Source organism: Amblyraja radiata, chromosome 22 (genome assembly GCF_010909765.2).
Source record: "Amblyraja radiata isolate CabotCenter1 chromosome 22, sAmbRad1.1.pri, whole genome shotgun sequence".
In the NCBI taxonomy this organism is placed as follows: domain Eukaryota; kingdom Metazoa; phylum Chordata; class Chondrichthyes; order Rajiformes; family Rajidae; genus Amblyraja; species Amblyraja radiata.
Genome location: NC_045977.1, coordinates 20,216,944 through 20,289,032, shown reverse-complemented (window position 1 = coordinate 20,289,032; position 72,089 = coordinate 20,216,944). Strand labels below are relative to the sequence as shown.

The following is a 72,089-nucleotide window of genomic DNA, read 5'->3' as shown; positions in this document are numbered from 1 at the left end:
GAGTAAGGTTTTGGACTCGATTCCCAGCACCAGTCCTGCTCTCTATGCTCCCTGCATTTATTGTCCACTCCTCTCTTGAATCCTTGCACTTACCAGGATAGTTTGAAGTGGCGATTCAGAATACAGCTTTCCAGGCCCAGAAACACCTATCAGCCTCTAAAGAGTGTAGTTCCCTGGTATAGTGCAGGCCTGCACGGTGGCACAACGTTAGAGTTACTGCCTTTTGGTGCCAGAGACCCGGGTTCAGTCCTGACTATGGAGTTTGCACGACCGCGTGGGTTTTCTGCGGGTGCTCCGGTTTCCTCCCACACTCCAAAGACGTACAGGCTTAGAGGTTCATTGGCTTCAGTAAAAATTCTAAATTGTCCCTGGAGCGTGGCCGACATTGCAGCCGGTACTTCGGCCCCTCAAGGCCGTGACCTCTGCTGGACCGGCAAAACGGATAGTCCAGAAAGGCTCTGGGACCACGGGTGCCGGAAAATCAGTGGTGGACCTGTACCTGTTTTGGGGATCGCAGTGGGGACGGCAATCGGGATGGGATCCAGGGTTAGGACAATGTTGGAACGGCAGGAACATCAAAGCCGGATGGGCAGAAACAATGTTGACAGCCTCCACAATGTTAATTCTGTCAACAATGTGACGTCAGACTCCTGAGACCATCAGTTAAGCAACCCCTCCCCATTCTCCTGCTCATTTCACACGGAGAGTACACGCTGGCAGCGTCCCTCTGCTGCAGTCTGACCCCGGCCTCAGTAAGCAAAGACACAGATGTCCCGCGCGGTCAGTTTTTTCCCCCCAACGATCAGAAAGTTCAAGGTCTAGCTTTGCAGCTGCCTGTTCCTGACTCACACTTCACATTGTGGCCAAACATATGCAAGATCTTTCGTGGGTGACTCAGTGCTGGGAAACTCTCTCCATTCACTTGTGCAATGTGTCTGGTATTTGATCCCAAGCAACACTGGTGAAGCTACCAGACACATTGGTCATCAAGGAAGTGGCAGCATAGGGAAGGGTTTACATTTGAGTCGATGCCTTTCATGTCACTATCAGCGTGCGCCAAAGGACACCTCAGCCAATTAAGTTTTAGTTTTAGTTTTCCAGATACAGGCCCTTCGGCCCATTGAATCAGCGCCGGCCAGCGATCTCCGCACGCTCACATTATCCTACACATACTGGGGACAACTTACAATTTTACCAACCCAATTAGCCTACAAACCTGTATGTCTTTGGAGTGTGGGAGGAAACCGGGGCACCCGGAGAAAACCCCCCATGCACGACACAGGAAGAACGTACAAACTCCACACAGACAACAACTGTAGTCGGGATCGAACCTGGTCCTCGGGCGCTGTGAGGCAGCAACTCTACCCCTGCGCCGCCATGCCGTTGGGGTGCAGGAGGATGTGGGGTGAGCTTGTAGAGCTGTACAAGATCACGAGAGGAATAGAGCGTGCAAACTCTGCACAGACAGCACCCGTCGTCTGCATCAAACTCGTGTCTCTGGAGCTGTGAGGCAGCAGCTCTACCAGCTGCACAACTGTGACACTTCTACTGTTGTGCATTCCGGTTCTCATGGCAGCCTTCCTAGATGTTGTCAAGCTGGAAAGGGTGCAGGGAAGATTGACGAGGATATTCCCAGGACTCGAGGGCCTGAGCTTTAGGGAGGGCTTGGGCAGGCTAGGACTTTATTTCTTGGTGGTGTATAAGATCATGAGAGGAATAGATGGGGAAATTGCACACTTACCCAGAGTAGGGGAATCGAGAACCAGAGGACATTGGTTTAAGGTGAAGGGGGAATGATTTTATAGGAACCTGAGGGGCAACTTTTTTTACACAGATCTGGTCTGGAGCTGTGAGCATGCTGTCCAGTCGCAATAGGTGTAGTGACTGGACCCTCTGTGCAGATACAAGTGCCATCAACATGAGTGTTTTAGAGCATAGATTGTTCCAGGTTGAGGGATCTGGCTGGTGGCCATCCCCTGAGGTATGTCAGGACCACACTGCCATCCCATGTATGGGTGTACCTTGGTCTAGGGGTTAGAGTTGTAAATACCCTTCATTAGTTTGACCACCAGTGGTTGCGACCCCATGGCCTGTTGTCCTGGAGCTGGTTTTAAACAGACAGGCAGGGCACTTCTAGCTGTGTTGATGGCTCTGTAGCTGCGTCCTTCATCGTGGTGAAGGTTCGCCAGGAATTCCAGTACGTTGGTAACTGTAGCGGTTGAGTAAGTGATCCCTGTATCCAAGCAGTACTTCTCCCATCTTTTGATGCTGGACAAGTGCTGTTTTTTAGTGGATGTTCGGAGGGATGCTGACATGGTGTCGACGGTTTGTTATGTCGCGCATGCGTGCTGAGCGGGTTCTTCACGGAATCACTCACGTGACTCCGAAGTAAAATCACTCTCCATGAAGTCAACACTCATAATTGTGTAGATTAGATTATATTCTGGCTGTAGCAATCTTTGGTGAGATTGCATGTGGAGTAGAAAGGAACTGCGGATGCTGGTTTATACCGAAGATAGACGCAAAATGCTGGAGTAACTCAGCGGGTCAGGCAGCATCTCTGGAGAACATGGATGATGTTCGGTTAGGGACCCTTCATCAGAGATCACATCTTAAGCGTATAAAATCATGAGAGGAATAGATTAGGTAGATGCACCGAGTCTCCTGCCCAGAGTAGGTGAATCAAGGACCAGAGGGCATAGGTTTATGGTGAAGGGGAAAAGATATAATGGGATTCTGAGGGGTAATTTGTTCACACAAAGGGTGGTGGGTGTATGGAACAAGCTGCCAGAGGAGATAGTTGAGACTGGGACTATCCCATGCTTTAAGAAACAGCTGGACAGGTACATGGATAGGACAGGTTTAGAGGGATATGGACCAAACACCAGGTGGGACTAATGTAGCTGGGACTTGTTGGTCGGTGTGGGCAAGTTAGGCCGAAGAGCCTGTTTCCACACTGTATCACTCTATGACTCCACTGAGTGCAGTCTCAGTTTGTATACATTAGAAAGGACTTTACTGGAATAGTATCAGTCTGCTTGACATCCACCAGGCTAACTATTGGGGAAAAAAAGAGAATTATTCTCTCATGTGGAAATGAGTAAGATTGGGGGAGTTGGGAGAGTGGAAAGTGATGTCATTGAGGTAAATGAGGTTGAGAGTGTGAGTGGTGAGAGGCTGTCTCCTTGGGCAGGAAGTCTAGAAACCAAGGGTGACATTTATAGATGAGAGGATTTGTTCATTTATATTTGAGATGAAGCACAATTATTCACCAGTGCATTGTAAGTAGTTGGACTTTTTTGCCCTGGAGTTTGGGATGATCAGCCATTCAGAGCATCAAGAGTTCATGGACAATCTGGAAATCAGGTGGAGATACCATAAGACATAGGAACAGAATAAGGCCATTCAGCCCACCGAGTCTACCACCATTCGATCATGGCTGATTCCTTCTCAACCCCATTCTCCTATCTTCTCCCTGTAACCTTAGACACCCTTACTAATCAAGAACCTATCAATCTCTGCCTTAAAAATACCCAATGTCTTGGCCTCCACTGTCATCCGAAGAAATGAATTCCACAGATTAAGAATTAGATTAAGGCTAAAGAAATTTCTCCTCATCTCCTTTCTAAAGGTACGTCCTTGTATTCTGAGGCTGTGCCCTCTGGTCCTAGACTCTCCCTCTAGTGGAAACATCCTTTCCGTGTCCATTCTATCTAGCCTAGTAGAATAAGTGGACTTAAGGTCAAAGATCTGCTGCAACTGATGGGAGGGCAGAGTAGGCTCAATGGGCCGAATGGTCTGTTCATGATTCCCTTTATTATCTTCTTTGGGGTGTTTCAAAAACAATCGAGAATGCAGAATACGTAAAGGCAACATAGTGTTCAGACCTCACCGAACACAGGGTGGCAGTGTAAGCAAACAAAGTAGTGAAGGGAAAAAGACACAAAGCGCTGGAGTATCTCAGCGGGTCGGGCAGCTACTCTGCAAAACATGGACGGGTGATGTTTTGGGTCGGGACATTTCATCAGACTCTTGAAGTGGTGAAGAACTCTTTTCCAGCTTTCAGTCTGAAGAAGGGTCCTGACTGAAAACGTCACCTATCCATTTTCTCCAGAGATGCTGCCTGACCCGCTGAGTTACTCCAGTTTTGCTCAAGAGTCCAGCATCTGCAATTCCTTGTTTCATCTTATTTTCATTCGGGATTTCAAATGTTTCAATCGAGTCCTTTCTCACTCTTGTACACTCCAGCGGCTTTGAGCTTAGCCTTTCTTCATTAAGACAAACTGCCCATTTTAGATACTAATTAGCGAATCTTCTTAGTACTACATCCTTAAAGGACAGTCATATTGCCAGCACAGGTTCTTTGAAACCCCTTATTCTAACATTTCTCCCCTTCTAAGTATTATTCATTTCTTGGTTGTTGAAGGTTGGTATTGGTCTAGCGAGGCAAGATGGCGCCCTAGCCAGGTGGCTCTGTGGAATGTGGGAGGAAACCGGAGCACCCGGAGGAAACCCACGCAGAGACCGGTGGATTCTGGTTCTTGATAACCACGGGACTCTGCTGATCAAAGGAAAGACACAAAGTGCTGGAGTAACTCGCAGGGGGAATGTGCAAACACCGCAAACAGGCAGCACCCGAGGTCAGGATCCATCCTGGGTCTCTGGCGCTGTGAGGCAGTGGCTCTAACACTGTGCCCCTCATTGAAAGACACACCGTGCCTTTGTGCAATGTGACAGCACGTTTTAGGTGTGGACTAGGTTGTCACGCCTTGGATTAAGCAATCAAGCATCTGGCATGAGATTTGAACCCACAACCTCCTGACTCAGAAGTAAAACTGCTTCTCCCTTTCCTCCCTGACAGTGACTTACTTTCCCTTGTACTCTGTGGGATCTCAGCCTTTGACTTCCAGACGGAACAAATGTAACTCCAGAAACAACAACTCAGTGGGTGACTCTTAGCGTCCCTCTGACCTAGCCAGTGAGTTCAGCGATGGCTCATGACAGAGTCGACATGGAGAGGATGTTTCCAGTAATGGGAGAGTCTAGAACCAGAGGGCACGGCCTCAGAATAATAGGATGTACCTTTAGAATGGAGATGAAGAGGAATTTCTTCAGCCAGAGGGTGGTGAATCTGTAGAATTCACTGCCACAGACGGTAGTGGAGGCTAAGACATTGGGTATTTTTAAAGCAGAGATTGACAGATTCTTGATTACTAAGGGTGTCAAAAGTTAAGGGGAGAAGGCAGGAGAATGGGGAAAAATAGATCAGCCATGATCAAATGTTGGAGCCGACTCGATGGGCCAAATGGTCTAATTCTGTTCCTATGTATTATAGTCTTACGGACTTATGAGTAGGGCCCATAGATTTTACCAGAGGGACACAGGGACTGCAAACACTGGAATCTTGATCAAAACACAAAGTGCAGGAAGATCTCAGTGAGTCAGGCAGCATCTGCGGAGGAAATGGACAGACGACATTTTGGACTTCACCATGGGCCTTGTTGGAGTGGGTGGGTGTGAAGTTCGGGATGTTTACATTCCTTCCCATGCATACAGTTTCCATATAAATCCCCCCCGCATCTCCTTTAATCCTTGTCCCTCTCACCGTAAAGCTGTGCCCTCTAGTATTGGATTTTGCCATCCTGGGGAAAAAGATTCTGACTATCTACCCTCTCTATGCCTCTCGTAATTTTATGTACCAAAATGGAACAAGGAAATTCTTGCTTGCAGCAGCATAACAGGTCTGTAAACACAGTACTCAATAGATATGAGAATAAAACAAAACAAAAAGAAATAAATAAATAAATAAACATATCAATATTAGAGCAAAACAAAGGACAAAGTCCTGAATGTAACCAGGATGTTTTGTGGTTTGGCGTTAAGTTGGTATTTGTAGTGTTCAATAGCCTGATGTTTGTTTAGACAGGCACATGGATTGGAAAGGTACTAGATTTTCGACTTTAGACTTCAGAGATGCAGAGTGGAAACAGGCCCTTCAGCCCAATGAATCCATGCCAACCAGCAATCGCCGGGTATCTCTAAACCAGACAGACAAGAGCAACCAAGACAGTTTACATTTATTTTTGCTAAGTTAGTACGACAGCGGGTCGGAGTGCTCATTCTTCGAACGCCCTCTTGCTCAGAAATCCCAGGGGGAAGAACAATGGAGGACCCGGCGTGGAGGACCGTCGGAGGAGGGGGAGAGGAGAACATAGGAGGAGCTGGCGGGGGTACTTTGTAACTTTGTCAGTGCCCTTTATGTAGGGACTATTTGCATACCATGGGCATGCAAGCAAAGGATTTCACTGTGCCTTGTCACATGTGACAATAAAGTATTCCATTCCAAGCTCCGTGCTGGGTCATCATAGCTATGGTGAGCTTCATCATCAACGCCTGCCTTCATTTGTAGCCGCTGACCCAGAGGAGAGAATGCTACCCACAGAATCGCCGAACCAGATGATGTATTTACCAATAATAAGATAATCCTGACCTTATCCACATTTAGTTTAGTTTAGTTTAGAGAAATAACGTGGAAATAGGCCTTACCACTGACAGTCCCCGCGACCATCGATCCCCGCACACATACACGATCCTACACACAGAGGACAATTTACAATTATACCAAGCCAATTAACCTACAAACCTGTACGTCTTTAGAGTGTGGGAGGAACCCAGGGCACCCCGAGAAAACCCACGCGGGTCACAGCGAGAACATAAAACTCCGTGCAGACAGCAGTTGCGGTCAGGATCAAACCCTCTCTCAGTCCCGGGTCACCAACTCTGCTGCTGCGCCACTGTGCCGACGTATTTACCAATAATAGGAAAATCCTGACTTCATATGCATGTTTAATTTAGTTCAAAGATACAGCACAGAACACGCCCTTTGGCCAACTGAGTCAGTGCCGCCCAGATCTCCCCATACACTATCCTACATACTAGGGACAATTTACAATCTTCACCAAAGTCAAAATATCTTTTGAATGTGGGAGGAAACCAGAGCACCCGGACGGAGTAAGCCCGTGCGGTTTGAAGTCTAAACTCACTACAGACAGCACCCGTAGTCAGGATTGAACCCAGGTCTCTGGTGTTGTAAAGCAGCAACTCTACCACTGCACCACTGTGCCGCCTAATAAAAGCCTGAACACTCCTGTTTGCAAAGTAGAGGGAAGGGAACTGGAGGTGAGAGAAGGCCCTCTCTCATTACTCCCCCTCTGTTATTCCTACTGCTCTCTGGGCTCTATTACAATGTTTTAACCCAGGCTCACTACCACAGTCAACCACCTCTTCCCCAGACAACAATGGCCATTATGGGCTCCACCTTTCCTTGGTCATCTGTTGCCGCCCTGCTTTGTTCTGGCCTTTTCCTACCTCCAGTTGCCTCCCCTCTACTCTCAGTCTGAAGAAAGGTCCCGACCTGAAACATCACCCATCCTTTTTCTCCAGAGATGCTGCCTGCCCACTGAGTTACTCCAGCACTTTGTGTCTGTCTTACAAACAAGTTTGAGTTTAATTTATTGTTACATGTACCGAGGTACAATGAAAAGCTTTTGTTACATGCTAACCAGATGGCGGAAAGACAATACATGATTACCAATTGAACCGTCCACAGGCCATAAAGGGAATAAAATGAATAATGTTTAGTGCAAGATAAAGTCCAGTAAAGTCCAATCAAAGATAGTCCAAAGGCCTCCAATGAGGTAGGTAGTAGCTCAGGACCGCTCTCTAGTTGTTGGTAGGATGGCTCAGTTGCCTGGTAACAGCTGGGAAGAAACTGTCCCTGTATCTGGAGGTGTGCGTTTTCACACCTCTATATCTTTTGGCCGATTCCGATCAGGAGAAGAGGGAAGAAGAGGGAGTGACCAGGGTGAGGCTGGTCCTTGATTATGCTGGTGGCCTTGCTGAGGCAGCGTGAAGTGTAGATGGAGTCAGTGGAAGAGAGGTTGGTTTATGTGATGGTCCAGGCTGTATCCACAATCCTGTGCGAATTCTTGCAGTCTTGGATGGAGCTTGGATGGAGGTAGGGGTTGGGGGTTGGGGGATGGGGGTTGGGGGATGGGGGTTGGGGGTTGGGGGTTGGGGGATGGGGGTTGGGGGTTGGGGGTTGGGGGTTGGGGGTTGGAGGTTGGAGGTTGGGGGTTGGGGGTTGGGGGTTGGAGGTTGGAGGTTGACGGTTGGGGGTTGGGGGTTGGGGGTTGGAGGCTGGGGGTTGGGGGTTGGGGGTTGGAGGTTGAGGGCTGGGGGCTGGGGGTTGGGGGCTGGGGGCTGGGGGTTGGAGGTTGGGGGTTGGGGGCTGGGGGCTGGGGGTTGGAGGTTGAGGGCTGGGGGCTGGGGGTTGGGGTTGGAGGCTGGGGGATGGGGGCTGGGGGTTGGAGGCTTGGGGGCTGGGGGTTGGGGGTTGGGGCTGGGGGGTGGGGGTTGGGGGTGGGGGGTTGGGGGTTGGGGGTTGGAGGTTGGGGGTGGGGTTGGAGGTTGGGGGTGGGGGTTGGAGGTTGGGGGCTGGGGGGTGGAGGTTGGGGGTTGGGGGTTGGGGGCTGGGGGCTGGGGGTTGGGGGTTGGAGGGTGGGGGCTGGGGGTTGGGGGGTTGGAGGATGGGGGCTGGGGGCTGGGGGTTGGAGGTTTGAGGGCTGGGGGCTGGGGGTGGGGGTTGGAGGTTGGGAGTTGGGGGTGGAGGTTGGGGGCTGGGGGTGGGGGTTGGAGGTTGGGGGTTGGGGGTTGGAGGTTGGGGGTTGGGGGTTGGGGGTTGGGGGTTGGGGGTTGGGGGTTGGAGGTTGGAGGTTGGGGGTTGGAGGTTGGGGGTTGGAGGTTGGAGGTTGGAGGTTGGAGGTTGGAGGTTGGGGGTTGGAGGTTGGAGGTTGGAGGTTGGAGGTTGGGGGTTGGAGGTTGGGGGTTGACGGTTGGAGGTTGGGGGTTGGGGGTTGGGGGTTGGAGGGTGGGGGCTGGGGGTTGGGGGTTGGAGGCTGGGGGCTGGGGGTTGGGGGTTGGAGGCTGGGGGCTGGGGGTTGGGGGTTGGAGGCTGGGGGCTGGGGGTTGGAGGTTGGGGGTTGGCGGTTGGGGGTTGGAGGTTGGGGGTTGGGGGTTGGCGGTTGGAGGTTGACGGTTGGGGGTTGGGGGTTGGAGGTTGACGGTTGGAGGTTGGAGGTTGACGGTTGGAGGTTGGAGGTTGGAGGTTGGAGGTTGGAGGTTGGGGGTTGGAGGTTGGGGGTTGGGGGTTGGAGGTTGGAGGTTGGGGGTTGGGGGTTGGGGGTTGGAGGTTGGAGGTTGGGGGTTGGAGGTTGGAGGTTGGAGGTTGGGGGTTGGAGGCTGGGGGCTGGGGGCTGGGGGTTGGAGGTTGAGGGCTGGGGGCTGGGGGTTGGGGGTTGGAGGCTGGGGGCTGGGGGTTGGGGGTTGGGGGTTGGAGGCTGGGGGTTGGGGGTTGGAGGTTGGGGGTTGGGGGTTGGAGGTTGGGGGCTGGGGGTTGGGGGTTGGAGGTTGGAGGTTGGGGGTTGGGGGCTGGGGGTTGGGGGGGGGAGAGAACACTTCTCCCTTATTGAATGATAGACCTGGTTCAATGGGCAAAATGGCCTCCCCCAGCTTCTGTTTCTTGCATTCCTTTCAGTGGCGACGTGGAGAGTTAAAGTTTCAAGCTGTTGACCTTTCTTCGAAGGCTCAGAAATGACATTATTTGATTAAATAATGGGACAGTTGTTGTGTTTAACGCCTGTTTAGTTTCTGGTGGGCACTGGCATTCACTTGATGGCTGATAAATGCATCAGACACTCAGTTGGGTGTCGGACACACCATACTGTTCTAGCCCTCTGTGTGTGTGTGGGTGTGGGTGTGTGGGGGTGTGTGTGTGTGTGTGTGTGTGTGTGGGGGTGGGTGTGTGTGGGGGGGTGTGTGTGTGGGCGCGCGCGTGTGTGCGTGTGCGCGTGTGTGTGCACGTGCGTGTGTGCGTTTGTGCGTGTGCGTGTCACCCATTCCTTCTCTCCAGTCCTGCTGCCTGTCCCGCTGAATTACTCCAGCATTTTGTTTCTATCTTTGGTTTAAACCAGCATCTGCAGATCCTTTTTATGTAGCTCATAATAAAGAGTTGTGTTTATAATGCTCAACGCCTGAAGGTCACGGTGAAATGAGTGGAGAATGACTCATTCCCTGTGTAGGTGTGATTGTTGTGGAGGAGTCCTCAATGGAATGGGAGTAAAGTCTGTTTGCTGAGTGAAGCACAAATTACCAACAAAAGCACCATGCCCCAGACAGACAGACAGACGGTGCAGGCTGAGACATTATTCAGATAATGACCACTGCCGTGCCAAGTGGATGGGCAAGGAAATATTTCTCTACTCCCACAAATTGACTTGAATCTCGGCCAATACAGTTCTTGACAGGAACTGCTGAGACAGGCTTGAAGTAATTCTCAAGGACATTCCCCAAACAAAGGGATGGATTATCACACTTGGGGGCCACATGAGTGGCAAGGGTTTCCGTTTAAAGATCGGTGCAAGCACTACTTGGGTGGCAAAGTGTCGCAGCGGTAGATTTGCTGCCTTACAGCGCCGGTGGCCCGGGTTCGATCCTGACTAGGGGTGCAGTCTGCACAGAGTTTGTACATTCTCCCTGTGACCGCGTGGGTTTACTTCGGTTTCCTCCCACACTCCAAAGGCGGGGGGCGTTTGGAGATGCAGGTAGCATCTGTGGAAAACATGGATAGGTGACGTTGCAGCTCGGGACCCATCTGAAGAAGGGTCTCGGCCCTAAAACCTCACCCATTCCTTCTCTCCAGATATTCTGACTGTCCCGCTGAGTTACTCCAGCGTTTTGTTTCTATCTTTGGTTTAAACCGGCATCTGCAGTTCCCTCATACAAGTCACCTTATCCATGTTCTCCACAGATGCTGCCTGACCTGCTGAGTTGCTCCAGCACTTTGTGCCTTTTTGATGAAAGACCTCGTGGGTCAGTCAGCATCTGTAGAGGGAAACGGACAGAGGATGTTTCGACCTGAGGGCCGGAGTTAAGGGGAGAGGTTGGGCAGACTTGGACTTAGAAGTAGAATAAGGGTCTTGGGCAGAATAGAACATAGAAAAGCATAGCACATGGACAGGCCTTTCTGCCTGCGATATCTATGCCGAACCTCTCTATTCCTTGCTGCATAACAAACTGAACAGTGAATAGAGATGTATAAAAATCATCTGGGTCTTTATCTCAAGGAATGGGTTTCAAAAACTAGAGAGCTTAGGCTTGAGATGAAAGGGACAACTCCACCTCACGGAGGGCGTGGGTACACGGAACGAGCTGCTGGAGAAACACATTGAGGCAGGAGCAATACCGACAATTCAAAGAAGAAGGCACGAGGAACTGCAGATGCCGGTATACCAAAAAAGACACAAAGTGCTGGAGCAACTCAGCGGGTCAGGCAACATCTCGGGAGAATATGGATTGGTGACGTTTTGTGTTGGGTCCCTTCTTCAGACCGATTGTGGGCGGGGAAACAGGAAACGAGAAAAGACCAGGACATATCAGGCCCACCGACAGATGATCTCAGGTAAGGTGGTTTTCTTTTAGGCCAATCAGTCTGAAGATGGTCCTGACCCGACACATCACCTATCCATTTTCTCCAGGGATGCTGCCTGACCTGCTGAGTTATTCCAGCAATTTTGTATCTATTGAAAGACACAAAGTGCTGGAGTAACTCAGCAGGTTAAGCACCAACTCTGGAGAACATGGATGGGTGGACGTTTCGAGTCTGAAGAAGGGTCTCAATCCCAAATGTCACCTATCCGTGTTCTCCAGAGATGCTGCCTGTCCCGCTGAGGTACTCCAGCACTTTGTGTACTTTTGGGCCTGTTTTATAAGGGGACATGGGAATGTCTGACTGAAGGGTTTGTTTCGATGCTGTATAACTCTTTGACTCTCCCAGCCAAGTTGCAAGCTGATAGAACAGAGATAGCAGAGGAACAGGTGACAGAAACAGGAAGTGGAGTTTAAACATTATATGCTCTGCCTTTGTATCACGGATGCAAGCCACTAAAAGGCTCATTGTGCCAACAAGGTAAATAAAGAACTCTTATTTTCAACAAAGGGCTCTTTATTGAGGTTTTTTTTAAAAACGGCTATGAATGAAATCGAGACAGCACAACGTGTAACCTGTTCTCTCTTGGAAACTGGTCCCTAAGGACAGGATTTACCTGGGTCACCGTGTACAGATAGTGCCACAGTGCCAGGGTTGTGACTTTCAGACCAGCCGGTTCAATCAAAACCTCACCCATTCTTCAGGCTTTAGAGACAGACGTCTGTGGAGGCCAAGACATTGGGTACTTTTAAATCTGAGTTCGACAGGTTCTCGATTGGAGCTTAGACTTTAGAGATACAACATGGAAACAGGCCCTTCGGCCCACCAAGCCTGCGCCGAGCAGTAATCACCTCGTACACTGGCACTATCCCACACACTAGGGACAATTTACAATTTACTGATGCCAATTAACCTACAAACCTGTACGTCTTTGGTGTGTGGGAGAAAACCGGAGTACCCGGAGAAAACCCACGAGGTCGCAGGGAGAACATACAAACTCCGTACAGACAGCACCTGAGGTCAGGATCGAACCTGGGTCTCTGGTGCTGTTAGGCAGCAACTCCCCCACTGCGCCACTGTACCCCCCGAGGTTTTTGATCAGTAAACATAGAAAATAGATGCAGGAGTAGGCCATTCGGCCCTTCGAGCCTGCATCGCCATTCAATATGATCATGGCTGATCATCCAACTCAGTATCCTGTACCTGCCTTCTCTCCATACCCCCTGATCCCTTTAGCCACAAGGGCCACATCTAACTCCCTCTTAAATATAGCCAATGAACTGGCCTCAACTACCTTCTGTGGCAGAGAATTCCAGAGATTCACCACTCTCTGTGTGAAAAATGTTTACCTCATCTCGGTCCTAAAAGATTTCCCCCTTATCCTTAAACTGTGACCCCTTGTTCTGGACTTCCCCAACATCGGGAACAATCTTCCTGCATCTAGCCTGTCCAACCCCTTAAGAATTTTGTAAGTTTTGTAAAGACCTCAAAGGATACGATGAGAAGGCAGGAGTATAGCATTGAGTGGGAATGGTAGATCAGCCATGATCGAATGGTAGTGTAGAATCGATGGGCTGAATGGCCTAATTCTGCTCCGATGTCTTCTGGTTTTATCGTCTAACATTAAAAACCCTCAATCAATGTGACTAAACCTGGTGATCTGTTCAATATTTTGTACCTCACCAGAGTCAAGGGTGTTTAATTGTCAAATGTACCAAAAAAGGAACAAGGAAATCCTTCTGTGCAGCAGCATAACAGGTCCGGAAACACAGTACTTATACCACCGGAATCAAAACAAAGCTCAATAAATTAAAAACTATATTAGTGCAAATCAAAAGCTCAAAGTCCCTCGTACAACCAAAACAGTGTGTAGTTTGTAGCCTAGTTGGTGTCTGTAGTTCAAAAACCTGATTGTTGTTGGCATGGTGTTTTGGGTTGGGACCCTTCTTCAGACTGATTGGGACTCGATCGGACTCAATCGGCCACATGCAAATTGGAGAAACAGCGCCTCATATTTCTTCGGGGCAGCTTGCAACCCAGCGGTAGGAACGTTGATTTTTCTAATTTCAAGTAACCCTTGCATTCCCTCTCCCCCACCCACCCCGCCCCCACCCTAGTCATCCCACTAGTTCCACTGTTCGCAACCTTGTATCCCTCCGTTGTCACCGCCAGCCAACAATGGGCCATTGTGGGCTCCACCCTTCCTTGGTCATCTGTTGCCAGGCCTGTTTTGTTCTGGCCTTCAGTTCCACCCCCTCTACTTTCAGTCTGAAAGAAGGGTTGTGACGTCACCCGTCCAGAGATTCTCCAGAGATGACCCTGCCCTGCCTGACCCGTTGAGTTATTCCAGTATCTTCAACGGTCTGAATATAGGCCTCGACCTGAAACATCTCCTATCCATGTTCTCCAGAGATGCTGGCTGACCTGCTCAGTTAATCCAGCACCTTGTGTCCTTTTGAGTAAGAAATGTAAAGGGCCTGTCCCACGAGCATGCGACCGCATGCGGCAAGCGCGACCAAACCAGAAGCGGGGACCGCGCAGAGGGCGAGTGAGTGACATGAAGTTCGAGCGAAGTTCGCGGGAAGTTCGCGCGTGACGTATGGCATCGAGGCGGCTGCGGGCCGGTAGGCCGTTGCCGCGCGGCATTTTTGAACACGGTCAGTTTTTTGGAGCCCCGCGCGATGTCGGGACCAGCTCCGCACAACTCCATACGGCTCCAGTGATCGAAGTGGGACCAGCCCCGCAAGGCCTGTACGGCTCAAGCGACCACGTTAGGTCGCGTTTGCCGCATGGAGTCGCGTGCTCGTGGGACAGGCCCTTAAGTTCCTTTCGCCACTGGTTGTGGAGCTTGCTTGCCTGATGAACCTCTGGTCAACCTCTCTCCATTTGCTACTCGGGGCCACGTGAAAGGGCCGAGGTTATGAATGGAACTCTTCAGCTACAACATGAGGGAAGAGATTCTTCTTCTGACGATAGACGCAAGATGCTGGAGTAACTCAGCAGGTTAGGCAGCATACCTGGAGAGAAGGAACAGGTGAAGATTTAGACCAAAACCATTCGTCAGACCCTTCATCTTCCAACGGTTCGTTATTGGAACGATGGGCGAAGGGAAGGAAGGGTGACACGGTGGGACAGCAGGTAGTGTTGCTGCCTCACATCACCAGAGACCCGGGTTCCATCCTGACTACGGGCGCTGGCTGGCTGTATGGACATATGGACGTTTGCACGTTCTCCCTGTGACCTGCGTGGCTTTTCCTTGGGTGCTCCGGTTTCTTCCAAAGCTGTACAGGTTTGTAGGTCAATTGGCTTCGGTAAAAATTGTTCCTAGTGTGTAGGATAGTGCTAGTGTACGGGGGGATCACTGGTCGGCGCGGGTGGTATCTCTAGTCTAAACTAAACTAGAGTAAACAAAACTAAAGAACAACTTGCACTTGTCAAAAGGGGTCAGCGTTGAGCCGTTGTTGGATCCTACAAATGGAGAGGACGGAGCTGGGTTACAGGAAAGAGGCTGGTGGGTTGAGCACGGGGAAGAGAACGTTGCCTCATTTAATTCCCCTGCCTGACTTGCTGAGAACAGTAGCTAGACACAGAAAGCTGCAGTAACTCAGCGGGACAGGCAGCATCTCTGGAGAGAAGGAATGGGTGACGTTTCGGGTCGAGACCCTTCTTCAGACAGTGTGAACAATACCCTCCATGTGTGTTGCAGGGAGCACATGGTATCGGCATCTACTGTCACCCCCAGCTATCACAGCCAACGATCTCACACATCACCGCAGGGTGTTTCAGATCAGGCCAATGATATTTTAGATTATGATGAGAACATTATTAAAACAGGAACAATAATTTCTCGGGGGTCCAGGGTTTCTATGGGCCGTGCTGTATGAATCTATACAGCATGGAAGCAGGCACTCCGACCCAACTTGCCCATGCCCATCAAGATACCCATCTGCCCATGCTTGGCACATATCCCTCTCAACCTATCCATGTACCTGTCCAAATGCTTTTTAAACTTTGTTATAGGACATGCCCCAACCACCCCCCCAGGTTCCTATTCAATATTTCCCCTCTCACCTTAAAACTATGTCCTGTGGTTCTTGATTCCCCTACTCTGGGTAAAAGACTTTGTGCAGTCACCTTATCTATTCTCTAAATATTATAGTATCTCTAAACATTACATTAAACTAAACTGTGAGTGTGTGTAAGTGTGTTGGCGTGTGTGTGTGTGTGTGTGTGTGTGTGTGTGTGTGTGTGTGTGTGTGTGTGTGTGTGTGTGTGTGTGTGTGTGTGTTTCCATGTGTCTGTATATATATATATATATGTGCATGTATGTGTGTGTAATTGTGTGTGCATGTGTATGTGTGTGTAATTGTGTATGTGTTTGCATATGTATGTGTGTGTGCGTGTATGTGTATGTATATGTGTATGAGTGCGCAAGTGTGTGTGCATGTGTCTTTACTAGTGTGCTCATGTGCGCAGGTGTATGTGCAAGCGTATGTGCAATTCCATGTGCGCGTGCGTGTGTGTGTGTGTACGTACATGCGTGTGCATGCATGCGTGTGTGCTTGTGTGTTTGTGTGTGTGTGTGTGTGAGTGTGTGTGTGTGTGTGTGTGTGTACGCGTGTGTGTGTGTGTGTGTGTCTGTGTGTGTGCGTGTGTGTGCGTGTGTGTGTGCGTGCGTGCATTCCTCTACTGTAGCAGTGCCCTTGACACAGGCCTCGGTGTGGCCCCAGCAACACAAACCCCATTGTAAAGCCGGAGAGATAAGTGGCGGGGAGACATTAAAGGGTGCATTGTTTGCTGGCATTCCGTGGAGTTCACTGTTTGCGTATGATAGTGCATTTGTATGTGTTCCTGCAGCCAGCTCGCTGTTTGAGCAGGCTCAGTCTCTCAACGCTCACAGAAGAACAGGGACATTGAGCTGCTGGATAGGCTACCAGCCTAAAGCTGCATGAGCTTGGCGAAGGGGTGAGGGTGTTTTGGCTGGTAGTGGTGAGGAGAATGGAGGATTGGGGATACAGTTTCCTTCCACGACCCTCACTTTCTATGTGAAATGTTCCACAGCTCAAAGACCCCTTAGTTAATCCTGCTTTTTGTGTCGAACTTCGGCGTAAACCACTATCTGCACATTCAAATAACTGTTACTTGGTAGAAAACCCCCTAAAATGTTTAAAATAGCCAAAAATTCAGGCCAAAAGTCAGAAGGGTCCCGATCTGAAACGTTGTCTATCCATGTTCTCCAGAGATGTCGCCTGGCCCGCTGAGTTACTCCAGAGCTCTGTGTCACTAAGTCAAGATTGTCAGAACCTTTTTCCCAGGGTGGGACTGTCAAAGGCTAAAGGGCATGGCTTTAATGGGAGAGGGGCAAAGTTCAAAGGAGATGTGCGGAGCAAAGTTTCCTACACAGGTGGGCGCCTGGAACGTGCTGCCAAGGGTGGTGGTGGAGGCAGATCCAATAGTGGCGTTTAAATGGCTTTTGAATAGGCACATGGATCTTGCAGGGGAACGGAGGGATGTGGATCACATGCAGGCAGAGGAGATTAGTTTATCTTTGCGTACGGTCAGCATGGACATTGTGGGCTGAAGGGCCTGTTCCTGTGCTGTACTGTACTATGTTCTAATGCAATGGGACCAGAGCCATTTGCAGAAGGAGGCTTCCCCTTCAATGTGCCAGTGATCATCGATCGGCATGGACTTGGTGAGTCGAAGGGAATGTTTCCACTCTGCATCTCTAACCCTAAACCTGCATGCAAGTTGGAGGGACGGCACCTCACATTTTGCTTGGATAGTTTACAGCCTAGTGGTATGAACATTGAATTCTCTACTTTTAAATATTTTCACCTTACACTCCCCTCACTCCGTCCACCCCCTACCACCCCCCCCCCCCCCCCCCCCCTTCCCCCTTTCCTCCACCCTATTCTTTTTACCAGTTCCACCGTTCTCCGAATGTTGCCCTTGAGATCACACCTTCCCCAGCCGACAATTGACCCACCAGGCACTACCCGGTCTGAGGTCATTTATAGCTGATCCTGGTCTTTTCAGGCCTCCAGCTCTTCACCTCCCCACCCCTACTTTCAGTCTGATGAAGGGTCCCGACCCGAAATGTCCACCCATCCTTTTTCTCGAGATGTTGCTTGATCCGCTAAGTTACTCCAGCATTTTGTGTCTCGCTCTACAATCTGTTCCACTATATACAAGTCATGGAGTCATAGTCATACAGCATGCAAACTGGCCCAGAGACCCAACTTGCCCACCCCGACCAACATGTCCCATCTACACTAGTCCTACCTGCCTGCATTTGACCCATATCCCTCTGGGTCGGGTACTTTTCGGCACCGCTGTTTCGGCGCCTCCGTTTATAATATCTGTACTCATCAGAACCCTAACCCTAACCCTAACCCTAACCCTGACCCTGACCCTAACCCTAACACCCCGAAACCCTAACCCTAACACCCCGAAAAGGCGAAACGGCGGTGCCTAAACAGCGGCGCCAAATGGTACCATTCCGTATCCCTCTAACCTTATCCTGTCTGTGTACCTGTATAAGTTGCGATAGTACCTGCCTCATCTACCTTCTCTGGCAGCTCGTTCCATATACCCACCATTCTTTGAGTAAAAAAGTTACCTCTCAGGTTCCTCTTCAATCTTTCCCCGCTCATCTTAAATTGATGTCCTCTGGTGCTCGATTCCCCTGCTCTGGGTCTATTCCTCTCATGATTTTGTACACCTCTAAGATCACCCTTCACCCTCCTGCGCTCCAAGGAATAGAGTCCTAGCTTGCTCAACCTCTCCCTATAGCTCAGGCCATAGAGCCTGTGAACAGCCTCGTATATACATAAGCTGCTTAAATCTCTGCAGAGTATGATTCTTCTAAATGTTCTCGGTGAAGTCAGCTCAACAAGCACAGACTGGCTAAATGCCTCATTGTTATTGTAAGATAGCATTGCATTGTCCTGCCAAGTAGCTATGTTACCTTGGTTGCCTGGGTAATGAATCATAGAACAGTGCAGCACAAGAACAGGCCCTTCAGCCCATAATGTCAGTGAGTCCAGAGTGTTTTATGTCCTAAACAGAACAATTCTTACTTATAACAGCACAACAGAATATGTACACATGGTACTCTGTAAATACATATATACTGAACTTATTTCGTTTGCTATATTATATATAGTCAGTTATTAAAGATGGGATAGCAGCACATTTGGAAAAGTGGTGAAATCATTGGACAAAGTCAGCATGGATTTACAAAAGGTAAATCATGTCTGACGAATCTTATAGAATTTTTCGAGGATGTAACTAGTAGCGTGGATAGGGGAGAACCAGTGGATGTGGTGTATCTGGACTTCCAGAAGGCTTTCGACAAGGTTCCACATAAGAGATTAGTATACAAACTTAAAGCACACGGCATTGGGGGTTCAGTATTGATGTGGATAGAGAACTGGCTGGCAAACAGGAAGCAAAGAGTAGGAGTAAACGGGTCCTTTTCACAATGGCAGGCAGTGACTAGTGGGGTACCGCAAGGCTCAGTGCTGGGACCCCAGCTATTTACAATATATATTAATGATCTGGATGAGGGAATTGAAGGCAATATCTCCAAGTTTGCGGATGACACTAAGCTGGGGGGCAGTGTTAGCTGTGAGGAGGATGCTAGGAGACTGCAAGGTGACTTGGATAGGCTGGGTGAGTGGGCAAATGTTTGGCAGATACAGTATAATGTGGATAAATGTGAGGTTATCCATTTTGGTGGCAAAAACAGGAAAGCAGACTATTATCTAAATGGTGGCCGACTAGGAAAAGGGGAGATGCAGCGAGACCTGGGTGTCATGGTACACCAGTCATTGAAAGTAGGCATGCAGGTTCAGCAGGCAGTGAAGAAAGCGAATGGTATGTTAGCTTTCATAGCAAAAGGATTTGAGTATAGGAGCAGGGAGGTTCTACTGCAGTTGTACAGGGTCTTGGTGAGACCACACCTGGAGTATTGCGTACAGTTTTGGTCTCCAAATCTGAGGAAGGACATTATTGCCATAGAGGGAGTGCAGAGAAGGTTCACCAGGCTGATTCCTGGGATATCAGGACTGTCTTATGAAGAAAGACTGGATAGACTTGGTTTATACTCTCTAGAATTTAGGAGATTGAGAGGGGATCTTATAGAAACGTACAAAATTCTTAAGGGGTTGGACAGGCTAGATGCAGGAAGATTGCTCCCGATGTTGGGGAAGTCCAGGACAAGGGGTCACAGCTTAAGGATAAGGGGGAAATCCTTTAGATAGATATAGATATGCCATGTATTGTCACTATACATGTACAATGAGATTAAAAGCATCTCGTACTCAGTGCATACATATAATTTAGTACAAAAAACAAGAAACAGAAAACAAAACAGGGGGGGGGGGATAGGTGCACAATTCTGCGGCGCTATATACATATCTATAAAGGCAAAATGGTGAAGGATGAATAGGTAGTATTCTTAGGCAGATGTTTAAAAGTTATATTAAAATATTAAAAATTATTTTTAAAATATTAAAAATTAGTTACAATACATATTACAGTTCCAAATTTCAGTACGTGGATGGAGTAGATGGAAATCTGGGTGTTGGGCTGTGAAGTCAGTGCATGTGTGAGTTAAGAGTAGTTATGACTTTCGGAAAACAACTGTTCCTGAGTCTATTTGTCCTAGTTCTGATGCACCTATAGCGCTTTCCAGAGGGCAGCAGGTCGAACAGGCCAAACGCAGGATGGGAGCTGTCCTTGATGATATTCTTTGCCCTGCTAAGGCAACAGGAGGTGTAAATATCCATCAGGGAGGGGAGAGGGCAACCAATGATCTTCTGTGCTGTCCTAGTTACCCTCTGAAGCCTCTCCCTGTCTGCCATGGTGCAGCTGCCGTACCATGCTGTAATGCAGTATGTCAGCAGGCTCTCGATGGACGAGCGGTAGAAGGTCAGCAGCAGGTTAGAGTCCAGGTTGTGCTTCCTGAGAACCCTCAGGTAGTGCAGCCGCTGCTGAGCCTTCTTGATGACCGCTGTCGTGTCGTTTAAAACCGAGATGAGAAGAACATTTTTCACACAGAGAGTGGTGAATCTCTGGAACTCTCTGCCACAGAGGGTAGTCGAGGCCAGTTCATTGGCTATATTTAAGAGGGAGTTAGATGTGGCCCTTGTGACTAAGGGGATCAGAGAGTATGGAGAGAAGGCAGGTACGGGATACTGAGTTGGATGATCAGCCATGATCATATTGAATGGCGGTGCAGGCTCGAAGGGCCGAATGGCCTACTCCTGCACTTAATTTCTATGTTTCTATGTTTATATATATAAATATATATATATATATGTATGTGTGTGTACACATACACACATATATTGACACACCCAGGTTTATGCATACATACACGCAAACACATGCATACATGCATACATACATGAAACAATAATAGTGCAAAAAGACAAAAAGTCTATGTAGTTCAGAGCTTATTTAGAGGTTGTAGTGTTTAATAGCCTGATGGTTGTAGGGACAAAGCTGCTCCTGAACCTGGACGTTACAGTTTTCAGGTTCCTGTACTTTCTTCCTGATGGCAGGAATGAAATGAGAGCGTGGCCAGGGTGTGTGGGTCTCTGATGATGTTGGCTGCCTTTTTAAGGCAGCAACTCCTGTGGATCCCTTTGATGGTGGGTAGGTCAGTACCCATGATGGACCGGCCAGTGTTCACCACTATTTGTAATCTCTTTTGTCCCTGGGCGTTCGAGTTGCCGAACCAGGCCGTGATGCAACCGGTCAATATGCTCTCTTCCTCACACCTATAAAAGGTCAAGGAAATATAATTCAGACTTTAGACTTTAGAGATACAGGGAGAACACAGGCCCATCGGCCCACCGAGTCTACACCAACCAGCGGTCGCCCCGTACACTCGCATTGTCCTACACACCGGGGACAATTTACAATTTTACCAAAGCCAATTAACCGACAAACCTGCGCGTCTTTGGAGTGTGGGAGGAAACCAGATCACCGGAGAAAACCAAGTCACAGGGAAACCGGACAAATTCCGTACAGACAGCACCCGTGGTCAGGATCGAGCCCAGGTCTCTGGCTCTGTAAGTCAGCAGCTCCACCGCTGCGCCACCGTGCCGTTATTCATTGACATATCGAACCAACGACCAATGTTGCAGAAAGAGAGAAAGATCCGTTCACTGGGATAGGAAATAAAAGTCCCGCACACTCGAATCGTCTTGCTGAGTTACTATTCTTCAGACATGTTCAGTGGAATTTTGCCTGAAGCATTTCATCTCCATCCAGTTATTCAGATCACTGCTAACATCAAAGTTTGACCAAATTCCTCCCATTAACTTTCATGTGATTTATGGAAGCTCAGAGTTGTGAAGCAATTATTCTCCGGGAAGCGAAAGGAAGCTATGATTTTGGAGTGGTGACCAGCCTTGGAGTAGAAGTTCCATACCACATGGATCGATTTTTTTCAACGTGTACTATAGATTAGATATTGATTTCATAGCAAAAGGATTTGAGTATAGGAGCAGGGAGGTTCTACTGCAGTGGTACTTGGTGAGACCACACCTGGAGTATTGCGTACAGTTTTGGTCTCCTAATCTGAGGAAGGACATTCTTGCCAGAGAGGGAGTACAGAGAAGGTTCACCAGACTGATTCCTGGGATGTTAGGACTTTCATATGAAGAAAGACTGGATAGACTCGGTTTGTACTCGCTAGAATTTAGAAGATTGAGGGGATTCTTATAGAAACTTACAAAATTCTTAAGGGGTTGGACAGGCTAGATGCAGGAAGATTGTTCCCGATGTTGGGGAAGTCCAGAACAAGGGGTCACAGTTTAAGGATAAGGGGCAAATGTTTTAGGACCGAGATGAGGAAAACATTTTTCACACAGAGAGTGGTGAATCTCTGGAATTCTCTGCCACATAAGGTAGTTGAGGCCAGTTCATTGGCTATATTTAAGAGGGAGTTAGATGTGACCCTTGTGGCTAAAGGGATCAAGAGGTGTGGAGAGAAGGCAGGCACGGGATACTGAGTTGGATGATCAGCCATGATCATATTGAATGGCGGTGCAGGCTCGAAGGGCCGAATGGCCTACTCCTGCACCTATTTTCAATGTTTCTATGTTTCTATTAGTTTATCTTGGCATCATGTTTCGCATAGACATTGTGGGCCGAAGGGCCTGCTCCTGTGCTGTACTGGAGATCATTTTACCTTGCTCTCCATTCCCTTTGTCCTATTTTCACACCCTACACTTCCTTATCTATGCATCTCCCTCTCCCCTGACAGCAGTCTGGAGAAGGGTCTTGACCCGAAACCTCACCCATTCCTTCTCTCCAGAGATGCTGCCTGTCCCGTCGAGTTACTCCAGCATTTTGTGTCTATCTTCTGTCCTGTTCTATGCTCTATGTTCTACATACACATGTACATACAGTCAAATATGCAGGTGTTCAGTGCAGACATTGTGGGCCGAAGGGCCTTTTCCTGTTCTATTTGCACAGGAGCAGAACAAGGCTATTCCATCTTTTCAAAATGCTCTACCACTCAACTAGATCATAGGTGAGCCTTGGCCTCAATTCTGTTTGCTTAGGTCTTAAAAACCTCACACATTGCAATCCGGAGAGCCTTTCTTGTGCTGTGCTGTTCCATGCTCTATGTCCTAACTACACACATACATACATTTGAACATGCATAGTGTCATAGAGTCATAGGTTGATACAGTGTCCTTCGACCCAACTTGCCCACTCTGTCCAATTTGTCCCAGCTACACTAGTCCCACCTGCCAGCATTTGGTCCCTATCCCTCCAAACCTGTCCTATCCATGCACCTGTCTAATTGCTTCTTAAATGTTGGGATAGTCCCTGCCTCAACTACTTCCTCTGGCAGCTCGTTCCATACATCCACCACCCTTTGTGTGAAAACGTTACCCCTTCAGATTCCAATGTCCCCTTCACTTTAAACCTTTGTCCTCTGGTCCCCATGCATGTGTACACATTCGTGTAAATATATCTCTGGATCAGCGTGTACACAGTCAAATGTACACTTGCGTACACCTTGTGTTTGTGCAGTTGGGTTAACGTATGTTGGGCCTGTTCTTGCTGGAATTAAGGTCGAGGGGGGATCTCATTGAAACTTATGGAAACAGAGAAGGGCCTGGATAGAGTGGATGTGGAGAGGATGGTCCCAGTAGTGGGAGAGTCAAGAACGATAGGGCAACGCCCCAGAATATAAGGACGTACCTTTAGAACAGAGATGGGGAAGAATTTCCTTAGGTAGAAGATGTTGAAACTGTGGAATTGATTGCCACAGACGGCTGTGGAGGCCAAGTCATTGGGTAATTTTAAGGCGCAGATTTACAGATCAATAAAGGTTATGGGGAGAAGGCAGGAGAATGGGGTTGAGAAGGAAAGTTAGTTCAGCCATGACTAAATGGTGGAGTAGACTTGATGGGTTAAATGACATAATTCTGTTCCTATAATTGATGAACTTATGAACCTGAATTTCTTTAGTCAGATGGTGATGATCCTGTGGAATTCATTATCATAGACAGCTGGGGAGGCCAAGTCATTGGGTGTTTTTAAGGTTGTGATGAATAGGTTCTTGATTAATTCGATTGTCAAGGGTTACGGGGAGAAGGCAGGAGAATGGGGTTGAAAGGGAAAGATGAATCAGACATGATTGAGTAGCGGAGTGGACTCGATGGGCCGAATGGCCTAATTCTGCTCCTGCGAATTATGAAACCCAGATAAATTCAGCAGGTTTAATGTTCGCCGAGCAGATGGAAGGAAAGTATTCACTTTGCGTGGTTGCAGATACGAGAGTGTGATCAGGATGGGTGCCAGTGTGGGACAGACAGCTCACACTGCCTCCTCAGTCATAACGAGGACCATGAGAAGCCAACATGAATTAATCAGTGCAAAGCCACGGAGGAGGGGAGAGCTGGCTGAACACCCAGTTAGCACACTGTTCTTTCACCTCAGGCGCCTGGGTTAGGTTTCCTCTCCACATCAGGCTGATGGAATGTGCTTGTGCACTCAGGCAGCTGGTCGGAACCGCCTTACTGGGGTGTGATTGCTTCAAAACGCTTAGAGTGAACGCTCTACCCATTGAGAGTGTCAGGGGTCACGGGGAGAAGGCAGGAGAATGGGGTTGAGAGGGAAAGATGGATCATCCATGAATGAATGGCTGAGTAGACTTGATGGGCCGAATGGCCTAAATCTACTGCTAGAACTTATGAACAGGTGAGGGAAGGGAGTAACGTGGACTGAGACACAAACCACACAGAAGCTGGTTTACCATAAAAGACACAAAGTGATGGAGTATCTCAGCGGGTCAGGCTGCATCTCTGGAGAACATGGATAGGTGACTTAAGACTTTAGAGTTAAGAGACACAGCGTGGGAAACAGGCCCTTTGGCCCACCGAGTCTGTGCCAACCAGTGATCACCCTGTACATAAGCACTATCCTACTACACCTTGGAGATTATTTACCATTTTTACTGAAGCCAATTAACCTACAAAACTGTATGTCTTTAAACCTCTGTATGGTGGCTGTAATTTTCAACAGGGAGCAGGTTGAATCCTTGAAATGAAGGAATGTGTGATGCAGTGGGTAATATGAGGGGAGTAGGAAAGAACTGCAGATGCTGGTTTACACCAAAGATAGACAGAAAATGCTGCAGTAACTCAGCGGGTCAGGCATCATCTCTTCTTCAGTCCCTTCTCTTCAAACTCTTCTGAAGAAGGGTGTCTCCCTCTCCCCTGGCATCAATCTGGAGAAGGGTCACGACCCGAAACGTCACCCATTCCTTCTCTCCAGAGATGCTGCCTGTCTCGCTGAGTTACTCCAGCATTTTGTGTCTATCCTCGAAAAACGAAGGGAAGCAGGACTACTTAGGTGACCCTTTCAGAGAGCTCTCCCTGGAAAGAAAGTCTGAAAGGCCACCTCTTTAGTCTGTAAATTAATCCAACAAATAAAAAGGGAAATGAAGGGTTAAAAAAACTCGGTGAGTTGGGGAAATGCTGTAAGGTTCTCCTTCAGAAACTGTTCCTTCCTCTCCCAAATGGACATGTTTGGACTCAACTTAAATGATTAAAAAAAAACCTTTCCCTTGGGCTACCTGCCGTTGCTGTTCCATCTTGCAGATATTAAAGATATATCAAAGAGGCAGAGACAAGCTGCAAGAATGCATGATCAATGGCGTAGTCGACTTCTTAGTAAATGAATTGTAAATAATCTTTATCATTATGCTGTCACTGTTAATGGCTTTGAATTAGCCTTTCATTTTTAATTAGGTTTTTACCAGCCGAGGTCTTGGAGCATAGACTGTCCTCTTGGCTTCATCGTGTAGGAATAGCAGCTGGAATCACAGAGGGTGAGCAGCGAGAGAGGAGGTTGCAGAACTCTCGTCTGAGAGTTGAACTTCTTCAAAGCAGACATACTTTGTCTGAAGAAGAGTCTCGACCCGTTGAGTCGGAAGAAGGGCCTCGACCCGAAACGTCATTCCTTTTCTCCAGAGGTGCTGCCTGTCCCGCTGAGTTACTCCAGCATTTTGTGTCGATCTCTTGGCTTCATTAACCCACTAACTCCCCCTCGTTCTCCTATCGCCATCCTGCAATTGGAGGGGGTGGGGGGCGGGGGATTTCCTAACAACCAGCTCGGATTTTGGGAGGTGGGAGGAAACCAGAGGGTCCAGAGGAAACACGTGTGGGGGTTCACGGGAAAGAACATGCAAACTCCACATAGACAACACCGAAGGTGAGCCTTGAACCCTGGTCACTGGTGCAGTGATGACTGCACCACTGTGAATTATATATATATATTTTCCACTGAAACCACAGTTAGCTCCGAAAGAAAAAGCCTTTCACGGCATGTTGGAATTAAGTAGTTTTCCATATTTAAACAGTTCATTCAATTAGCCAGTAATTGTTTCCCTAACTACTCTGTTAACTGTGGTATGGATGGTCACCGTGTGTAAAAAACAAACAGGAACAAGTCTTCCTCTCCCTGTTCCCAAGCAGTTAACAACCCAGCAGTATGAACGTTGATTTCTCTCATTTCAAGTAACTGTTGCATTCCCTCTCTCACCAACCCCCCCCGCACCCCTATCCCCACCCTGGTCGTGCTACCTGTTCCACTGTTCACATCCCTGCATCCTTCCATTATCTGAAGAAGGGTCTTGACCCAAAAAGTCACCTCTTCCTTTTCTCCAAAGATGCTGCCTGACCCGCTGAGTTACGTGTTTGTCATCTCTTCATTATCACATCTTCCCCAACCAACAATGGGCCATGATGGGCTCCATCCTTCCAGAGGTCATCAGATGCCGGCCCTGAATTGTTCTGGTCTTTTCTCACCCCCAGTTTATTCCCCCCCGCGCCCCCCCCCCCCCACTCTCATCACCATCTTGTACACAGGCAAAAGATAATGCCCGGAAGAAACGCCTCACAGCATGGCTGACAGGCTGGCGTAACGGGTAGAGCTGCTGCCTCACAACGCCATAGACCCAGGTTCAATCCTGAACTCGGAAGCCTGCTGCCTGTGTGGAGTTTGCCCATCCTCCTCGTGAACGCGTGGGGTTCCTCTGGTTCCCTTCCGCAGCCCGAAGACGTGCGGATTTGTAGGTTAAATTGTCTCTCTGGCCCCATCTCCTCTGACAGCGAGTTCTCGATTTCAACCACTCTCTGTGTAAAAAAATGTACCACTGAGATCCCCTTTAAATCTTTTACATTTCACCTTAAATTTTGTGTCTAAAATAAAACTTGTACCAAAAGCAGAATGGATCATTTTTGGAATATCGGAAGGTAACCCCGAATTAAACGTGTTTCAAAAGAACTTACTTAATTACGGGCTAATAATGGGAAAAAAGCTTATACTCAAATTTTGGAAAAATGCTCCAATACCAACAATAAAAATGTGGATTTCAAACATGTTCGAAACACTACACTTGGAAGAGATAAGACACCTCCTAGCAGGCAAAGCAGATCACTTCCAAAAGACGTGGTCTGCATTTATGGAACTATTACAAGCATAAGGTGCAATAGTAATTTAAAATATAAATGGTACCAGGATCTGGTAACGGGGGGTATAAAATAAATTAAAAAAAAAAAAAAAATACGGTTGGTATATCCTTTTTTGCGGAGTTTTGTGTTACAATAGAGCGATTGTTTTTCCTTTTTTTTCCTTTTCTTTCTAGGGTCTTATTTCCTTTCTTTACTTCCTTCTCTAACTTCTTCCCTAAGGGGCTTTCTTTTCCCAACACTTTCCTGCACCTTCACGATTCTTGCTCACTTTCCTTACTTCTTTTATTTCTATCTTTTTTAAAGCTCGAAAAACGAAGTGGTACAACAAATGTAATAAGATATATCTGATATCTGATATATCTGATTATTGTAATTTACTGTACTTCTAATTAAAAAAAAATTAAAAAAATTAAAAAATTGGGTCTAAATTAAACAAAACCTCTATCTGGTCACACATCAGTCTCTATTGCTTCAGGGGAAAAAGTTCAATCTATCCAGTCCCTCCGATAACTCGATAAGTCAGTCAGATAATACTATAGGTACAAACGCTCAAGCCAAACCCAAGTTTAATAGACCGAGCAAAGGGGAAGATACAGGTTGCAGAATATAGTTTCCCACATTGTAGCTGTAGATGGAGTGAAGAATCCGTTTAATTTAGTTTAGTTTATTATTGTCACATGTAAAAGTAAAAAGCTTTTTGTTTGCTTGCTATCCAGTCAGTGGAAAGACAATGCATGATTCCAATCAAGCCATCCACAGTGCACATATAGTGCAGGATATAGCATTGACATCCGCTAAAGTCTGATTAAAGATAGTTGAAAGGTCTCTAATAAGATAGATGGGGGGCCAGGACTGCACGCATGCTGGGGAGAGGAAGGTTCAGTTCCCCAATAACAGCTAGGAAGGAACTGTCGCTGAATCTGGAGGTGTGCGTTTTCACAATTTTGTACCTCTTGCCTGATGGGAGAGGGGAGAAGAGGGATTGATTATGCTGGTGGCCTTGCCGAAGTAGCGTGAAGTGTAGATGGAGTCAAGGGAAGGGAGGATGACTCGTGTGATGGTCTGAGCTGCGTCCACAATTCTCTGCAATTTCTTGCAGCCTTGGGCGGAGCTGTTCCCAAAACAGGCACTGACGCAACTCGATCAGATCCTTTCTACGGCGCATCTGTAGAAGTGGTGAGGGTTGTTGAGGACACGCCGAACTTGCTAAGACTTCTAAAGGCAGTCGAGGCGTTGTTGTGCTTTCTTCGCCTCGCTCTGATGTGGCTGCTCCAGGACAAATTGCTGCTGATGTTTATTCCTAAGACCTCGAAACTTTTGACCATTTCTACGTCGGCGCCTTCGATGTAGACTAGGGTGTGTGTACTGCTTTGCGTTTGATGCTGGATGCTTTTGAACTGATACTGGGCTTTCTTGAGGCCAAGATGGATATGGCTCCACTTGAAACTGAAGCTCGGTATCTGAGGTTGCAGGACACTAACGATTCAAAGCAAAGAGAACAGAATTAGAGATTGTGACTTGATGTGGTTTTGCTTCTATGAATAAAGTATATTTCTTGCATTACTTATTTAAAAAGAAAAATAAACATTCAGCAAAGCACAAAAGAAAAAGTCTGCTCTGTTCTGTAATGTTCCGTAAAATGGAGCCACGAGGAACTGCAGATATTGGTTAACAAAAAAAGCTCAAAGTGCAGGAGTAATGGCCCTGTCCCACTGTACGAGTTCATTCATGAGCTCTCCCGGGTTTAAAAAAAAATCAAACTCATGGTAAGCACGGAGAATGAACATAGCGGGAACGTCGGAGCTCGGGGACGCCTCTTAGCGGCTCGTCACACTAACGACAGGTACTCGGGAAGACTCGCTAACGGCAGGTAAGCTCGGGAAGACACGTGAAGATTTTCAACATGTTGCAACATAATGTCCAAACTCTTCCACTTTGGAAGACGAAATAAGCTCAAGAGAGCCCCTGAGTTCTTCACTTCTCAAAGACGACACTTACTTTAAATAAGACGGATACATAGAAACATAGAAATTAGGTGCAGGAGTAGGCCATTCGGCCCTTCGAGCCTGCACCGCCATTCAATATGATCATGGCTGATCATCCAACTCAGTATCCCGTACCTGCCTTCTCTCCATACCCTCTGATCCCCTTAGCCGCAAGGGCCACATCTAACTCCCCCTTAAATATAGCCAATGAACTGGCCTCGACTACCCTCTGTGGCAGAGAGTTCCAGAGATTCACCACTCTCTGTGTGAAAAAAGTTCTTCTCATCTCGGTTTTAAAGGATTTCCCCCTTATCCTTAAGCCCCAACATCGGGAGCAATCTTCCTGCATCTAGCCTGTCCAACCCCTTAAGAATTTTGTAAGTTTCTATAAGATCCCCTCTCAATCACCTAAATTCTAGAGAGTATAAACCAAGCCTATCCAGGTCTTTCTTCATAAGACAGTCCTGACATCCCAGGAATCAGTCTCTGCGCTGCCCTTCTCTGCACTCCCTCTATGGCAATAATGTCCTTCCTCAGATTTGGAGACCAAAACTGTACGCAATACTCCAGGTGTGGTCTCACCAAGACCCTGTACAACTGCAGTAGAACCTCCCGCTCCTATACTCAAATCCTTTTGCTATGAAAGCTAACATACCATTCGCTTTCTTCACTGCCTGCTGCACCTGCATGCCCACTTTCAATGACTGGTGTACCATGACACCCAGGTCTCGCTGCATCTCCCTTTTCCTAGTCGGCCACCATTTAGATAATAGTCTGCTTTCCTGTTTTTGCCACCAAAATGGATAACCTCACATTTATCCACATTATAACTGCATCTGCCAAACATTTGCCCACTCACCCAGCCTATCAAGTCACCTTGCAGTCTCCTAGCATCCTCCTCACAGCTAACACTGCCCCCCAGCTTAGTATCATCCGCAAACTGGAGATATGCCTTCAATTCCCTCATCCAGATCATTAATATAATTGTAAATAGCTGGGGGTCCCAGCACTGAGCCTTGCGGTACCCTACTAGTCACTGCCTGCCATTGTGAAAAGGACCCGTTTTACCTCCTACAAAGTGCTGGAGTAACTCAGCGGGTCAGGCAGCAAGCTCTGGAGAAAAAGGGATGGGTGATGTTTTGGGTCAGGACCCTTCTTCAGACGGTCAGGGCCATTAATGGACTCCACCTTTCCCTGGTCAGGTCATCGGTGCCGGCTCTGGTTTGCCTCCCCCCTGACTCTCAGTCTGAAGAAGGGTCTCGGCCCGAAACATAAACATTTTCTCCAGAGATGCTGCCTGACCCATTGAGCTACTCCAGCACTTTGAGTCTATCTTCGGTATAAACCAGCATCTGCAGTTCCTTTCCACACTTGGTACTTTAAATAGATGCTTGAAGTACTTCTGTCCAGAAACACCCTCTCCCCTGAGGAAAGGTACAAATTGAAAGCTGGGTTTATGCGTTCCCTTTGATGATGGAGTATTTCTAATGATACCTTTAAATCGTTTGATCTAGAGTGCTTTGGCATTATATCAATTGGATATTGTAATTAAGCACAATTCATCATTCTGACAAATCCTTACACTGTACTCTGCAAGAGAATAAGGTCATTGCAACAAATCATTTCACTAAATTAAACCAACTTCATTTAGTTAAAAAAAACAACACACTAATTGTAAAGCAGGTTATACTAAATTAACCAATCAATTTACACAACACACCCATGTATATTCATTTGAAGAATCCAAATATAGCATGTTTTACTTACACACATTTCCATAGTTGAAATCCTGTCCTTGTTTTCTCAATCCATGGGTCAGAAGTAGTGTTATTTTTAGATGGAGGGTGAAGGTTGTTAAATAATGCAAATGGGAACTTGGCAGGACATGTAAACCAATGCGCTAAAGATAGCACAAAGGGTATTTTCTAATCCTCCATGGAAAATTGGGCAATTGCGTTGGGCCAATTAGCACAGTTAATTTAAGGGTGATCTTGATAAAAAACCATGGGGGAGAAAGGATAAGCTGTTGAGGTAAAAGCCTAACGTCACAGCACGGTAACGGGCCCTTGGGTCTTTTCGAGTCTGGTTCGTCCATTAAACGCCTATTTAAAAAGCGATCCAAAGACCCAGACATCCTGGTTCAATCCGGAGCTCAGGTGATTTCTGTGTGGAGTTTGCATGTTCACCCTGGTTTCGTCCAGGTGCTCTGGATTCCGCTCACATCCCAAGGACATGTGGGTTTGTAGATTAATTAAGTTCTGTAAACTCCCACTTGTGTGTAGAGAGGGGATGAGAAAGTGGGATAACATAGAACTAGCGTGATCGATGGTTGGCATGGCCTCGGTGGGCCGAAGGACCTGTTTCCGCTCTGTAATTCGACAACTGACACTAAAACTGAAACTAAAACCAATCCCATTTGACACCGTTTGACCCCGGAGATTCACAGTGTTAAATCACGCACAAATCCTTGGAATGAGGAGATGAAGCCGGAGCACCCGGGGGAAACCCACGTGATCTACAGGGAGAACGTGCAAACTCCAAACAGACAGTACCCAAGGTCAGGATCGAACCTGGGACACCTGCGCTGTGAGGAAGCACTTTCACTGTGCCGTGTAAGAGGCCAAATACCAGGTTGCGGTTTACTATTGTCACGTGTACCGAGGTACAGTGAAAAGCTTTGTTTTGCATGCGATCCAAACAAATGAGATATACCATGCACAAATACAATGAGGTCAAACTGAAGCACAATAGGCAGAGCAAAGGGGAAGATACAGAGTGCAGAATATAGTTCTCAGCACTGTAGTGCATCAATTCCATAGACAAAGTCCAATGTCCGCAATGGGGTGGAGATGAATCAGGTGGTATCCTAGCTTATGGAAGGACTGTTCAGAAGCCTGATAACAGTGGGGAAGAAGCTGTTCCTGAGCCTGGTGGTGCGCGCTTTCAAGCTTCTGTATCTTCCGTCACTCCACATGGACAAAAATTATGGGTAGACACAAAATACAGGAGTAACTCAGCGGGACAGGCAGCATCTCTGGAGAGAAGGAATGGGTGACGTTTCGGGTCAAGACCCTTCTCAACCTGAAACGTCACCCTTTCCTTCTCTCCAGAGATGCTGCCTGCCCTGCTACTCCAGCATTTTGTGCCTATCTTTGGCTTAAAACAGCATCTGCAGTTCCTCCCTGGACAAAAATCATATTAGAGTTAAGAGATAGTCAAGTGTTTAACTGTCAAATGTACCGATAATGGAACAATGAATTTACTTCTTGCATAGCAGGCCTGCAAATACACTATTCACTGATAAAATATATGATAATCCCCAAAAAAGAATGGAATGAATTACTAGGTATTAATATCAAATCAGAAATCAATTATGCAACCAAAGACACAGTCCAGAGAACTGATTTGTGTTGGAAGGAACTTCAGATGCTGGTTTAAATCGAAGATTGGTAGCTTGTGTCTACCATAGAACTGATTGATTGAATTGATTGAAAGATACAGCATAGATACAAGCCCTTCAGCCACCAACTCCACGCCGAACATCGATCACCCGTTCACACTAGTTTTGTTATCCCACCTCTGCATCCTCGCCCTACACATTAGGGGGCAATTTACAGAAGTCCATTAATTTACAAACCTTTACATCTTTGGATTCTGGGAGGAAACCAGAGTACCGAAGGAAATCCACATGGTCACAGGGAGAACGTGCAAGCTCCACACAGGCAGCACCCGAGGTCAGGATCGAACCGGGATCTCTGGCACGGTGAGGCCGCGGCTCTACCAGCTGCTCCACCGTGTCGGCCCAGTGGATAGTTGCTGAAGTTAGTGTCGTGTAGTGTTCAATAGCTTAATGGTTTCTGGAAAAAAGCTATTCTTGAACCTGGTGGACTTGGTTCTCAGGACCGAAATGTGACATCTCCAGATTCAGAGACAGTTTCCTCCCAGCTATTATCAGGCAATTGAACCATTCTATCAGCAACGAGAGAGCAGACCTGAGCTACTATCTACCTCATTGGAAACCCTTAGACTATCTTGAATCAGACTTTACTGGACTTTATCTTGTATCTATACCTGTGGATAGCTTGATCGTAATAATGTATTGTCATTCTGCTGACTGGTTAGCACACAACAAAAGTTAAGGGCCTGTCCCACTTGGCCGTCATTTGCGCCTCATTTAGAGGCGTGGAGGAGTGTGGAGTTGCGCGCAGTATCGTGGGGCGCTCCAGGATTTCGTCCTGTACGAAATCCTCGCGTGCCACCTGCGTGACATATCACGTACCCACGCTGGCACATTGGGTACTCACGCTGACGCATTGGCGCCGCACGCTGCGTCCCGGCGTCTCACATGTATCGCGTGGTGACGCATGGTTACGTCACCGCGTCGCCGCGCACTGCAGGGTATTCTAATGACGTCACGCGCACCAGACGGCATGATGACGCGTGATTTGCGCGCAACGTCGCGCGTAATGACACGTCGACCTATTTTGCATATGACGCCTAAATGAGGTGCAAATGACGGCCAAGTGACACAGGCCCTTTATTCACTGTACCTTGATACACGTGACAATAAACTAAACTAAACTAAACTAAACTAAACTAAACTATCCATCTACCTGTCTGGATGTCATAAAAACCATGCCTTTTCAATATTGTTATTCTATCTGCCTCAACGCTTTCTCTGGCAACTCATTCCATATACGTACCACCCACCGTCTGTGTGAAGATGTTGCCCCTTAGGTTCATATTAAAGTAATCCTATTAAATCCATTCCAGTGCAGGAAGACCGTGGATTAAAGATGTGTTAGAACAGTTTAAGAGACAAGAAAATCATTGTCTTTCACATGATTTAAATGTCGAATGTAATTCAACGGTGTTGACTTCAATCAAACTCAATTCCAGAAGCAAGCATAAAGTGACTGCATTTTGCATGTACCTGTAACAAACTGCATCGAGAGCAATGCTTGAAAATAAACTAATCCCCATATTTGTCCAAATGGAATGAGATTCCAGGTTTATAGTCATAGGTATGGGGTAAAAGAGTATGGAAACAGGCCCTTCTGGCAGCCTATTCTATGAGGCACCATCCTCTGAGTGAATAAGTTGTCCCTCAGGTTCCTACATCTTTCCTTAAACTTCACCTTAAAACAATGCCCTCTGGTGTTTGATTTGCCTTCGCTTGATGAAACCAATTCGGTACATTCATCTGATCTATTACCTAAGGGCAATGATTACAAATGAACTCATCACTGTATTTCGCCAAACAGAATGAGAGTCCAGGTTTAGGGTCAAGGTCATGAGGTAAATGAGCTTGGAAACAGCCTTTCGCCAGTTCATGGCGGCACAGTGGAACAGCGGTAGAGTTGCTGCCTCACAGCGCCAGAGACCCGGGTTCAATCCCGACTACGGGTGCTGTCTGTACTGAGTTTGTACGTTCTCCCAGCAATCCCGTGGGTTTTCCCCGGGGGTTCCAGTTTCCACCCACACTCCAAAGACGTGCGGGTTTGTAGCTTGTTTGGCTTTGGTGAAAATTGTAAATTGTCCCCAGTGTGTAGGATAGTGCTGGCGTACGGGGTGGTCGCTGGTTGGCGCAGTCTCGGTGGGCCGAAGATCCTGTTTCTACCTACGGTGTAGCTCTAAACTAAACTAAACTAAACCCTCTGCAAGAACACCCCCCCAGTTACCTGCGCTCCAAGGAATAAAGCCCTCTCCCCATAGCTCGGGCCCTTTCGAGTCCTGGCCACATCCTCGTAAATCTTCTCCGCACTCTCTCCAGCTTATTAGGACGTGAGGAGAGGCACTGAATTTCCAGCTGTTATCTCTGTGGGAGCAGCTGCCTGGAACCCAGCAAATCATCTATCTTGGAGACGTCCAATTACCGAGCCTAAAAGCCTTGCAATGATTCAGGAGGGATGTGATCAGATCTATTGGAGCGATTCCGTTGAAGGACGGCGAGAAAGGGGGTGGAGACGGCGTTGCCTGGTAATTCCTACCTGCCGGCACCAACAGCATTAAAGCAAAACAAACCAGCTGCCTCAAAATAATGTTGTTCACATCGGACGGGGGAGTTGAGCGCGTCGGCCCATTAAGTGAGCAAAACTACCACTGCACAGACACAGAATGAAGTGAAATACAATGGAAAACTGGTCAAAATCACTCTTCACTCTTCCACAACAAGGAGTACAATTCAAGTCACACCGAGGGATATATCTATGACAAGCCACTTCAAGAGGAAAATATCGTTAAGATTTATTAACAGCCTCCAGGAGAACCTAGTGAAAGGCCTTTTATAAGCAGTTTAGTGTCTATTTACAGTACTCCCACTTTTAGGTTTGTTTAAGATAGACACAAAATGCTGGAGTAACTCAGCTGGTCAGGCAGCATCTTTGGAGAAAATGAATAGATGACATTTTGTGTCACAATCCTTTTAGTTTAGTTTAGAAATACAGCGTGGATTCAGGCCCTTCGGCCAACCGGGTCTACGCCAACCAGCGATCCCCACACATTAACACTATCCCACACACACTAGGGACAATTTACAATTTTACCGAGGCCAATTAACCTACAGTCTAAGGAAGGGTCTCAACCTGAAACGTCACCCTTCCTTCTCTCTAGATACAGGTATGCTCCCTGTCCCGCTGAGTTACTCCAGCATTTTGTGTCTATCTTCAGTTTAACATAGAAACATAGAAACTGGTGCAGGAGTAGGCCATTCGGCCCTTCGAGCCTGCACCGCCATTCAACATAACCAGCATCTGCAGTTCCTTCCTATACATTTAGTAACCTACAGACCTGTATGTCTTTGGAATGTGGGAAGAAGCCAGAACACCCGGAGAAAACCCACACGGTCAAAGGGAGAACATGCAAACTCTGTGCAAACAGCACCTGGTAGTGAGGATCGTTGTAAAATTATCCCTAGAGTGTGAAATAATGCTAGTGTACGGGGTGATCACTGGTTGGCGTGGACCCGGTGGGCTGACAAGCCTGTTTCCGCGCTGTATCTCAAGCCTAAAGTCTAATCTCCTAAAGACCCTGACCCGAAACGTCACCGATCCCAGTTCTCCACAGATGCTGCCTGACCTGAGTTTGAGTTTGAGTTTGAGTTTGAATTTAGTTTATTGTCACGTGTACCAAGGTACAGTGAAAAGCTTTTGTCGCCTGCTAACCAGTCAGCGGAAAGACAATACATGATTACAATCAATCCCTCCACAGTGTACAGAAACATGAGAAAGTGAATAACATTTAGATAAAGTCCAGTAACGTCCGACCAAAGATAGTCCGATGGTCTCCAATGAGGTAGATAGTAGCTCAGGACTGCTCTTTAGTTGGTGAGAGGACAGTTCAGTTGCCTGATAACAGCTGCATTTCCACACCTCTGTACCTCTTCCCTGATGGGAGAGGGGAGAAGAGGGAGTGACTGGGGTGCGACTCATCCTTGATTATGCTGCTGGCCTTGCCAAGGCAGGGTGAGGTGTAGATTGAGTCAGTGTGTGGGAGGTTGGTTTGCGTGATAGCCTGGGTTAGTGAGTTACTCCAGCACATTGTGTCCTAATTTGATCACAGCAGGAGTGTGCTGAAGGGATGGTGATGAAGATGGAGTGGGCTCGGGCGGAGTGGAGACAGTTCTGAGCCCATGCAATGAGGCCAGGTCGCGTAAAAACCCACTGGGAGGTCAACGGCGGGATGACAGGTCCAGGAACAAATAGATAGAGCACGGAATGTGCCAGGATTTCATGCTCACTACATGAGTGATCAAACGCTGTACGTTCAAAGATTTGCACATGTTCTAGCCAGAATCGAGGTGGCTTTGTGGAACATTTCTTCTCAACAGTCTGAGCAGTTTCCCACGTGGAGGTCATGGTGTCTAGGTACGCAAAGTTGTCTTCACGGTTGAGCGATGAGACTCTAAACATGAGGAGGACAGGTAAATCATTCAAGGAACAATCTGTCTGCTATCCATCATGGTCAGGCGTTTCATGTTAGAACTGTGAAGTGGTGAATAAGTTGCAGGGAGCCTTGGTGTCATGGTGCAGTGAACACTGCTTGCAAAGGACACCGCACACTATTCTGGCCAAGAGGGGCGAAGATGGTGAAGCGACGATTAAACGAGACGCGGCCTCTGGTCTGTCAGGGCCGCCCAGCTCGTTCAGCCAGTTCAAGATAATGGATGGAAACCAACACCCGGTCAATCAATGAGAAGAAGATTTAGATCAAGTTCAATGGTTCAATGGCACTTGGGGCATCACGGTGGTGCTGCTGTGGAGTTGCTGCCTTACAGTGCCGGAGACCCAGGTTCCATCCTGATTATGGGTGCTGTCTGTGCTGAGCTTGTACGTTCTCCCCATGTCCTGCGTGGGTTTTCCCCAGGTGCTCCGGTTTCCCCCAAAACTCCAAAGACCTGGAGGTTTGAAGGTTATTTGGCTTCGGTAAAATTGTAAATTGTCCCTTGTGTGTAGGATAATGCTAGTGTGCGGTGCAGACTCGGTGGGCTGAACGGCCTGTTTCCGCGCTGTATCTCTAAACTAAATGTGCCTAGCTACAGTAAGATTCCTTTTTTGAACACAATTCAGTAAATTCTCACCAATCTCACCAGTGCTAAGTCTACTTTTGTTTAATGTCGAGAGGCAGTGTGGAAACAGTTCCTTCCACCAACCAAGTCCGCACCCACCAGAATCAATAGTTCTATTCTACTCACTAGGGGACAATTTACAGGCATATAAGCCTGCACGTCTTTGTTTGAATGTTCCAGAGAAAACAATCCAAATTTGTCCAACCTCTACCTATAGCAAGTACACTCTAATCCATGCAGCATCTGAGCAATCTTTTTTGCGTCCTAAGCAAACTAAGCATGCAGGTACAGCAGGCAGTGAAGAAAGTGAATGGCATTGTTGGCCTTTATAACAAGAGGAGTTGAGTATAGGAGCAAAGAGGTCCTTCTGCAGTTGTACAGGGCCCTAGTGAGACCACACCTGGAGAATTGTGTGCAGTTTTGGTCCCCTAATTTGAGGAAGGACATTCTTGCTATTGAGGGAGTGCAACGTAGGTTTACAAGGTTAATTCCCGGGATGGCGGGACTGTCATATACTGAGAGAATGGGGCAACTGGGCTTGTATACTCTGGAGTTTGGAAGGATGAGAGGGAGTCTTATTGAAACATATAACATTATTAAGGGTTTGGACATCTAGATGCAGGAAACATGTTCCGATGTTGGGGGAGTCCAGAACCAGGGGCCGCAGTTTAAGAATAAGCAGTAAGCCATTTAGAGCGGAGACAAGGAAACACTTTTTCTCACAGAGAGATGTGAGTCTGTGGAATTCTCTGCCTCAGAGGGCGGTAGAGGCCGGTTCTCTGGATACTTTCAAGAGAGAGCTAGATAGGGCTCTTAAAGACAGTGGAGTCAGGGGATACGGGGAGAAGACAGGAATGGGGTACTGATTGGGGATGATCAGCCATGATCACATTGAATGGCGGTGCTGGCTCGAAGGGTCGAATGGCCTACTCCTGCACCTATTGTCTATTGTCTATTGTTTATAGTCTATCCTCTCCAAAGCCTCTGCATTAATCCTCTAACGGGTCGACCAGAACTGCATACAACAAAATGAAAACAAAGGTTAGTTTAACTTGGCATCATGTCCGGCACAGACATTGTGGGCTGAAGGGCCTGTTCCTGTGCTGCACCGTTCTAAGTTCCAAAGATAAGTAAATACGTTCGAATGAATGAATGGGGCGCCGTGAAGTGCACACAATACCTCAAATGCAGCCTAACCAATGTCCTGCAAAGTTGCAACACGACTTCCTGATTCTTAGGCTCTGAGCACATGCTTTTCCACATCGACAACTAATAGATTGCAGATCAAATGCAGCACAATAGCTCTTTAACATCAAGGCTTAAGATTGTCATTGATAATATCATCATGGCTTTGATAATGGTTATCTATGATCAAGCAGCCAAGTTAACTTTAAATCCCTAATTCACAAAGCAGCAAAATAAGGGCTTCAAACATTAACCAATTTCAGACTCGAAGTGCCAAAGTAACTCAGCGGGTCAGGCAGCATCTCTGGAGAACATGGATAGGTGATGCTTTGGGTTGGGACCCTTCTTCACAGCCTGGAGAAGGCTCCTGCCCATTCCATTCCACCTATCCATGTTCTCCACAGATCATTTCGCAGAACCCCTAGGCTCAGTCTGCCTTGACCTACATGATCTCCCAGTTGACAAACGTTTTAACTCCCCTTCGCACTCTCATACTCATGGGGTGGGGACTGGACATTGTGCCTTCCTCCACAGTGCTATCCACTGTGGGGGGATGATTTTTTTGTCTAATTGTAGTCCTGTAGGTCTGTGTCCAAGATGGCTGCCGTGAAGAGAGAGTGGACGCTGGCGCGCTTTGGCTGCCGCTGCTCTCTCTTCACACTGTGTTTTTGATTTTCTGTTTTTGGATTGAATTCTGTTTTTAATTTGTGTCTCTGTGATGTCTTTTTTACCTGTTCTATTCCGATTATATGTTTTTATTCCGATTACTATGTAAGGTGTCCTTGAGATGTCTGAAAGGCGCCCATTAAATAAAATTTATTATTATTATTATAACTGACATTTCTGTCCTGGGCCTCCTCCACTGTCAGAGTGAGGCCAAATGCAAATTGGAGGAACAGCACCTCATATTTCGCTTGGGCAGCCTACAACCCAGCGCTATGAATATTGATTTCTCTTATTTCATGTAACCTTTACATCTCCTCCCTCTCCGTCCCTCCCACACCACAGTCATCCTGCCATTCACTGTTCGTACCCCTTTCATTATCACCTCTTCCACAGCCAAGCATTGTGGGCTCCACCTTTTATTGATCATCGGTTCCAGCTCTGAATTTGTTCTGAACCTTTTCATACCTCTAGTTTCCCTCTCCCCTGACCCTCATCCTGAAGAAGGGTCTCGACCCAAAACATCACCTATTCTTTTTCTCTAGAGATGCCGCCTGACCCACTGACTTACTCCAGCATTTTGTGTCTGTCTTTGGTGTAAACCAGCATCTGCAGTTCCTTCCTACACATGTTACTCCAGTGCTTTGTGTCTTCTTTTAAATACCAGCATCTGCAATTCCTTGTTTCTATGGAGATTGGGGATATACAGTGTGTGCAAGATTCAGTTAAAGCAGTAAAACAGGTTGAGAAAGCATTCAAAGTGGAGGACATGGTCCAGGCTTTACAGGTAGAGGTGAACTGCTGGAAATCTAGCGTCTGGAGAGATTTTGTCTGTCATCAGAACTGGAAGTTGGTTGATTGAGTGAATGTCGGCACAGCAGAAGCCGTTTGTGGGAAGCAGGGGTGCGGAGAGTGGGTGAAGACACCTGACTGGGTGTGTAGAGCAGGTGGGAAGGTCTCCAATGGGGGTGGAGAGGGTGTAATGAAATGGCAAGAGAGGATTAGGTTTAAGTTCATTATTGTCACCTGTGCCGAGGTACAGGGAAAGGCTTTGTTTTGCCTGCGATCCAATCAGATCAAAAACACCATCTATAAATACATTCAAGTCGAACTCAAGTACAATAGATTGAGCAAAGGAAAATATACAGGGTGCAGTGTACAGTTCCCAGCATTGTAAGCGCATCAGTTCCAGAGACAAAGTCCAATGTCCGCAATGGGGTAATAATAATAATGGATGGGATTTATATAGCGCCTTTCTAATACTCAAGGCGCTTTACATCGCATTATTCATTCACTCCTCAGTCACACTCGGTGGTGGTAAGCTACTTCTGTAGCCACAGCTGCCCTGGGGCAGACTGACGGAAGCGTGGCTGCCAATCTGCGCCTACGGCCCCTCCGACCACCACCAATCACTCACACAAATTCACACACAGGCAAAGGTGGGTGAAGTGTCTTGCCCAAGGACACAACGACAGTATGCACTCCAAGCGGGATTCGAACCGGCCACCTTCCGGTCGCCAGCCGAACACTTAGCCCATTGTGCCATCTGTCGTCCCCGGTAGAGGTTCAAGGTTCAAGGTTCAGGGTTTGTTTATTGTCACATGTACCAATTAAGGTTCAGTGAGATTCAGATTGCCACAGTCACACCAATAAACAGCAACAAGACACCCAAATCAATGTTTAACATGAACATCCAACACAGCGACTCCCTCACATTCCTCACTGTGATGGAAGGTAAAAAAAGTTCAATCTTCTTCCCTTCTTTGTTCTCCCGCGCAAGGTCTGGGCACTCAAACCTTCCGTCGTGGGGGGCGATCTTGGATTCAAGATTCAACATTCAAGAGAGTTTATTGTCATGTGTCCCAGATAGGACAATGAAATTCTTGCTTTGCTTCAGCACAACAGAATATTGTAGGCATAAATAAATGCAGAACAGATCAGTGTGTCCATGTACCATTTAATATATATATATGCACACATAAATAAGCATATAAAACGCAGTAGGCTATTAAAGTTCAGATTTTTGTTTGAGTTGAGTTTAATAGTATGATAGCTGTGGGGAAGAAGCTGTTCCTGAACCTGGATGTTGCAGATTTCAGGCTCCTGTACCTTCTACCTGAAGGCAGCGGAGAGATGAGTGTGTGGCCAGGATGGTGTGGGTCCTTGATGATGCTGCCAGCCTTTTTGAGGCAGCGACTCTGATAGATCCCCTCAATGGTAGGGAGACCAGAGCCGGCGGTCGAGCCCTCTGCATCGGGGCGATCAAGCTCCCACATCTCAGCTCCCCGCGCTGGGCGATCTGGTCCCCGAGTCGGGGCTGGTCAAACCTCCTGCGGCTTGGTGTTTCCTGACATCAGTCTCTACCCGAGGCTGTGAGCTCCTCGATGTTGATCTCAGGCAAGGGATCGCAGGCTCCGATGGTAAGCCCACGGCCCTGCGGTGGGGCTCAAAGGCAGTCTCGAGCAAGGCCGCCAGCTCCATGCAGTTAGGCCGCATAGTGACCAGAGATACGATCCAAAAAAAACTCGAAGGAAGGACAGTTCTTGAATTCTGTCTTGTAAGCTCATCCTCAGATGGAACGGAGAGGAAATCAATCTTTGTGTTGTTTAAATCAAGCCAACACTCAAACAAGTTCACATTTTCTTAGTTTAGTTTAATTTAGCTTAGTTTAGACATACAGCGCAGACACAGGCCCTTCGGCCCACCAACTCTGCGCTGACCAAAGATCACACATACACTTGCACTATCCTATACACTAGGCACGATTTTACTGAAACCAATTAACCTACAAACCCTCAGTCTTTGGAAAGTAGGAAGAAACCGAAGCACCTGGAGAAAACCCACGTGGTCACAGGGAAAACGTACAAACACCATACAGACAGCACCCGCAGTCAGGATCGAACCCGGGTCTCTGGTGCTGTAAGGCACCAACTCTACCACTGCGCCACCGTGCCACCCCGATCTATGGAGGCAAGTTCCATAAAAGTTTATGATTTTGAGTCTTTGTCGAACACGAGTCTGGCCCTCCTCCCCCATCTCACGGACAAAAGGCACTAAGTTGCTTATCTTCAAAAGAGTTGTGGGATACAGTGAGACTTCTGTTAAGGATACATACTTGTTGTGCAACGTAATGTCAGAAATGCCTTAGTTCTTCACTTCAATCCTCAGATATGTTCTGCTCCGGAGCTGTCTCTTAGTTGTACTTTTGTTACAATTGTGAAGCTGTCTGTAAAACGAAACAAGAAAATGTGTCTTTCAAAAGGGAATTTATGCATATTTTTCTCATGGCTGCGTTTGGCTAACAGTTTGGCTAACAGAACTGGAAAATTGGTGGGACACTGATAGTGACCCAATCCTGTTATCGTGCATGTGAAATAGAAACAGCAGCTTCGGCAAGGCCAGCAGCATAATCAAGGACTAGTCTCACCCCAGTCACTCCCCCTTCTCCCCTCTTCCATCAGGCAAGAGGTACAGATGTTTGAAAACCCACACCTCCAGATTCAGAGACAGTTTCTTCCCAGCTGTCATCAGGCAACTAAACCATCCTCTCACCAACTAGAGAACGGTCCTGGCCTTTCTCGACCATTTATTTCAAGAGGGCCTGTATACAAAAACAGGGATGCGACGCTGAGGCTCTATAAGGTGCTGGACAGGCTGCATTTGGAATATTGTGAGCAATTTTGGGCACCATATCTGAGGAAGGATGTGCTGGCTCTGGAGAGGGTCCAGAGGAGGTTTACAAAAATGATTCCAGGAATGAGTTGGTTAACCTATGATTGAATGGCGGAATAGACTTGATGGGCCGAATGGCCTAATTCTACTCCTATCTCTTGTGACCTTATGACCTCCCATCTACCTCATTGAAGACACTCGGACTTTCTCTATCTGAACTTTACTGGACTTTATCTTGCACTAAACATTATTCCCTTTATCCTGTATCTGTACACTGTGGACAGCTTGATTGTAATCATGTATAGGCTTTTCACTCACTGGACAGCACACAACGAAAAAAGCTTTTCACTGTACCTCGGTACCCGTGACAATAATAAACTAAACTAAACTAAACCTTATATTCCATCAATTCAAAACTCATATTTGGGCGGCCTACAGTGGCGCGGTGGTAGATTTGCTGCCACCCGAAGACCCGAGTTTGATACTGACTACGGGTGTTGTCTGTATGGAGCTTGTATGTTCTCCATATAACCACATGGGCTTTCTCTGGGTGCTACGCTTTCAACCCACATGCCAAAGACATGCAGGTTTGGAAGTTAATTGACTTTGGTAAAATTGTAAATTGTCCCTAGTGTGTAGGATAGTGCTAGTGCACTATCCTGGTGATCACTGGTCGATGCAGAGATGGTGGGCCGAAGGGCCTGTCTGAAGCTGTGCCTCTACAGTCTAAAGCCAACAAAGACAATGTTATTCATGTTATCCCTTGATCAAGTATCTGTACACTGTGGGTGGCTCAATGTAATCATGTATCGCCTTTCCGCTGACAGATGTCTCGCCCAGCCTAGGCGCCATATTTTCGGGAGGTCTTCCGGGGAGCGGGGGGGCGATTTCCGCTTGCTTGATTAATACGGGTGTCAGGGATTATGGGGAGAAGGCAGGAGAATGGGGTTGAGAGGGAAAGACAGATCAGCCATGATTGAATGACGGAGTAGACTTGATGGGCCGAATGGCCTAAACCTGCTCCGAGAACTTACGGACATGAGAGGGAAGAGAGTAACGTTGGGAGAGACACAAACCAAATTCTGCTCCTGAAACATATGACTGGATAGCACGCAACAACAAAAAGCTTTTCACTGTGTACCTCGACACACGTGACAATAAACTAGACTCAACCAAACTCTGACCCAGCCTGCCTCATACACGCATACATCATCATAACAGAAGATAACTAATATTGTCATTTCACAAGCCATTTCATATACTAAAATGTTTGAGATCTCTGGCAGCAGTACAGTAGAGATGAATGTTTGGAGTTTTTACATTGTGGTTGGGAATCAGACCCCCTTTGATCTAGCATGGTGGCACTTTGCTTGATTCCCTGCTCCCGGTAATTAACAACGAGTAGGGGCCTGGCAAAAGTTGTGACTGAATCCCACAGCCGGGCCAAATTGTAAAGCAATGTCACGTATTTTCACTGAAGGCGAGGGATTCCCTTATCGAGATTCTCCTCTAAGTATTGTCCGAGGGCAGCACAGTGGAGCAGTGGTAGAGCTGTTGCCTCACAGAGCCAGAGACCCCGGTTCGATCCTGACTACGGGTACTTGTCTGTACGGGGTTTGTACGTTCTCCCCGTGTCCTGCGTGGGTTTCCTCCGGGTGCTCCGGTTTCCTCGCACACTCCAAAGACGTGCAGGTTTGTAGGCTAACTGGCTTTGGTAAAAATTGTAAATTGTCCCTAGTGTGTAGGACACAGCTAAAGTACGGGGTGATCGCTGGCCAGCGCGGATTTGGGGAGCCGATGAGTCTGTGAATCGAAATGAAACTAAATTATTTGCCAGAATTTATTCAAACTGATTCAGCCAATCTGATTTATGAGCCAGAGAGAGGGCCAGGGTTGGGATGAAGGTAATTCTAGCAGCTTTAATGAATTAGTTTTAAAGTCAGCAAGCATTTTGTCGACAGATTGCATTGATATACACAGAGTGATGAGAGTTTGGGCGATCTTTTTTTCAGGTACAGGTCCACCACCAATTTTCCGGCATCCTTGGTTCCAGAGCTTTTCCGGATTATCCGGATTGCCAGACCAACCGAGGTCACAGCCTCTGAGAGAATACAATGGTACCAGAATGCTGAGTTACTCCAGCATTTTGTGTCTATCCTCAGTGTAATCCAGCGCATGCAGTTCCTTCCAACAGGTTTGTAGGGTTCCGGGACCGCTGGGCTCCGCAGGGTGTTGAATGTATCCTCAATAAGGATTGTAACATAGTTGTATAGTAGTTTATTATGGATACATGTTTGTATTGTATTATGGTGGTGGGTTCTGGCTTGTTTTATTGTAGTGTAATTATTATTTTTAATAATTGAATAAATCTTTTGATTTATAAAAAAAAAAAAAGGTTTGTAGGTTAATTGGATTTGGTTTAAAAAATTTGTAAATTGTTCCTAGTGTGTAGGACAGTGCCAGTGTATGGGGTGATCAATGGTCGGTGCAGACCCGATGGGCCGAAGGGCTAGTTTCCGCGCTGTTTCTCTAAAGACTAAAATCTACCGATTTTGAAAGTTATTGAAGAGTTGAAGGGCATGTGAGTTGTCTCGTATAGCACAAAGGGTGGAGGGTCCATGGAACGAGCTGCCAGAGCAGGTAGTTGAGGCTGGGACTATCCCATCGTTTAAGAAACAGTTAGACAGGTACATGGATAGGACAGGTTTGGAGGGATATGGACCAAGAGCAGACAAGTGGGACTAGTGTAGCTGGGACATTGTTGGCCGGTGTGGGCAAGTTGGACCAAAGTGCCTGTTTCCACCCCATGACCCTATGACCCTGTATCACCCTATGACCCTGTATCACCCTATGACCCTATGACCCTATGACTCTTTGACTGGATGGGGGAGGGTGGAATACAATGGAGTCAAGGCATTTGGAGACAAATTCAGTTGGGCCAGACCAAGCAGAGATGATGGGTCAGCCGGGACAGTCTTGTTTGTGGATTTTCGGAAGGAGGTAGGATCGGGCAGTGCAGGGTTGGGGACCGATATGACATCACCAGTGGTCAGGGGATATGGGGAGAAGGCAGGGACGGGGTACTGAATGTGGATGATCAGCCATGATCACAGTGAATGGCGGTGTTGGCTCGAAGGGCCGAATGGCCTACTGCTGCACCTATTGTCTACTGTCTATTGTCATGAAAATAGACACACAGTGCTGGAGTAACTCATCGGGTCAGGCAGCATCTCTGAGAAAACATGCAAACTCCACACAGACAGCACTTGAGGTCAGGATCATACCTGGGTCTCTGGCACTGTGAGGCAGCAGCTCCACCAGCTGAATGAAAATCAAATCAAATTCAGGTGAACACAATATGCTAGAGTAACTCATCGGGTCAGGCAGCATCTCTGGAGAAAATGGATTGGTGACGTTTCCGGTTGGGACCCTTCTTCAGGCAGGCTAGGAGGATCTGAAGAAGGGTTCTGATCCGAAACGTCACCTATCCTTTTTCTCCAGGGATCCTGGTGACCTGCTGAGTTACTCTAGGAGCTTTGTGTCTATCTATGGTATGTAACAGCATCTGCTGTTCCTCTCTGCACCAGAGATCATGAGATTGGTAATGTCCTGGCTTGGTGTTTGTCTGTAGGGTGATGTTCACTTTTGAGGAGGTGTCCGAGAGTTGGCACCTGGCTTCAGCACAGTAGAGGCCAGCCCACCAGGCTACAACAGCACCTCCCTTGTTGGCGGGTTTAATGACAGTATTGGGATTGTTCAGTTAGTTTAGTTTAGTTTAGTTTAGTTTTTGGTCACATGTTCTGAGGTACAGCGAAAAGCTAATTTTTTGCATGCTATCCAGTCAGCGGAAAGACTGTAGATGATTACAATTGAGCCGTCCACAGATACTGCATAAAGGGAATAACGTTTAGTGCAAGTTAAAGTCAGTAAAGTCCGGTTAAAGATAGTCCTTACTCTTTCTCGCCCTCTCTTTATCTCCCTCTCCCTCTCCCTCTCTTTCTCTCTCTCTCTCCATTCCTTTCTCTCTCGCTCTTTCATCTCACTCTTACTCTCTCTCTCCCCCTCTCATTCTTTTTCCCTGAGGGTCTCCACTGAGGTAGATGGTAGCTCAGGACCGCTCTCTAGTTGGTGATACGATGGTTCAGTTGCCTGATAACAGCTGGGAAGAAACTGTCCCTGAGTCTGGAGGTGTGCGTTTTCACACTTCTGTACCTCTTGCCTGATGGGAGAGGGGAGGAGAGGGAGTGACCGGGGTGAGGCTGGTCCTCGATTCTGCTGGTGGCCTTGCTGCGGAGGGCTGCAGCGTCAGGTGGGGATGAGATTGGGGCGAGTAAGGGGGGCAGAGACGAGCGGATTCATCTCCTCCCACTGCTGAAACATGAAAGGAATGTGCAGAGCAGTGGGACTGAAAGCTACGAGGGAATTTGGCTCTGGAGAAGGAACCCTGTAACACATGGTGTCTGAGCCACAGATAGCGTGGGAAAGGGTGTGCACAGCTTCCCAAGGTCAGCTGTAGCCATAGTTATGACATAAATAGATGACTTGGGATACAGTCTAATCAGGCTGTGGACGATGGAAGCTTGCCCAAAGCTGTGCCCATGAGAAATGGCCACAGGGTCTCTCCCTCTCTCCCTCCTCTCTCTCTCTCCTTCCCTCTCTCTTTCTCCTCTCTTCCTCTCTTTCTACCTGTCCCTTTGTCTCTCTCTCTCCCTCACTACCCCTATCTCTCTCTCTCTCTCATGCCCCCTCTCTCCCTCTCCCACTCCCTTTCTCTCTCACTCTCTCTCTCTTTCTCTCACTCTTGATCTCTTTCACTCTCACATACTCTCTCCCTCTCTCCCCCTCTCTATCTCTGTCTCTCTCTCTTTCTCTCGCCCTCTCCCTTTCTCTTGCTCTCTCTTTTGCTCTCCCTCACTCTTTTTCTCTCCCTCTCTCTCTCTCTCACTCTCTCTTCCTCACTCTCTCCCTCTCTCCCTCTCTCTCTTTCTCTCTCTCTCTTTCTCTTTCTCTTTCTCTCTCGCTCTTTAAATTCAGTTTTAAAAAATGTGCCCGGCTGTTTATACAAGAGCACATGGTGGGCTGATCCGTATTTCCATTTGCATTCATTCAATCTATTCCGCTCTTGATTTTATACACTATAAAATTGCATTACAGATGATCTAACGCCTCCTGTTACAAAGAAAGTCCACCATTCATCCTTTTTACTGACATAGAACATACATCATAGAACATAGAACAGAACAGTGCAGCACAGGAACAGGCCCTTCGGCCCAGAATGTTTGTGCCAGACATGATGCCGAGCTAAACTGATCTCATCTGCTTGTACATGATCCTTATCCCTCCATTCTCTGCACTTCCACGTGCCTGTCCAAAAGCCTCTTTAATATCGTATCTGCTTCCACTACTACCCCTGCCAGTCCATTCCAGGACACACAGAATACTTTGCAGCAAATAACAAACTCTCTGCAGTGGAAACAGCGATTGGGAGGCCAACGTGCACTAATATTGGGGGTTTCAATATATTGCTTTATTATTGCTGGATAAAGGCCTGGATAGAGTGAATGTGGAGAGGATGTCTCCACCAGCGGCAGAGTCCAGTACCAGAGGGCACAGCCTCAGTATAAAAGGACGTACCTTTAGAAAGACGAGGAGGAATTTCCTTAGTCAGAGGGTGGTGAATCTGTGGAATTCATCGCCACAGACGGCTGTAGAGGCCGTCAATGGATATTTTTAAGGAGGAGATTGACAGATTAGCACGGGTGTCAGTGGTTGTGGGGAGAAGGCAGGAGAATGGGGCTGAGAGGGAAAGATGCATCCAGTCATGATTGAATGGCAGAGTAGACTTGATTGGCCTGGTTCTGCTGTGATGATTTATGAACATGAACTTTTGAGCTTATGATGTTATCTGTGAGTTTGATGTTTACAAGCCTATTATGCAGCTGCAAGTGCGAAGTTTATTGTTCTGTTGACAGTACATATACGACAATTAAACACTCTTGACCTTCTCATTGGCAGCACGGTGGTGCAGCGGTAGAGTTGCTGCCTCGCAGCGCCAGAGGCCCGAGTTCGATCCTGACTACGGGTGCTGTCTGTACGGAGTTTGTACGTTGTCCCCGTGACCCGCGTGGTTTTTCTCCGGGAGCTCTGGTTTCCTCCCACACTCAGAATACGTGCAGGTTTGTAGGTCAATTGGCTTCTGTAAACTTGCGAACTGTCTCTAGTGTGCAGGATGGTGCTAGCGTAAGGGGATCGCTGGTCGGCACAGACTCGGTGGGCCGAAGGGCCTGTGCCAGAGCCTCACTTCTTCAGTAACTGCACCGAGATCACCCTGGCTCTCGTGCTGAATCCTCTAGAGGATGAAATTGAACCAAAAACTCTCCGACCACTAAAACAACAAACAAAGGAAACTTAGACTAGCTCATTAAGCATTCACACGCTAAAAAAGGCACTGAGATAACTGAGGACCAATCACATTACCGATGCATGTTGATAATTGCTTCAATATCCCGTCAAATTCCGTACCGTCTCTCCAGGAGCGAGATTTCCCACTCAGTTCTGTGGAGATTTATTCCCACCGTGGTCAGATTCCCTGGGACCGTCCCAGACTAAATCCCTAACCATCTATTAGTCTCACGAGGATAATTTTGTTCTTTCCCCAACCGACGACTCCAGTCACTGACACGGCTTGCCAAATTTCAATCAGAAATCAAAGGGGGCAAGATGAAAGGAATGTACTGTGACTTCGGAGAGATGTGAAAAGAGTTGCAGAGAGAGAGAGAACGAGAAAGAGAGAGAGGGAGAGAGAGTGAGGGGAGAGAGGGACCGAGAGAGAAAGAGAGAAGGAGGGAGGGAGGGAGGGAGAGAAATAAGGAGAGAGAAAGAGTGATGTGTGAGAGAGTAAGAGAGAAGGAAAGAAAGAACAAGAGGAAAGACAAAGAGAGGAGGGGGAGAGAGAGGGAATGAGAGGGTGAAGGAGGGAAAGAAATAGGAGAGGGAGAGAAAGAGAGAGGGGGAGAGAGGGGAGAGATAAAGTGAGATAGAGAGAGGGGGAGATAAAGAGAGAGAAAGGAGCAGAGACAGAGAAAGAGATAGAGAGAGAGAGACAAACCTATGTCCTCTGGTTCTTGATTCCCCTGCTCTGTGCATTGACCCTATCTCTATTCCCCTTTGTGTGGAGTTTGCACGTTCTCCGTGTGACCGTGTGGGTTATCTCCGGGTGCCCCGGGTTCCTCCCACACTCCAAAGCCGTGCAGGTTTGTAGGTTAATCGGCATCGGTAAAGATTGTAAATTATCCCCAGTGTGTAGGATAGAGCTAGTGAACGTGAATCGCTGGTCGGCGCAGACTCGGCGGGCGGAAGCGCCTATTTCCGCGCTGTATCTCTAAACTGAACTAAACTAAAAAGTTGGTTTATGTCAGATACCTGATTTAATGCAAATAAACTTTATCCAGAATAAAAAATATGTACAATACAAGAACTGTGAAAAATTCTGACATTCTCCACATCTATACAAACATTCGTTAGCGTTATAGGTTGTCGTGTTCCCAAAAACCATAATTTTACTTCGGAGTCACGTGAGTGATTCCGTGAAGAACCCGCTCAGCACGCATGCGCGGCATTACGTTCAGCAGAGCAAGAGCGGCGCAGCGGGAGTCAGGCGCTCCCGCTATGGAGGTGAAAGAACGGACCGTCAGGTAAGCTGAGGTCGGGTTTTTCTTTCACAGGGAGCCTTCTGCTGTCCGGCAGAGAAGAAAGGCTCTAGAACAAACCTGTCCCCCGCTCGACTCCACGGAGGAGCGTTCCATCTGGGGGGGGGGGGGGCAGCAACAGAACAGACCTGTCCCCCGCTCGACTCCACGGAGAAGCGTTCCATCTCGCGGGGGCAGCAACAAGGCAGTAGGACCGCTTACCGGGCGCTCCGCTATTCCCCGACACCGTGTCCGAGCCCAGCCCGCTAGCGCCTGAGCAGCGGGCTGGAAGTAAAGCCACAGAAGAGGCATCCGGCCGGTGGCTCCGACTTGTCGGACGGGGACGTCTCTCCACCCAGGCGGGGGAGAGACAGCCACCTGAGTCGCATGGAGTGGCTCTTGGAGCAGGAGCTCCAGCGAGGTGCACCCCAGGAGGGGCGCTCTCGCAGAGGGAGGTCAGGCACTCCCTCCACAGTGCCTTGTGCACTGTCCATTGCTTCCTCCTTTCCAGAGGATAGCTTTGGTGACCAGGACTGGGCTGGTCAAGAACAGGGGCAATGGCTGAAGATCTCGGGAGTATGCAAGGGGTGCAGGAACAGGAAGAGCTGCTAGGTGTGGTGGACAGCTACGTGGCAACCCCACATGCAGGAGGCCGTTAAAAGCCTGACGTCAGCCATCACGTCGTTTTCCTCATTCCGTGGACAAATACGGAGATGACCACAACCTTTGTAAACAAGTCATAAGACCTGCCATAAAAATCCTACATTTGCGGGGTTGTGCATACCCCAGCCACTGAGCCAGACCCACTGCTCTTTGGCAAAAACCTCACAAAGCATATGAAGGACATGAAAGAGGTTTCACAAAACTTTCGGCTCATGAGGGCAGGGCCGGGACGAGCAAACCAAAAACATTCCTACGCAGCAGCACCCCATCGCGTCCATCAGTCAACGTCTACCATATGGGACTGATGAAAGCTCGGGGTCCGCATTCTATCACCGAAAGTCTTCTTTAGACCAGGGCCCAGAGCGGACCCCATGGAAAATGTGCCACCCCCCAACGTCACCGCCACGTCAGACGACGTGCAACACTCGTTGGACCGGCAGGAAACAGAAGAATACCCATAACCATGGAGGTAGGTGGGTCTGGTTCCTACCAGTATATAGAGTAATACTAACACATGGGAGTCTATCACGAGTGATCAGTATATACTCAATGGCATTAGTGAATACAAATACATTCATACTAGAAAAATTGCCACCAGGTCAACATTCATCCCAGAGGGTATTTTCCCCTCTCCGTTAAAGAAACGAGAGGGACAAGCTGAACTGGTGAGACTAATTACAAAGGGTATCATGGGAAAACATGAACCCTTGCAATTCGTATCAAATATATTCACTAAACCCAAAAAAGATGGTGGATGTCGCATCATCATTGACTTAACTTCACTAAATATGTTTGTTAAGTACATACATTTCAAAATGGAACCGGTTGTTACTGCCAAACAACTAAATTCCAAATGATACTTCATGGTAAGCATTCATCTTAAGATGTTTACTATTTAGTACCATTCACAAGGATCATTGCAGATACCTGAAATTTACCTGGATGGGGCAGCTATAGCAGTTTAAAGCGTTACCTAATGGGTTCACATCAGCCCAAGATTGTTCACCAAGACACTAAAACCAGCTCTGACAATATTCAGAAGACAAAAACATATTGTCATGGCATATCTTGATGATATCTTAAATGGTAGGCAAGACCATGGAATTGACTATGTTAGCTGTATCAGCTACCAAACAGTTATTCGAAACCCTGGGATTGTCTTACATCCAGATAAATCTAAGTTGAAGCCATCCACAATCATGGACTACTTGGGCTTCACAATTAATTCAGTCTACGTGACTGTAACATTGCCAAGAGACAAAATAGTTGAATTGGCACAATCATGCAACAATTTAATGGTCAACGAACTACCAACTACTCGACAAGTAACAGAGTAATTGGGAAAATGGTAGCAGCATTTCCGGCTACATAATTCGGATCTTTGCACCAAAAACGACATACAGGTCATTATGGTCGTGTCATGAAGTTACCCACTGAAGCAATATCAGAACTGCAGTGGTGGGCAAAAACAAACAGATGCCAGTGCTCAAGGCTGGGGAGCAACTAACTCTATATCCAGCACAAGTAGTAGATGGACTAACCCAGAGTCATCGTTACCACTTACACTGGGCATTAATTATCTAGAGATGTTGGGTGACTTTTATGGTTTAAAAGCATATGCACAAATATGCATCACTTGCATGTACGGTTATAAATAGATAATACTACGGTGGTGGCCTACATTAACCATATGGGCGGCATAAAATCGGTATCATGCGGCAAGTTGGTCAACGCAATTTGGCAATGGCGTGTCCAAAGACATATTTGGCTATCAGCAACTTACCTGCCAGGTAAGTTAAATACAGTGGCAGACACCAGGTCACGTAAATTTAATGACAACATCGAAGTGGGATGTTAAACCCCAAAAAATTTGCAAAAGTTATCAAGCAATATGGCACGCCAGATATCGATTTATTTGCATCAAGGCTAAATCACCAGGTACCTATGTATGTCGCTTGGGAACCAGACCCTGAGGCAGCAGCGGTAGATGCGTTCGCGCTGGATTGGGGAAATTCTTCTTCTATGCATTTCCTCCCTTCTGCCTCATCAGTCGGGGACTACGCACAATACAAATGGACTCTGCTTCAGGTATTTTGATAGTACCCGACTGGCCTACACAGCCATGGTTCCCAATACTCCATGACATGGTTGTTGAAGCTCCGATGGCATTCCCCAGTGACCCAGAGTTATTAACACCCAGTGTCGGGCACAAGCCACCCGTACCATGAAAAAATCAAACTCCTGGGTTGCAGATTCTGCACAAACCACTTCTGGGACTGGGATTATCAGAACAAACCGTCGACACCATGTCAGCATCTCTCCGAACATCCACTAAAATACAGCACTTGTCCAGCATCAAAAAATGGGAGAAGTACTGCTTGGATACAGGGACCACCTACTCAACCGCTACAGTTACCAACGTACTGGAATTCCTGGCGAACCTTCACCACGCTGAAGGACTCAGCTACAGAGCCATCAACACAGCTAGAAGTGCCCTGCCTGTCTGTTTAAAACCAGCTCCAGGACAACAGGCCATGGGGTCGCAACCGCTGGTGGTCAAACTAATGAAGGGTATTTACAACTCTAACCCCTAGACCAAGGTACACCCATACATGGGATGTCAGTGTGGTCCTGACATACCTCAGAGGATGGCCACCAGCCAGATCCCTCAACCTGGAACAATCTATGCTCAAAAACACTCATGTTGATGGCACTTGTATCTGCACAGAGGGTCCAGTCACTACACCTATTGCGACTGGACAGCATGCTCACAGCTCCAGACCAGATCTCTGTCGTTATCTAGAGACTGATCAAACAGAGCAGACCAGGAACACCTAATCCAGTCGTGGAATTCCGGGCTTACCCGCCAGAACCACGGCTATGTGCCATGACCCACCTACTATCCTACATAGACACAACCAAAATATTCGAGGGAGATGAAAAGCCTTGTGGGTCAGTCATAAAAAACCTTATGGTCGGGTGACGAGCCAAACCATTGTGAGATGGCTCAAGCAGGTGCTAAAAACTGCTGGGATAAACACTAACATGTACAAATTTTATTCCACCAGGGCAGCATCCACGTCGACGGCTAAAAGAATGGACGTGCTTATAGACCACATCCTGGCTACAGCAGGATGGTGGGGGGAAAGACTGTTCAGAAATTCTATAATAAGCCGTTGGCAAAACCTGTTTTATTTGCAGAAAAGATTTTACAGACTGCAAATATTTAATTTAAGCCCAGGGGAGCAATTTAATTTCTTTATTGTTATTGTTAAAAAATACCATTATGTTTTTCTACAAACAGATTCATTGGTTGATTACGATAACACACTTCCACCCTCAAGGACTTCGGCAGTGCGTGAAATAATACCTGTTACACGGTTTGAAATCACAGAGCTTTGAAGTCTTCACGGAATCACTCACGTGACTCCGAAGTAAAATAGTAAGATTAAACGAGAACTTACCAGTTTAAAGTTTGATCTGTATTTTATGAGGAGTTACGATGAGGGATTACGTGCCCTCCGCTCCCACCCTCAATAATATGGGTCAAACTGACAAACTGATGTCTCCTTGTCTTTACAATGTTTACTTCAACAACTGTGTCTATCTGTGATTCCACACCGCTGCTTTGAAGTATGCCGCGCCTGCGCACTGAGCGGGTTCTTCACGTAATCCCTCATCGTAACTCCTCATAAAATACAGATCAAACTTCAAACTGGTAAGTTCTCGTTTAATCTTACTATTATACCCGGCACCTTTGCCACTCATCTGACCCCCTGGGGTGATACCCCTTCCCCTGTTTGAGGGACATCTCCACCACACTCTGACCCCCAATGTCCAGCAGCGGAAGGACCCTAGACTGTGGTTCTCCCCCACAGAGCCTTGGTGTTGTCTGCACCGAGCTTCAGTGCGTCCCTCAGCACGTACTCCTGCAGTCTGGAGCGGGCCAGTCGGCAACATTCCCTGACGGACATCTCGCTCCGCTGGGAGACCAACAAGGTTCGGGCCGACCAAAGAGCGTCTTTCACCGAGTTGTTGACCTTCCAGCAACATTTGATGTTCGTCTGTCTCTGAATGTGTCCCTGGGAACAGTCTGTAAATCGGAGAGTCCTCTGTGACGGAGCTGCCCGGTACAAACGCTGACAAGGACCCTCGTATCCTTCTCCAGACTCTCTTCGCAACTCCACCTGATCATGTGTGATTTCATCCACAAATTGGTCGCTTCAGTGAGACTGGAATGCGCTGAACAGATTGTTCCGTGGATCGCAATGTCTTCAGACTGGTGGCGAGGTGTTAGATTCTTTCTAATTTAGTTCACGTTTTTGTGCAACATCAAATAGGGAGGATAATTGTGTATCACTCATCACATCGGAGTGTATCGTATGCTTAATTTAAATCCAAATTCACTTGATCCATCTGTTTATGCTTTACACCAGCAGCGGGTAATTATACACATCAATTCATTCAGTCTGTGGGGCATGTTCCTCAGCAGAAGAATGTTTGCAAGTGTTCCTCAGTTAACCCTTAGACTGGAGGCAAAATGCTTTCGTATTGCAAGAGCAACGGCCAGCAATTGACGTTTGGGGCGGCACGGTGGCGCAGCAGTAGAGTCGTTGGACCCGCGTTCAATCCTGACTACGGGTGCTGTCTGCACGGAGTTTGTACGTGCTCCCTGTGGCCGCGCGGGTTTTGTCCAAGTGTTCCGCTTTCCCCACCACATACCAAAGATGTGCAGGTTTATAGGTTAAATGGCTTCTGTAAATTGTTCCTAGAGTGTAGGATAGAACTAGTGAACAGGTGATCGTTGGTCAGCATGGATTCAGTGGGCCGAAGGGGCTCTTTCCGCACTGTATCTCTAAACTAAACTTGAACTACGATGCAGATTGGCTCAGAACATTGAACATTGCCCCACTTTCACCACCTAATTCACGACTTCTGCCGAGTTTGCCCTTGACTCACACTCACAGCATGGTTGTCACGAGGTCGTCACGAGGTCGTAGGTAGGTCATAGGTACTCGTGGCACGAGTAAAAAAGGTTGTGAATTAATAATAATAATAATAATAATGGATGGGATTTATATAGCGCCTTTCTAATACTCAAGGCGCTTTACATCGCATTATTCATTCACTCCTCAGTCACACTCGGTGGTGGTAAGCTACTTCTGTAGCCACAGCTGCCCTGGGGCAGACTGACGGAAGCGTGGCTGCCAATCTGCGCCTACGGCCCCTCCGACCACCACCAATCACTCACACACATCCTATCATATCCTAGCATATCCATGTGCCCATCCAAAAGCCTCTTGTATAGAGATACAGCATGAAAACTGGCCCTTCAGCCCATTGAGTCCATGCCAACAATCAATCAACCACTCATGCTAGTTCTATCCACTTTCTTCTCCACTGGGAATTATTCTACAAACCTGCATGTTTTTGGGATGCGGGAGGAAACCGGAGCACCCGGAGGAAACCCATGCAGTCACAGGGAGAACGTGTAAACTCCACACAGACAGCACCTGAGGTCAGGATCGAACCTTTATCACTGGTGCTGTGGGGCAGCGGCTCTACCAGCTGAGCCACTCTGCCGCACATATAGTCTTGCTGGTTTACCAATAAAGACACAAAGTGCTGGAGTAACTCAGCGGTTGGCAGTGTGTCTGGAGAAAGGGAAAAGGTGACGTTTCAGGCTTGGTCCCTTCTTCAGGCTGATTCACTGAACTGTGCTTTGAAATTGCTGATGAGATGCTGAATGAAGGATTCCCCAAAGATATGACACAAAATGCTGGAGGAACTCAGCGGGACAGGCAGCATCTCTGGTGAGAAGGAATGGGTGACGTTTCGGGTCGTGACCCTTCTTCAGACCGAGAGTCTGGAGAGAGGGAGACTGGAGATATGGAAAAGTAAGGTGTGAAAATGACAGATCAAAGCAGACGATGATCAAGTAAATGTAGAATGGTTCATTGTTAGCTGAGAGGAAGGTGACAACGAGGCCTACAATCTGCAAAATTAATCAGGACAACAGTGAAGCTAGTTGGGGAGGAACAGAGAGAGAGGGAAAACAAGGGTTACTTGGAGTTAGAGAATCAATATTCATACCACTGGGTTGTAAGCTGCCCAAGCTAAATATGAGGTGCCCTTCCTCCAATTCTCCATTCTGACTTCATATAGATGGTATTCCAATGTTCAATATGTTTGCAAAGTCAATTTCCGTTCAGGCTCCTTCTGGTACCGACTGCGATATTCCCACTCAGAAGCATCTTTCCTGCAGATGCTGCAATCTCAAGCCATGTTGGATCTCAGTTCTTCTCCCATCCAACACACATGAAAGGACTTGAGCTACCAGCATCTACCACCACCAGTAGAGCCGCTCCGCACCAAAGCACACATCTTGATCTGCAAGCCTGACTTCTCAAGCTTGTTTTCCATTCACTGCCTGCCCCTTGCTCTGCACAAATGGACCACATATCCACGGATCCAATGCCAATGCCGCCTGTAATCTCTCCCCTGAGGTTAAGTTAGCAAGAGCACTAATCCATTACACATTGGAATCCTGTTGCCGATTTTGTTTTGTTTCAAATCGATTTCGCTGGTTTTCGTTTCCCCCACCGCCAACCACCTTTCCACCAGAAAGCCGATAAGCCTGCAGCATCTTCATCTTCGGTGTGTGTGAAGTCTGATTGACTGTTCTCACTTGCTGCCAGCACAATGTTGCCCATTCTGCACTGAAGCTGTTTGCTTGCTGATTCACAACCAACCTAAGTGCAAGAACCTGCTCTTAATTGACAAGTTGGAAAGGGTGCCAGAGAAAATGTACAAGGATGATGCCAGGACTTGAGAGCCTGAGCTATAGGGAGAGGTTGAGCAGCCTGGGACTCTATTCCCTGGAGCGCAGGAAGAGGAGGGGTGATCTTATAGAGGTGGATAAAATCATGAGAGGAATAGATTGCCCAGCGAACTTGATGATGGAGGTCGCACTGTGAACGGCTACGCAGTCATAGGTATAGAGTGAGTACAGCAGGGGGCTGAGCACGCAGCCTTGAGGTGCTCCCGTGCTGATTGTTATCGAGGCTGACACATTTCCACCAATACGAACAGACTGTGGTCTGTGGATGAGGAAGTCGAGGATCCAGTTGCAGAGGGATGCACAGCAATTAACTTGTGGGAGGTGATCGCAACAATTAACAAGTTCTACGACTCTAGATTGCTGATGGAGTGTGTCTGGATTTGGCAATTGCATTGCTATTGGTTTAGGCTTATATCGAAGATAGACACAAAGTGCTGGAGTAACTCAGCGTGTCAGGCAGCATCTCTGGAGAAAAAGGGTGGGTGATGATTCGGGTTGGAACCCTTCTTCCAACCTCAAGACGTCTGACCCAAAACGTCACCCATCCTTTTTCTTTAGAGATGCTGCTGGACCCGCTGAGTTGCTCCAGCTTTTTTGTGTCCAACCGGGTAAATGCACAGAGTCTTTTATCCAGAGTAGGGAAATTGAGACCCAGATGAAATAGGTTTAAGATGAGAGGGGAAAGATTTAATAGGAATCTGAGGGGCAACATTTACACAAATGTCGGTAGATATATGGAATGAGCTGCCAGGCCCAAACACAGGCATGTGGGATTAGTGTAGCTGGGGCATGTTGGTCTGCATGGGCAAGATGGGCCGAAGGGCCTGTTTCCACGCTGAAAGACAGTATGAGTCTAACCTTCCTGATTTTTTGCTCTGACTTCAAGGCACTGGGAGCGTCACAGTGGCACAGCAGTAGAGTTGCTGCCTTTCAGTGCCAGAGACCCGTTTTCGATCCTTACTACTGGTGCTGCCTGTGCGGAGTTTTACGTTCTCCCAGTGACCAAGTGGGTTTCCTCCGGGTGCTCCGGTTTCATCTCACACACCAAAGCCGCCTAGGATTGTAGGTTAATTGGCTTTGATAAAAATTGTAAATTGTCCCAAGTGTGTAGGATAGTGCTAGTGTACGGGGTGATTGAAGGACTTGTATCTCTAAAGTCTAAAGTCTGTGGAATCAGAAAGCCCAAACATTTGCCTGGACTGGTGAATGCAGACCCTTAATATCACCTCTTGCGTACAGTGTCTGCTTTTAAAGCAAACTTGCTCCTCAATCAGCTGTGTCGTGGAGCGCTTGATGTCGACAAGCTCTGATCTCAGGCAGACCAGCCCCAAGGCCACCCGTTAAAAAAAGAACCTCTCCAAAGGTCATGCTTCAGACTCGGGAACTCAGCAAAAATCACAAAGCGGCAAACCGTTTCCCAATCTGTACGAGAACTAATGATGCTGGGAGTGCTGTTTCCAGGGAAGGTCTGCAAATAGTTTTTTCCAAATATAAACTTTATTGAGAATTTTTAAATTATATATACAAAATAAGAAAGGCTGGGCAGCACTGTGGTGATATCCCTTCCCTTGTTTGAGGTGTGACCCCACCGGACTCCCTTTCAATGTCCAGCAGCAGAGGCACCTTAGACTGTGGTCCTCCCCCACAGAGTCTAGGTGTTGGCCTCACCGAGCTTCAGTGCGTCCTTTTAGTTAGTTTAGTTCATTGTCACGTGTACAGTGAAAAGCTTTTGTAGCCTCCTATCCAGTCAGCGGAAAGACAATGCATGATTACAATCGAGCCATCTACAGGGTATGGACACATGATAAGGGAATAAATTTCAGTGCAAGGTAAAGCCAGCAACGTCCGATCGAGAATAGCCCGAGGTTCACCCATGAAGTAGATGATAGTTCAGCGCTGCGCTCTAGTTGTGGTAGGATGATTCAGTTGCCTGATAACAGCTGGGAAGAAACTGTCCCTGAATCTGGAGATGTGTGTTTTCACACTTAGTCAACACTTGCTGGACATATACAGGAAGAGATGTATCAACAGAGCCATCTCCATCATCAAAGACCCCTACCACCCATCGCATCACATATTCTCCATCCTGCCATCTGGGAAGAGGTACAGGAGCATTAGCTGCAAAACCAGCAGGATGCTCCTCAGCTTCTTCCCGCAGGCTATAAGACTGTTAAACGGACTTTGCCCCCTGCCAAAGTATCGCGCACCAACCACCAACCTGGACAGAGCCACTGTCGTGCCGCTGCCGATCGGAACGCCTGTTGATGTTTAGTTGAGAGTAGTGTTAAACTTGTTCATGATATATGTATTTTTATTTCTATTTATTTTTTACTGCACACTGAATGGACACTGGTTTGAGTAACGTTTTTTTGTTTCCTCTGGGTATGTGAGTACTCAGGAAAATAACAATAAAGATATACAATACAATACAATACGTATTCCTATAGTCTGGAGCAGGCCAGTCGGCAACATTCACTGATCTCGAAACAAATGACATTTCAAGTGCCCACATTGCTTGCAGAGAACTAATAAACCCCTACGAGGATACGTGATTTATGCCAGCACTCTGGGCCAGCACAGTGGCGCACCAGTCGATTTGCTGCCTTACAGCGCCAGAGACCCGGGTTCGATCTTGACCTCGGGTGCTGCCTGTATGGAGCTTGTACGTTCTCCCTGTGACCGCGCGGGTTTTCTCCGGTTTCCTTCCACACTCCTAAGACGTACAAGTTTGTAGGTTAATTGGCTTTTGTAAAAATTGTGAATTGTCCCTAGTGTTAGTGAACGGGGTGATCGAAGGTCGGCATGGACTCTGTGGGCCGATGGGCCTGTTTCAGCGCTGTATCTCTAAACTAAACTAAACACACCTTCTGTTTTATCCTCCGACCTTTGTTCCAACCATCTTCCTATCAAACCCCTGCCCCCCTCACCTCCGTTTTACCTCTGTATTACCTGCCCCCCCTCTCTCCCAGATTTCTTACCCCACACACACACACAATCAGTCGGATGAAGGGTCCTGGTCCGAAATGTCACCTAGTGTCATGGAGTCATAGAATCATAGTCATACAGCACAGTAACAGGCCATTCAGCCCAACATCACCGTCTACGAATATGCCCCATCTACGTGTGTGCGGGTGTGTGCATGCGCGTCCATGTATGACTGCATGTGAGTGTGTCAGTGTGTATGTGTGCATTTGTGTGTGTGTGTACGTATAAGTGTGTGCGGGTGTGTGTGTGTGTACGTATAAGTGTGTGCGGGTGTGTGTGTGTGTACGTATAAGTGTGTGCGGGTGTGTGCGTGTGTACGTATAAGTGTGTGCGGGTGTGTGCGTGTGCGTGTATGTGAATCCTATTCAATCATTTCCCTCTCACTTCAAACCTATGTCCTCTGCTTTCTGATTACATTATCCATATTCTCCCCAGATGCTGCCTGACCTACTGAATTACCCCAGAGACAGACAGCGGGGCAGGCAGCATCTCTGGAGAAAAGGAATACGTAGATGACGTGTCTTCAGATCCTTCGTCAGACTATTCTAAAAGTTACTCCAGCACTTTGTGTCCTCTTTAGTAAACCAGCGTCTGCAGTTTCTTGTTTCTACACCTATTCCGAGCATTGCTGAATAAATGACAGCACATCTGGTGTACTTGTGTGTTCCTTCTCTGGGTCATGAGGCATTTATGTCTTTTGTTGTCCTGCTCAGACTCCAAACTGTTTAAGTATTCCTAGTTTTTATTTGCTTGGTTGAAAATCAATGGGCTATATTTTCAGTAGTCAGACATTGACACAGCATGTAAAAAAACATTGATACCAAACTAGTTTTCCACAGTGAATAACTTGACAAGGCTGCTATTTAACAAGTTTGATTGTCCAAGACGAATATTTAGTACAAAGGGTTTTTATTCACACGAAGTGTCAAAGACTGTTCCATTGTTGCGGTGCAGGCAGTTAAGTTGATTAGGCATTCAGAGACTCCCTGTAACATAGAAGAATCTATATTTCTCAAAGACCTCCCTGCTGGTTGGTGCTATTCACCTTGACAGATCACACTTGTTAAAAACAAACGCATACTCTATCAAAACAAAGCCACCGAGGTTTGTCCAATCCTAATCCATCACACAAACCAACCTCACCTCACTTCCATCAACTCCGTCTACACTTCACGCTGCCTCAACAAGGCCGCCAGCAGAACCAAGGACCAGCCTCACCCCAGTCACTCCCTCTTCTCCCCTCTCCCATCAGGCAAGAAGTACAGAAGTGTGAAAACGCACACCTCCAGATTCAGGGACAGTTTCTTCCCAGCTGTTATCAGGCAACTGAACCATCTTCTCACCAACGATCCTAAGCTACTATCTACCTCACTGGAATCCCTAGGACTCTCTTTAATCAGACTTTATTGTGCACTAAATGTTATTCCCTTTATCCTGTATCTGTACACTGTGGACGGCTCGATTGTAATCATGTGTTGTCTTTCCGCTGACTGGTTAGCACACAAGAAATGCTTTTCACTGTACCTCGCTACACGTGGCAATAAACTAAACTAAACTAACAAAACTATCCCACAAAGGTGGATGCAGCGGGTATGAACATTGAATTCTCCAATTTCAGGTAAAACCTCCCCCCCCCCCTTTCTCCCCCACACCACCTCTGGCCTTTAGCTTAGTTAGTTTGTTAGTTTAGTTTATATTAGAGATTCATCGTAGAAACTGTCCCTTCGGCCCAATGAGTCTGTGCCAACCAGCGATCATTGTTCTATCCTACACACTAGGGACAATTGACAGAAGTCAATTTACCTACAGACCCACACGTCTTGGAAATGTAGGAAGAAGGTGTAGCAACCGGAGAAAACCCATGCAGTCACAGGGACAACATACAAACACTGTACAGACAGCACCCACAGTCAGGATCAAACCCAGGTCTTTGATGCTGTAAGGTAGCAACCATACCACTGTGCCACTGTGACGCCCGTCTGAAAGAGAGTGTCTTAATTTGATAGCAAAGAAAGGCAGTTGTTGAGAGGGTGTGGATTTCAGAACCAAAACAGGAGGTTAGATTAGCATTGGAAGCTGGAGAAGCTAAGTGTTCCCATATTACGGAATCTGTTTATGCAGTTGGAACATGATTCAAGACTTAAAGGGAGTAGACAAATTGTGACTTGGTAAACGCTTTGAACACAGTTCAGTGCATCAGGCTCAAGGAGATGAATCCAAATCTCAAACCACAAAACAGAATGAAAATGAGATCAGGATTACTTTGGTCAGATGGTCTGTGGTGTGCTCCAAGGCAGGGAATGCCCACCAGCTGTTGCAGGGAACACAGCTTGATGTTCTGAAGGGTGGCGACGTTTGACTTATTTTCCAATCTCTCCAGGGTTTCGATGCACTACCACACCTCTCTGGCTTCCCGCAGATCTTTAGTCAACTGCTCTCTAATTTTAGTTTAATTTAGTTTAGTTTAGAGATACAGAGAGTGAACAGGCCCTTCGGCCCACCGAGTCCATGCCGACCAGTGATCCCCGTACACAGTGGGATAACATAGAACTAGTGTGAAAGGGTGATTGATGGTCGGTGTGGACTCGGTGGGCCGAAGGGCCTGGAGACTGGATAGACTCGGCTTGTACTCGCTAGAATTTAGAAGATTGAATGGGGATCTTATAGAAACTTACAAAATTCTTAAGGGGTTGGACAGGCTAGATGCAGGAAGATTGTTCCCGATGTTAGGGAAGTCCAGAACAAGGGGTCACAGTTTAAGGATAAGGGGGAAATCTTTTAGGACCGAGATAAGAAAAACATTTTTCATACAGAGAGTGGTGAGTCTCTGGAACTCTCTGCCACAGAAGGTAGTTGAGGCCAGTTCATTGGCTATATTTAAGAGGGAGTTAGATATGGCCCTTGTGGCTAAAGGGATCAGGGGGTATGGAGAGAAGGCAGGTACAGGATACTGAGTTGGATGATCAGCCATGATCATATTGAATGGCGGTGCAGGCTCGAAGGGCTGAATGGCCTACTCCTGCACCTATTTTCTATGTTTCTATGTTTTCATGTTATATTTCTACAGCAAACTAAACTAAACAAATAATTTATAAGGAAAAATATAGTTCTTTGAACATCTCGTAGAATTGATGTGTACTTTATGTATATGTTTCATGTATTGTGTGAGGCAATGTTCCTGTGATAATGCTGCAAGCAAGATTTTCATTGTACCTGTACCTCACTGTTATGGTGGGGGCCATGACAGAAGCCTCCTTGTGGCGATCCCCGGGAACGACAACACGATGCACTCTGTGACGCATCGGGCGACCAATTCCGTCAACATGTTGGATGCAGACAGAAGCCAACAGCGAGTTACATCATCTGACACACGAGGGAACAAACTATAATTGTGTAATAAACATGACTGGACTTTGTCAGCTGTAACTCAGTCTAATTTGGAATGCTACCCTTCAGGATTGGTATCAAAACTCTTTCAAGAGGCCATGTAGGAGATTACTAGGTGGTGGCACAAGGAACTGTAGATGCCGGAATAATGCCAGACAAAACACAAAGTGCTGGAGTAACTCTGTGGGTTCAGGCAGCTTCTCTGGAGGAAAACGATAAGTGACTTTTCTTTTCATTTTTACTGTATGCCGACCATCGTTCACCACACCAGTCCTGTCCCATCCCATTTTCTCATCCACTCCCTCCACGCAAGGGGCAATTTACAGAAGCCAAGTAACCTTACAAACCCGCACCTCTTTGGGATGTGGGAGGAAACCGGAGCACCCGGAGGAAACCCACGTGGTCACAGGGAGAACGTGCAAACTCCACACGGACAGCACCCGGGGTCAGGATCGAACCGGGATCTCTGGTGCTGTGAGGCAGCAGCTCTACCAGCTGTGTGAAATTGTACTTCCTTAAGCAGTGCAGACAATGGAATCATTTTCATCTACACAGAGACAACGATCTTATTGCGTTACGTAACTCTGAAGCAGTGGTGTCAAATGGAACCAGCAGTTGGAAAGAGGCATGCTTGACTAACACATATTTACTGAGTACAGGGCCAACTCAGTCACACTGACGGAGGTACAAAGACTGGGCCCAGCAAAAAGAATCAGCGGAAGGAAGGGAACTTGTAGATTATTCTCAGAAGGGAAATCAGTACAGAGAAGCAACCTGATTTTATCAGCAGTTCCTGCAGTGCCACCAATCTGATTTCACCGACCACCACGGGTGTTGGAAACGGCACGGCGGCAGCTCAGATCATATCTCACAAGGTTGGAAGAAAGCTGCAAATGGAGAGGATGATGCAATTATACATAGAACTGTACAGCACAGGAACAGGCCCTTCGGCCCACAATCCTTAATGGAAGGAGATTTGCCTTCGACAATTTACTCCTGCAGTGATTTTTTTTTAAATTTAACGGGTCCCCAGGGCTTGTTAACTCAGTATCACGTGGGCCCGGAAGTGAATGGTGAATGGTTCACAGTGAATGGTGAATGGTTCACACTGAGGTCCAGGGGTGCAGGTATATACTGTAGTTCCTTGAAAGTGGCATCACAGGTAGATATTGTGGTCAGGAAGCCTTTCGGCACATTGGCCTTCATCAGTTAGAGTAACCATGGGGCAGCATGGTGGCACAGTGGTAGAGTTGCTGCCTTACAGCGACAAAGACCCGGTTCCATCCTGACTCCGAGTCTGTTCAGAGTTTGTACGTTTTTCCCTGTGACCCGCATGAGTTTTCTCCGGGTGCTCCTGTTTCCTCCCACACTCCAAAGACGTAATGGTTTGTAGGTTAATTGGCTTTGGTAAAATTGTAAATTGTCCCTAGTGTATAGGATAGTGGTAGTGTACGGGGTAATCGCTGGTCGTCGCCGAATCGTTGCGCCAAAGGGCCTGTATCTCTAAAACTGAAACTAAGTATTGAGCACAGAAGTTGGGGTGATATTTTACTAAGACATTGGTGAGATGACATTTGTAGAATAGTGAAGATAGACACAAAATGCTGGAGGAACTCTGCGGGTCAGGCATCATCTCAGGAGAAAAGGAATAGATGACATTTTGGGTCGAGACCATACATCAGACCTGACGTATAGTGAAGTACCAACGAGTCCAAACGGACCACACTAGTTTCATGTTATCCCACTTTTGCATGGGATCACTGGATGGATTTAGGAGAGAGTTAGATAGAGCTCTAGGGGCTGGTGGAATCAAGGGATATGGGGAGAAGGCAGGCACGGGTTATTGATTGGGGACGATCAGCCATGATCACAAAGAATGCTGGTGCTGGCTCGAAGGGCCGAATGGCCTCCTCCTGCATCGATTTTCTATGTTTCTATGTTTCTATGCATCTACTCACACACACAGGGCAATTTGCAGAGGCTAATTAACCTACAAACCTGCACATCTCTGGGATGTGGGAGAAAACTAGAGCACCCAGAGGAAACTCTGTGCGGTCATTGGGAGAACGTACAAACTCCGCACAGATAGAGCCCAAGGCCACAATTGAATAATTGAACCTGGATCTGACGATGGATCTGGGCCAAGTCTGGGCAGGTGGGATTAGCATACATTGGCATCTTGATCGGCATGGGCAAGTTGGGCCAAAGGACCTGTGTCCATGCTGTATGACTCTATAACTCCCAGATTGGCTTTCATCACCAGCACCAAACTCCATAAACCAGTTGACACTAGACTCTGATGCACTCTCCCAGTAAACAACAGAGCAAAGACCGGCACAGCGGTAGAGTTGCTGCCTTACAACGTTAGAGACCGAGGTTCAATCTTGACTTCCGGTGCTGTCTGTACAGAGTTTGTACCTTCTCCCCGTCACCTGCATGAATTTTCTCCGGGATCTCTGGTTTCTTCCCACACTCCAAAGACGTACAGGTCTGTAGGCTAATTGGCCTGGTCAAGTTTCCCCTGGTGTGTGTAGGATAGTGATAGTGTGCGGGAATCGCTGGTAGGCATGGACTCTGTGGGCCGAAGGTCCTGTTTCCGCGCTGTATCTCTAAACTAATCTAAACCAAGCTAAACAAAGCAAATTAACTTTAAGCTCCACAAAAAATATAAATGTAAGCTTGATATCTGATCTCACATCCCTCCCTTATTAATGACACAGAAACAATTTACCATTTTACTTCAGTCGCTGGAAAACCTGTGAAATGAGATAACTCCTATATCACCTGTAACTAAAACCATCCCGTCTGAATCCCTTGTGAGGATATCTCCATGCCAAGTTAGCTTACAATTATCCTGATTATTCTTATTCTTGGTTTCCACAGCCTGGGTTAGAAACACAAATTGATTTGGAGTACGTTCCCATGGGAATCGCAGTGTTTTTTTAATTTAATACAAGACAGAATAGTTTGCCAAATGTATTGTTTCTGCTGTTTTATTCCAGCCACGTTTAGACCTTATTTTCTGATGAAATATAAACACCATCCAACAAGGAGGCGTAAGGAACTGCAGATGCTGGAATCTTCAGCAAAAGGCACAGAGTGCTGGAGTAACTCAGAGGGTCAGGCAACATAAATGTAGAAATGTAGAAACAAAGAACTGCAGACGCTGGTTTACACCGAAGATAGACACAAAGTCTATCAGCGGGTCAGGCAGCATCTCTGGAGGAAAAGGATGGGTGACGTTTCGGGTTGGGACCTTTCTTCAGACTAAAAATAGAGGGGGATGGGGGGGGGAGGTTGGTGGGGGGGAAGGTGAGAAAAGGCCAGGACCAATCAAGGCCAGTCACAAATGACCTCAGGCAGGGCCTTGCCTGGGTAGTTCAGGCAGAATCTCTGGAGAACATGGATAGATGACGTTTCAGGTCGGGCCCTTCTTGTGACTGTTTGTAATAGGAGATTGAATGATGGAAGAGCTCTCTTCTCTCATCCCCTTTTTACAACCTGTCTGAAGTCCCGACCCAAAATGTCACCTATCCATGTTCTCCAGAGATGCTGCCTGACCTGCTGAATTGCTCCAGCACTTTGAGTCCTATTGTTCAAGTTAATTGATACTCATTGTCGTCCTCAGCTAATTTTGTTTAGTCTAGTTTTAATTTTGCAACATCCTTATAAATCGTCTCAGCACTCCTCCCGGGGTGGAAAAAGAGAGGGGAAGAGAGTGCGGGGAAGGGCGAGAGAGGAAGTAGAATAGGAAAAATAAGGAGGCAGAGAGGAACGAGATAAAGGGGGCGAAGAAGGAGAAAGAGAGAAGGAGGGAGAATGAGACAAGGAGATAAAAAGGAGAGTAAAATAGCGAGCAAGAGAGAAAGAAAATGAGGGGGGGAAAAATAAAGTGAGAGAGATGACACAGGTCTTTATACACCTCTATAAGATCACCCCTCAGCCTCCTGTGCTCCAAGGAATAAGGTCCGACCCTGTCCAAACCCTTCAGCCCAGCTCCTCGAGTCTTGGCAGCATCCTCGTAAATCCTCTCAACAGAAATGGCGAGGGAGGTAATCGAATGAAAAAAATAAGGAGGCAGAAAGGAACGAGACAGAGGAGACGAAAAAGGAGAAAGAGTGGGGTAGGGAGAATGGGAGGAGGAGAGACAAAAGGGAGAGTAAAAATAGAGAGCAAGAGAGAAAGAAAGTGAGGGAATAAATGAAACGAGAGAGAAGACACAGGTCTCAGGTTTCAGGTGAAGGGAAGGTCAGCTTGTGGGCTCCGCGTGTAACATCATCTGAGCCTTTTGATTTAACCACCCATCTTGCAGCTACCGGCTGCCATTTCTTTATTAGTGGCTGGCACCAAGAAGAATAGATCTTGAAGGAACAGACATTGAAAAACCCCCTGACACGATTAAGGGTTAAATAACATCAGTCACGGATCATCAGTGTGCATTGCCTCTTGCTCTGGTGCCATTTTGTCTGTGGAAATTGGTGATAATCGTCACTAAGCTGATCTTGAGCGTGAACAACTAGTTTGCAGCCATTTTGTTACAAAGATTGGAAGCGATTGTATTTGATAACCACCCCTATATCAGGATTCTGAGAGGCCCTTCCATGAGCTGGGGTAGTTTCTGCTTCACGGTTTTAGTTTAGTTGAGGCACAAAATGGCGGAGTAACTCAGCGGGTCAGGCAGCGTCCCTGGAGAAAAGGAATAGGTGACGTTTCGGGTCGAGACCCTTCTTCAGATTGAAAGTGAGTGGAGCGGGAAACTAGAGGTAGAAAAGGCTACAGAACAAATCTGAGCCGGCACCGATGAGTCCGTGATGATGAATCACCAGTAACTGGTGCGGCACGGTGGAGCAGCGGTAGAGTTGCTGCCTTATAGCACCAGAGACCCGGGTTCAATCCTGACTATGGGTACTATCTGTATAGAATCTGTACGTTCTCCCTGTGACCTCGTGGGTTTTCCCCGGGTGCTCTGGTTTCCTCCCACATTCCTAATATGTACAGGTTTGTAGGTTAATTGGCTTTGATAAAATTGTGAATTGTGAACTGCTGCGCCACCATGCCACCCCTTTACGAGGACAGAATACCAGAGGGCACAGCTCGAAGAAGAGAGGGGCAAAATTTAACGGTGATATGCGGGGCAAGTTTTTTTCTACAGAGGGCGGTGAGTGCCTGGAACATGCTGCCAGGTTGAAGCAGGTATGTTATTTAAAAGGCTCTTGGATAGGTATATGGATACGCAGGGAATGGAGGGTTATGGGTTATTGTGCAGGTAGATCTCTGGAGAAAAAGGATGGTGGCGTTTTGGGTCAGATCCCCTCATCAGTGGAGGTTTTGGCATCATGTTCGGCACAGACATTGTGAGCCAAAGGGGCCTGTTCTTGTGCTGTACTGTTCCATGTTCTATCATCTGCAGATGCTGGAATCTTGAGTAAAACTCAAGAAGGGTCTCAACCCGAAACGATGTCCTCCAGAGACGCTGCCTGACCAGTTGAGTTTCTCCAGGACTTTGTGTCTATCTTTGGTATAAACCAGCATCTGCAGTTCTTTGTTTCTGCATGAACTCAGAGACGCTGTGTTATTGCAGCACTTTGTGTTCTACACAAGAGCTTCTCCAGTTCCTTGTTGTTGGCAAAAGGGTAAATGTCGTCTTCGGAATACATCGGGAACACAACTGGCTCCTTGCGGGTAGGAACCAGACCTCTGTAGACTTGCTGGCAGGAGGGAGCTGTGCCCAGTCAACACAACATGACTAGGCTCCAACTGCACAAGACTCCCCACCTCAGCAAACACTGTGGCTTACGTTAGGAACCTTCTGGTCTGTGTGGCTTCAGTCAAACACCAAACATTTCTCCCGACAGAGAAGGACTGCCTTCAGTTGGAAAGACTGACACTGCTTCCAGTTGTGGGAGTGATTTGGACACAGAAACACCAAGTTCCCCTCAGCTGGCGAGAAGCGGAAAAGGAATGAGATGTGGGGGATCTCGACACTTAGTCAATGAGACGGACGGAAACCGCTCCGGATACAGGCAAGGCCGAACATCAAAATACGGCACCAAACCACAAACAGAACAGAAAATGCTGGGAAATGCAGGGCGGCACTGTGGTGCAGCAGGTGGAGCTGCTACCCCACAACTCCGGAGACCCGGGTTCGATCCCGAACAGGGGAATGTGCACGTTCTTCCTATGGCCGTGTGGATTTCCTTTGGGTGCTCCGGTTTCCTCCCACATCGTGCGGGTTTGTAGGTTAATTGGCTTCTGTAAAATCCCCGAATGTGTGGGGAGATGATGGGTAATGTGGGATAACACAGAAACAAAAGGACACGGAGTCACACAGCGGGTCAGGCAGCATCTGTGGTTTTCCCCGGGTGCTCCGGTTTCCTCCCACACTCCAAAGATGTACAGATTTGTAGGTTAATTGGCTTCGGTAAAAAATTGCAAATTGTCTCTAGTGTGTAGGGTAATGCGTGTGTACGATCGCTGGTCGATGCGGACCCATTGGGCTGAAGAGCCTATTTCCATGCTGTACCTGCATCTCTATATCTCTATATCTAAATCACAGAGGGGGAGCAGTGAGAAAAGGTCTCGCAGAACTCTCATCAAAGAGAGGAGGAGAATCTTTTTTTATAAACCAGTTTTTTGCAAACTGCAGTTCCTTGTTTCTAGATAAAAGAGGATTGTTTGAAGGTTAGTTTCCTAAAATTGGAGAAAACTCTTCTGCACCCTCTGCAAAGCCTCCACATTCTCCCTGTAACAGCAAACAATACAACAAATGCAGCATAACCAAACTTTTATAAAGCTACAACTCAAGTTTCTGAGCATGGGTAAGAAGGAACTGCAAACACCAAGGATAGACACAAAAAGCTGGAGTAACTCAGCGGGTCAGGCAGCATCTCTTGAGA

General features: G+C 47.3%; 1 long non-coding RNA gene across 1 annotated transcript; it reads right to left on the bottom strand.

Annotated features, from left to right (window-relative positions):
- Positions 1–27,985: 27,985 nt before the first annotated feature.
- On the bottom strand, positions 27,986–50,288 carry LOC116985666. Its single transcript, XR_004415329.1, has 4 exons — positions 50,107–50,288; positions 49,264–49,309; positions 43,073–43,183; positions 27,986–29,034 (listed from the first exon to the last, which is right to left on the bottom strand). It is a non-coding gene; the product is annotated as an uncharacterized LOC116985666 (long non-coding RNA).
- Positions 50,289–72,089: the final 21,801 nt, after the last annotated feature.